Source organism: Salmo salar, chromosome 13 (assembly GCF_965601325.2).
Source record: "Salmo salar chromosome 13, fSalSal1, whole genome shotgun sequence".
In the NCBI taxonomy this organism is placed as follows: domain Eukaryota; kingdom Metazoa; phylum Chordata; class Actinopteri; order Salmoniformes; family Salmonidae; genus Salmo; species Salmo salar.
Window position 1 is genome coordinate 31,007,539 of NC_138303.1, and position 68,961 is coordinate 31,076,499.

At 42.3% G+C, this 68,961-nt stretch overlaps 1 protein-coding gene across 1 annotated transcript; it reads left to right on the forward strand.

Moving 5' to 3' along the window:
• Positions 1 to 717: 717 nt before the first annotated feature.
• Positions 718 to 43,302, forward strand: LOC106566829 (semaphorin-3F). Its single transcript, XM_082959960.1, has 18 exons — positions 718 to 1,206; positions 16,786 to 16,919; positions 32,184 to 32,344; positions 32,655 to 32,717; positions 32,854 to 32,973; positions 33,050 to 33,143; positions 33,256 to 33,375; positions 33,707 to 33,852; positions 34,642 to 34,756; positions 35,200 to 35,269; positions 35,451 to 35,595; positions 36,079 to 36,301; positions 36,758 to 36,846; positions 36,986 to 37,027; positions 37,138 to 37,295; positions 37,463 to 37,530; positions 37,677 to 37,807; positions 37,931 to 43,302. Exons 2-18 carry the CDS (start codon positions 16,817 to 16,819, stop codon positions 38,351 to 38,353), a joined length of 2,271 nt encoding a protein of 756 aa, XP_082816086.1. The 5' UTR covers positions 718 to 1,206; positions 16,786 to 16,816; the 3' UTR covers positions 38,354 to 43,302.
• Positions 43,303 to 68,961: the final 25,659 nt, after the last annotated feature.

Below are 68,961 nucleotides of genomic sequence, written 5' to 3' on the forward strand. Positions count from 1 at the left end.
AATGGCTTTGCAGTGTGTGAATGCCCGTCTTATCCCCCCTTCATGGTTGCTCTCTCCACTCCTGTTTTATGGAGACTCCAGCGGAGCAAAGTGATTCTGGTTGTATGCCACCAAGCTGGACCGCCATGCAGGAATCTCTGGAATTCCCAGACACTGGCTTTTTCCCAGTGCCCTAAAGTGCCAAATGAACAATGACAGCAGCAACATCTTTCTTGAATTGCACAGCATGAACTCAGGGGCCTCTCTCATTCCTCCCTTTCTCCCTCATTGTCAAATCCATCTAAACTCCTTAAGAAGGGACAACAGACTCCATGTTGATGAGAAGCCCTGTGAATTACTTAGGAGTGTTTGCTAAACATACATGCTTTTTTTAAATGTTGGTACCATAGGGAACTGGTAGGCTACCTATTTCAATTGTTTGTTAGGCCTATTAACATTACAATTATCATGTACTTCATGTGGTCAAATAAAAACTCTGCTTATTACTATAAGGCAGTAATTCACATTTAGATTTATCTGGATTAAGTTGTCTTTTCTGATTACCCATCTTGTACAGATTTGATGAAACATTTTTTCAATATTGTTTAGTTTTCAAATGCAAATAAAAACAGGACAGAAAGAGCGTCTCACGTTGGTCTTGCTAGAGGGAAAAAAGTGCCAGTTCTACAGTTTCACTCTGACTGGCACTGAGGTAGTTAATTAACTGTGACACGGTTGGCTTGAGAGGTAGCAAGAATGGGACAAGCGGCTTGAACGCTAGAGCTCAGAGGGCGGTGGAGGAAGAACAAACGCATAGAGCCTAACACCTGCCAGACGGTTTTACTATTTTAAGTGTTAATATTTCCTGGATTTGTCTATGCCTGGATTTGTCATTCCGGAGTTTTCAGAGGACGATGACTTAAATGGAAACGTGAGAGATTTCTAAAGCATCACGTAATTTCCATGCATGTAATTTGAGGAAAAGTGCTCTCTTTTCCTCAACTTTTTGACAACTTGCGAAACCTTACCAAGCAGTGGGTCTACGCGAAGCAGTGGGTCTACGTGAAGCAGTATTACACGTTTACATTGCCTACGGTGATACACATTTTCTACTATTAGTTTGGAGGCAGATTTCAAACGTTATCATTTTCGGAAGGCTAAACAACGCCACAGAATGTGACATCTACTGTCTATCGACGACGCCGACTGAGCATACCTGCATTCCAAGTGAGTTTGTTATTCATTTCTGTTTAGAGCACCTTTTGTCACGGGTAAAGTCCCATTCTTGTCTGCAAAACTAGGCTAGTTACTTTTCTTTCAACCCCATTGTAGTCCATATTGGTCTTTGGCATCTTCAGTCGCAGTTAGAGCATAGGCTACGCTATACTTATAAAGTTTATGTATAACTCATCAAATCTTCATACGTCAGAAATAATTTGTAAATCATACAAAGAAATGTTGTTATAAAAAAGGTGTAAACCTACGTGTACTGCTTTGACAAATGTAGCAAAACCCTTACCATCCTTATAGCGTGTATTTGCCGCTTATGAATGACATGAAGCATCTATAAAACCATTATAAAAATTTTAATAAGGCTTTACTAAGCTTTCAAAGACGGGGTTCAACCTTAGGTTTTGCCCCATCAGCCTCCCTCAACATGATCAAATTATGGCAAATGATACCACATGCGCTGACGTTTCCTCAGTCCCCACATTTTCAAATATGCCCACTTTCCTGATGATGGGGCATTTATTCAATTCTCTATCATCTCATTTTAGCTTTACTGATCTGACTGATAATTCTGGTAGTAAACTAGGCTATGAATTCACTCCCCACATGGCAGGCACACATCCACCTGAGTGATGTTATCTTCATTAAACAAACTCATGAGCAAACTTTTTGAGGACCAGAGATGAGGTTTCAGAATGCACATTATATGTTCCCCTCTTAGTGGGCCTATGTATAATTCATACTCATCCTCCCTGGCAGAAGTGCTTATGAATAATGCATTTTAAGTTAAAAGCACAACACTTTTTGTGACATAGGCTATCTGCCCATACTCAAATAATGTCAGAACAAATTATTATCCTCTTAGCTGGACTATTATTAGTATAGGGCCCCGTCTTATAGTGTTGTTTATGTTGTGTTTAATCTAAGAGATAAATAGGGTCTTTGTTCAGTGTAGGCCTACTAGTTCTTCACAAGTTGTATGGTCCTGTGACCTGTGGTCATGCTGCGAATTGTTCCCTACCTACACACTATTCCCTATGACACTGGTAAGTCTACGCCAGTACCTTATGAACAAATGACATAAAGCTGAAAAACACCAGCAGGGACACTGTAATTTCTGATAAGGAAATAATATAATAAAAACATCTATCTGAATTTACAGCAACAAAAAAATCTGCTACATTTTCTAAGCTGCTCCTTCTATTTTAGTGTGTCAAACAGTGTTCTAGCCTTGTGCTAGGTGTGAGGGCCTCGACAAATACACGAGGAAAAACATGAAAAAGCTCTCAGTAGTTTTCGCTCTTTACAGCCACGGTTGGACATCTATCATTTTAGTGAAATCATGTAATGGTTTTGCATTTTCAATGTGTGGCGGGAAAGGGGGGAAAATAAAGTAATGATAGCTTTAATTGCTCACACGTGCAATCCATGGAAAATGTATCTGAATAGTTCAAATGCAGATTATGGCCCTTAAATATTTACATTGTAGCTACCGCTACAAACATACCATTAACAACACGGTAACCATATTAACACCGTGCACTTTCATATTGCCATGGTTGTTGCACAAATACATTTTCCTCTCATATTCGACATCTGACAATGCAGCAAATGTTAATGTCTCGTTTTAGTAGTACTAGTCAGACATTAGCTTGAAATGCAGCTATAGACAGCTCCTATCAATTCTGAATGTCTATGAGACCTCATTATGTTGTCTTGACAGGTGCTTTAACACTGCACATGTCATAATGCTGGCAGTTGTTCGTTTTTGCCCCTATTTGTGGAATTAACTTGACATTTTTATCACATTGTCGCTTCCAATTTGAATCATTGTGTAAATTAAGCATTGTGAATATTCCATTCTATTTCTCAACATCCCGTGTACAAGTTGGATTCTGCATTATTGGTGCATTTTCTTTGCCCTCAGAAAGTTGTAAATATGCGAAGGTTAGGTAAATGCTTGAAAGTCAGGTTTGAAAACATGAAAGAAATCATATGTTAGGTGTATTGGAATATAGAATGAATTATGGAATTTGAGTTTGAAGTGAAAAGATTATGGGAGTGCAAAGGGGTATTAAATAAATTGAGTGTAGGATTATGAAATGTCTCTCTGCAGCTTTTAAAATGCATTATTTTCATAACCAGAATTTAAAATAATCCATCTCTGTATGGTCATTAATGTCTCTTGTTAATATGCACTTCTATGAACGTTTTCCTCTTATCTGAATAGCAAACTCTTACTTTTGGTTAGCATGTCTCTCTGTATAGTCTATACTCCAATCGCTCATGTTGAGCCTTGCTTGACTCAAAGCCATTCTGTTTCCTGAAACTTTATCTCCCCTTCTGTTTGAAATAGAAACAGGCTATGTGTAGGTTCTCATACTCCAGTGTAGGTTCATTTTATTTAGCAAAACCACCTATCCAACTTTGACTTATCGTTGAGTCCTGGCACAGTCGCCTGGCAATGGTTGGTTGAAACATTGTGAGCGACAATTTTCATTGCTACTATGTTTATGGCCAGCTCCTAAGTCATGTTTGTCCAACTGCAAAATATCTCTATTTTTATTTGACAGTTTTACCTTTTACCTTTAACTTTTATCTTAGTGTTTATCTTAGCTCTTCAAAAGAGATTGCCATAACATCTCCAAGAATCCCTGCGGATTAGATAGGCAGGTGAGAGTGTAAGGAGAAAGAAAGAGAAAAGCTATCTGTCTGACATTTTGCAATAAATAGTAGAAATATATTTTGACTTGTGTAATTTACTGTCGCACCTGATGTATATTTGTGGCATTATGCTTTTAATTATGCTAGGTTACCTGACACCCCGGCAGGTTAGAATGTTGGGCCAGTAACCGAAAGGTTGCTAGATCAAATCCCTGAGCCGTCAAGGTAAAAATCTGTCGTTCTTCCCCTGAACAAGGCAGTTAACCCACTGTTCCTAGGCTGTCATTGTAAATACGAATTTGTTCTTAACTGACTTGCCAAGGTAAATAAAGGTAAAATATATATATATATATATATATAAACATATATATATAAACATATATATATTTAAACATATATATATTTAAACATATATTTAAACATTTCAGTTTAGGGGGAATCTCAGCATTCACAAACTTTATTGCAGGGATAAAACATTGGTAGGTTTACTGGGACATATTTATCCCTACTTTGCAAACCTTGGCAAAACGATTTGTTTCATTTTTGTACTGTATGTAAATCATTTTGTGTTGCGTGTATGAAGGTGCTATACTAAGGAAGTTGTTATTATAGTTAGTAACACTTTACATAAAGTAGAGAGGTATAATGCTGTATTACTTGTTATAACCACGTATAAGCCTTTATAATGTCTTATTATAAGAAGGACTCTATAAAATCTGCCATGCGGAGAACGCGGATGGAATCACGGAATCCATACATTAAAACGGAATTCAACACTAATCAAAAATGTATTAAACTTAGTAGGAAATAAACTAAATATTTGTATTGAAAATGTGTTAATTTGGCCAAGTATATCATAAAGCATGAACCGAATGCATCAGTGATTCGTATTTCCTGCAACTTTCTGTAAGAGGCAATGATAATTCCCCCTCTGTGTGTATGTGCGGTGGGTGCGAGTCTACCCCTTTGTGCAGCCGTTAGAGATGATGCTAATGAAAGTCTTCTGGTAGATGGAAAGGCTTTCTCAAAAACCTTGTAAATTAATTGTTAACTACAAAGTAGCCTATGCTTACATGGCAGATTGATATCATGATTATCCAGTGGGTATTTGTTTCGCAAACTCTACCATCACATGTGTGCTACAAAAACACAGCTAAACAACAGCCTCTTGCTAGGTGCACACTGGAATTAAAGGGTAACTAGACCCAAAAATCAACATTTCAACAACAAAAATCCCAGACCTCAAAAGTGGTCTCCTGATGTAGTTTAAGCATTGTTGTCGACTTAGAAGGTGTAATTTTGAGAGCAAAAACCTGAAGGAAAAAAAACGGGAACCTGGAAAAACTAAACGGTGAAACTGGAACATGGGGAAAACAAAACGGAATCAAGCAACAAATAAAACAGATTTTATAAGGCCCTATACATGTATAATGTAACGGGCGTCGTAAGGATTAGACCAAGGTGCAGCGGGAACGTGTATACTCATCTTCTTTATTAAATCAAAAGAAGGAAAAACAAACAAATCACGTATACAAAACAACGAACGACACTAAACAGTCCTGTCAGGTGCACAGACACAAAACAGGAAACAACTACCCACAAACCCCCATAGCACAAACACCCCTATACATAGGACCTTCAATCAGAGGCAACGAGGAACAGCTGCCTCCAATTGAAGGTCAACCAACAAACCCTAAACATAGAAGTAGAAAACTAGACTGAACATAGAAAAACACTAACCTAGAACATAGACCAAAAACCCCGCAACACTCTAAACAAACACCCCTCTTACGTAAGTACGTAGCCCAACAAACCCCGAACCACATAAAACAAACACCCTCTGCCACGTCCTGACCAAACTACAATAACAAATATCCCCTTTACTGGTCAGGACGTGACATATAAGGCTTATAATATGCCTCTCTATGTTGCAGATTTGCAACTAAGTACACTAATTGAAGGTAGACTCAATGATATGACATAGATGCAGAAAGTAAACAGCATAGGCTCAACTTCTCCGCTGTTTTGGTGCCCTGGCTACGACGCTGTGAACAGCGTGAAGCAATTCCGTGCACATGCGCAGATACTGTGGGTGACTGTGTGAGAGCGAAGTCTTGCATCTCTCTCATCTCAATATCTGTGGTGCTGCTCTTGGCAACATCATTTCGCTGAGTCTACCTTTAAATGTTCCATCTTGACGTTTGATGTAGGGTAACAACTGGAGGTGATCCACAGTGTATCAGAAGCCAACCACAAAGCTGGTGTCATGTAGATATATGTTCAGATAGGGACCTGGCTATGGTTCGTCATCACTTTCCCTGACAATCTCCCTGCCTTAAATTTGTCATCAAGGATTTGGGGCATTCAAGCAGTTGCCAGGCTCCAACTCACCACAAATACAACTGGTCTCTTGAGACGGTTGTCATGACAGCCTCAGTGAGTTTTGCTGGGGTCAAATGAGGGCCAGCCTGGGCCCTAGAGGTTAAGAGGAGGGGGAAGGGGGGAAGAGAGTGATTGTTGGGTATACCAGTGAGTGTGGCAGACTTAAAATATATAGGCCCGCTAATGTTGTTGCCATATTTAATTTTATGAGCAGTACCATGGTTAAATACATTCTCAAATGTTTTTGTCGTTTTTGTCCTGGGGTTTCTTTTTCCCCAAATGATTTTGTGACTAAACACAATACCCTAGATGTACTAGGCTGTATGATGCAGGAAGAGAATTGCAGAACCTGGCATGTTCTTTGCATTACTCCGGACAGCACTCTTTTTCAATCCTTGAAGTTTACCTCACCACATCAAAGACAATGTGGCACTCCATGAAAAAGACAAGTAGCTCTCAGGTGAGCAAGGGGCAGAGTTCTCTTTTATTATCAATGTCAGCCCACTGACAGTCAGAGATAGTATCAGACTGATTATATACTATTTATACCATATAAATATTGTATACTGCCAGCCACACAGCACTTGTGCCTGTCACCAGGACTTCAAAAGCAGAAGCACCTGACTTGACTTTAGAATGTTATCCCCCTCCCTCTCCCCTCCCTACCATCCTTCCTAAATCTGGTGCCACTTTTACAGGGAAAGGCACAATACAGGGGGCGTCAATGACAGCAGGCAAGGGGAGCTAATCCATGCAGCTGTCAGCCCGCGGGGTATTAAGCCTCCATTCTGAAGATTCTTGGCCTCCTGCCAGAGGTAGAGACAGTCTTTTTCAGACAGGCATGGAGTATAGGCATGGAGGGCCTGGTGCTAGGCCTCTGTATCCACTGTACTCAAACTGAAGTAAATTCTTTGAACCCAATGCACCATTCTTCAAGCCTTTTACTGAGTGAAGATGTAGCCAGCGACTGTGTAAATCTAGAGAGCCATTGATCATGTCTGGTGTCCCTGGGCCTCACTTTGATTGGGTCACTTGTTCACTGGTCTCTTGCCCCGTAGACTCAAGCTCTTGTGGACTTGGATACTATGTACTGTTGTTTTAGAGTTCAGTGTTACATTTTCTATGTTCTGATTTGAATAAAGAATGTTCTATTGAACATAGAATTCTGGATGTGCAGTGCAGCCTTGACTGTACTTGACTGTAATGTGTGTGAAATCTATATCTAAACACAGCAACCTTTCTGAAGGTCTGTTAAGCCAGGATTTGGGTCTGGCAAAAACAAACATGCATGTAAAAAATAAAACAAATAAAAAGATGTTCTGTCATATGCCAATCCAATGCTGGAAAACAGCTGTAGGGTATAAATAGTAGGGAAAGAAGTTTTAGTAATTGCAAAGGAATCCAGTGTTTATTGTGTAAATCAAAAGAGTAAGCCCATTTGAAACAGGTGTTGGAATGTGACAGGAGGGTGTCCATAGATCGCCCTCTCTTTTTTTGCAAAATAGCTCTCTAATGCTCCATCGCTCATTTTGTACCATTACAGCACACATGACCTCCACTTTGAGGGAATGAGTTCTGGGGGGCTGGATTACCAACAGAGACATGAAAGGGAGGAACGATGGACTGCATAAATGTGGGGTGACGCAAATGCTCCCCTTTTGTGCTATCACATAAGGGGGAGGGCAGGGGGCATCCATGTGTTGTCCCCTTGCCCTCACTGTCCTTCTAGATTCAGGGAAACAGCAATGTTTGCCAACATTGTTTGAGACTATCTTTGGAGCTCTTTCGATTTTTAGTTGACGCAAACAAAAGCAGATGCAAATGTATCTTCTAAATGTCTTTTTTGTTGTTGCTGCCAGTAGTCTTGTAGCCAGACACCGTAATCTTGTGGATATCATTTTGTCAAAGAGTGGGCTTGGGTGAAGTGGAACAAGTATATGCTAGCTAACACATATAGCTCTGGTTACACCTGAATGACAGGTGACATTTCATGGACTATGACTTAGCTAGCTAGCTAGTATGTTCAGTCATCGTTTTTCTAATGTAGCATTTCTGAAACACTTCAATTGTGTTGATGCCAGCAGCTACCAAGCTTTTTGTTGTAGTTGAAAATATAGGCAACTCATTCCTTAAATTCACTGAGTTTGCCAAGTGTGACACTTCCCTTGTGAAATAGCCTAGAAATGAAGGCTATGCTGCCAGTAACACTTTGAAGGAAACTGGATCCTTTCAAATGTTTGTAGTTATTTCTTCTCGAAAAGTAACAAATTAGTTTCAAATTGAAGTTCAGTCAGTCCGTCTCTCACCCACTACTTGTCCTGAGTCTTGTGCTTGCTGACAGGCCTATTGTGGAGCTACAGGAGACATGGTCATGGTCGTGGAAGTGTAGTAGTTCAAAGAGGAGCAGATAAGACAGCGGGAGCTTAACAGCCTTTGAAGGGAGGTGCTGAATCCAGTATTTAGACGCGCAGGAGCTTAACGGTCAACTCCAAAGTTCATCACTTGGCCTGGATTACACATTGGACCCTAGACCTGTGTGGAGGGAGCCTGGTTACAGCTGCTACTGGAGAGGAGCCACAACACACCCACTGTAGGACCCTCCGGACAGACCATAGCACTTTCCTCTCCTCAAACACACAATTGGGTTCTAGAACACTGGGCTCTTGATTTAGGCAATGATGTCATAACACATGAAGCCAAAAGTGACAAAAGAGACATCAGATTAACAGGAGACACTCCCTACAAACATAATATGCTATGTATGCATGGTGTCATGGTTCACCAAACAGACTGTTCTTGTGACGCGTCAGAAATAGGAATCATGATTGATTAAAAGTCTCAGGACCACGGCACAGGTGCATCCGCAAGTGGAGTGGAGGCATTGACAGTCTGTGAATGAAATATTTCTGCTGTGAGTCGGAGGCCCTCTGACTGGCCAAGCATTTGTCCCCTGAGCGAGGATGAAACATGCTGTACCCTCCACAGAATTAAATAGGTGTTGACACGTGCTGATACTGAAACAGACCAAGGGAGAACAGGCAGGGAGGCACAGGTCAGTCACTCCACACAGTAATGTTGTACGGATCCTGATTGGTGATACAGCATTGTATTAGAAGAAGTTTCACAGGGGTATTTGTTTGACTTTCATTATCCTATGATATATATGGCATGTGCTGTTGCCATTCTGGAGATAGAGAGAGAACGAGACAGACAGAAAGACAGAGAGAGAAACCCACCTGGTGTTGGGGAGATGGCGCTAACAGCAAGGGTTGGGCTTAGGTAAATAATGATTAGGTTTTCGGCAGACGATGTGGAAACATGACCCCCATTGACCCGTGCTGGCAGTCTCCGTCCCTCCTGGGGCCGCCCTCCAAGCCTGTCGCAGCTTTCTTTCCAAGAGGCCGTGCTAATGAGCTCTCACGTTGACAGCCCTGTCCCCGATCGGCGCGTGTGGAGAGGTGCTGCATGGGGACGACCACTCGGACCAACATCAGGGACTAATTGTTGGCCAAGCTAGCGGGCCCAGTCATAGAGATAAAACACTCGTTTTGTATGGCTAGTTTTATCTCTGTGGTCCCTGTACTGTTGGAGATGCAGTATGCATGGTGATATACACAAGCCTCTCGTGGGAACCTCTTTCCTTTTCCCCTGTGACCATGTGCCCTAGAAAACCATATGCAATCTGTCACTTCAACCAGCTCCTAATCTGCACTTCAAATCTGCAGGAAGGATTCAAACAGCCTTATGACCCACCCATTTTATGCCTTTATATTTTTCCGTCCATATCCACAGCTTTCCAGCCAGGAAAGTGCCTTTAGGAAAAAACAACCTCCATAAACCTATCGGTTATACGAAACAAATAAAACCAAGATCAGGAGGATTACTATGAATGTTGGCTTTTGGAAATGTATCACCATCTTTTATGGACACTAAACCCTCAAAGTCCTGGGTAAACTTCTGCCCTCTTTAGTCTTCGTTTGTATACTAGTGCATTCTGGGTCAAATTACAGTTTGTATACTTAGTGCATTCTGGGTAAAATTACAGTTTGTATACTTAGTGGATTCTGGGTCAAATTACAGTTGTCCAGATGTAGAATGATGAGAGTATGCACAATCAGGGAGCAGGCTGCAAATTAGAAACTCAAGTACAGTACTCTATTATCTCTGGTTATACCAAAGTGAAGGCCATTGATTAAAAAGAAAATGCTTGAGACAAATAGAAATCAATTTGATATGACTTATTCAATACATTCATGCCTCAAGGAAAGCCATGTATGTTGGTGAATTCCTGTGCCGTTGCAACATCAATTTATTGTGTAACTGTTAGTGATTAATGTAATCATTATACAGTATGCTAAGATCCAGGATTAGCCCTCAAGTATAGCCTGTCTCTGTTTTTTTATGGGACAATAATGGTGTGAAAAGTTGTATCAGCTGTGGCAGGTTTTCAGGCCCCAACATGTTTTCTCTAGGGTGCAGCACACAGCTCTTTCTGCACTACTTTAATGAGTCTGATTGCATCGTGAGATGTGGACAGACAGTAGTGTGTGAGATAGATGTTGATATGTTTTCAGGAGCCATGGCCACACTTCTGTCGGCTTAAACCTATGACAGGTTGGATTACGGGGTCAAGAATTTTGTTGCAACGCCAACATGGCGGATTCACTTAATCAACTAACGTTGAAGAATCATATTTTTTTTTGGGTACATTTTTGAGACAAATATTTTTGGGACTGAAATGGAGTCTCTGACAAAATAAACATGTACAACTTTGCTTGAAAAGTCTGTACTAGCTTGTTTAATTTCATTCCTCTTTCATTGAGTTCCGTATGAGGGATCCTTTGATGCATTCCTTTGTTTGTCTCGTTCTGTGGATCTGTGCATTCCTTATCGCAATTGTGGTTTGCGTTGCTAGGACCACCCCATCTAGACTTCTAATGTGAACTGTTAGTCATTTGGAACTAACTCCAGAATACGGCTGTGAACCCCACATTATTTCCATGGACTTTTCACCACAGGTCATTGCATTGCCTATGAAGCGACCACATCTGACCACACAGGAGCATCTATGACATCATAAGCAGAGCTAGTGCTCCATTGTCCATTATGATGTTCCCTGTGTCTAGAAATGACTGTTCTGTTGAAAATGTTTCACCTATCTTTGCTCCGTGATATACTCCTTCTGCTATCCAGTCACTTGAAAGACTGAATGCCCTTTGCAAGCCACTGCTGGCAATTTTGCTGGTTTCACGGAAACAACATTTATTTTTGAGGAGAATTTCACTACGCTACAACCCAAAACTGAGGTTTAGCTAGCTTCTCGTTGTTTGTCTTCAAGCTTACACTTGGCAGAGGAATTGAGGCAGTGGAAAGGAACTTGATGGCTTTTTGTTGTTTATCTACTGTGGACACAGGTCCAAATTCATGACTCAAACGTGAAAATCCTACCTTTTTTGTGTGATTTGTTTTGCTCTCCAACATGTTTTGTGTCCATTCCCTCTCTCATCCCACTCTCTTGCTTTCTCTCTCTCTCTCCCTCTCTCTTTTACTCTTTTTTTATTTCCTCCTCCCATCCCCCTGTTATGTGGCATGGATACGCTTGTACAGTCTGGCACATCTCATTAGATCTATGCACTAGTCCTCAGGTCGAATAGATCAGTTGTAAAACATGCAGAACCAGCAATAGCTAATTGCAAATAGTACAGTAAGAACCAATGTTTCATGAATATGCTTGAACCAGGTTGGACTTTAGAGAGAGTAAACACACTCAAGTACTTAGTACCCTGCTCTTCTTTTCCTCTGAGGTTCTAGTAGTAACCATATTTTTTGTGCATTCTTCATAAAGAGTTGTTTTTTTCCTACCCTGCGACCATGTATCTGACCATCCAGATCTCCTCTTATCTTCAGCAGTTCAACCTATTTGAGAGTATGGTCTGTTTGCATTGGCGAGGCCCATGCTTCTGTCTCCACTCTCCAATGTGCAGGTGGAACTTCCTCTTAGACCAAGGCTCTCTCTGGGATGATAATAACATGCTCTCAGTCACCTGTGGCTTGTGATTAGAGGCTAACATGCTATATGCAGACTCAGACTCCTCCACAACACCCTGTCATGCGAGCTCATTGGGATGATTTATGTAATGCTTTTCTGATATTTAAAAAAGGCCACAATTCTTAGGATATATACTATATATACACACTATCGTTCAAAAGTTTGGGGTCACTTAGAAATGTCGGTGTTTTTGAAAGAAAAGCCAATGTTTTGTCCATTAAAATAACATCAAATTGATCAGAAATATAGTGTAGACATTGTTAATGTTGTAAATGACTACTGTAGCTGGAAACAGCAGATTTTTAATGCAATATCTACATAGGCGTACAGAGGCCCATTATCAGCAACCATCACTCCTGTGTTCCAATGGCACGTTGTGTTAGCTAATCCAAGTTTATCATTTGAAAAGGCTAATTGATCATTAGAAAACCCTTTTGCAATTATGTTAGCACAGCTGAAAACGGTTGTCCTGATTAAAGAAGCAATAAAACTGGCCTTCTTTAGACTAGTTGAGTATCTGGAGCTTCAGCATTTGTGGGTTCAATTACAGGCTCAAAATGGCCAGAAACAAAGACCTCTCTTCTGAAACTCGTCAGTCTATTCTTGTTCTGAGAAATGAAGGCTATTCCATACAAGAAATTGCCAAGAAACTGCAGATCTTGTACAACGCTGTGTACTACTCCCTTCACAGAACAGCGCAAACTGGCTCTAACCGGAATAGAAAGAGGAGTGGGAGGCCCCGGTGCACAACTGAGCAAGAGGACAAGTACATTAAAGTGTCTAGTTTGAGAAACAGGTGCCTCACAAGTCCTCAACTGGCAGCTTCATTAAATAGTACCTGCAAAACACCAGTCTCAACGTCAACAGTGAAGAGGTGACTCCGGGATGCTGGCCTTCTAGGCAGAGTTGCAAAGAAAAAGCCATATCTCAGACTGGCCAATAAAAATAAAATATTAAGATGGGCAAAAGAACACAGACCCTGGACAGAGGAACGCTGCCTAGAAGACCAGCATCCCGGAGTCGCCTCTTCACTGTTGAGTGTTGGTCCCATGTTTCATGAGCTGAAATAAAACATCCCAGAAATGTTCAATACTCACAAAATGTGAATTCTCTCAAATTTTATGAACAAATGTATTTACATGTCACGACTTCCGCCAAAGTTGGCCCCTCTCCTTGTTCATTCGGCGGTCGACGTCACCGACCTTCTAGCCATCGCCGATCCACTTTTCATTTTCCATTGGTTTTGTCTTGTCTCCATCACACCTGGTTCCAATTCCATCAATTACATGTTGTGTATTTAACCCTCTGTTCCCCCCCATGTCCTTGTCCGTAATTGTTTGTTGTAGTGCTTGTGCACGGTATGCTGGCTATTAGCGGGTTTTGTTTGACCCATTTATTGTATTTGTTCTGTTGACGGTGGTTTATGGTTATTAAACACAACCGTTGTAAATCAGTTTCCGCTCTCCTGCGCCTGACTTCTCTGCTGCCAGTAGCATCGCATTACATTTCATCCCTGTTAGTGAAGATTTTCTCCTTTGAGAAAATAACCCATCCACCTGACAGGTGTGGCATAGAAGCTGATAGAAGCTGATTAAGAAACTGATTAAATAGCACGGTCATTACACAGGTGCACCTTGTGCTGGGGACAATAAAAGGCTACCCAAAAATGTGCAGTTTTGTCACACAACACAATGCCACAGATGTCTCAAGTTATGAGGGCGCGTGCAATTGGCATGCTGACTGCAGGAATGTCTACCAGAGCTTTGCCATAGAATTGAATGTTAATTTCTCTACCATAAGCTGCCTCCAACGTCGCTTTAGAGAATTTGGCAGTACGTCCAACTGGCCTCACAACCGCAGACCACGTGTAACCATGCCAGCCCAGGACTTCCCCATCCAGCTTCTTCACCTGTGGGCTGAGGAGTATTTCTGTCTGTAATAAAGCTCTTTTGTGGGGGAAAACTAATTCTGAATGGCTGCACCCCTGCCCAGTCATGTGAAATCCATAGATTAGGACTTAATGAATTTATTTCAATTGACTGATTTCCTTTTGTGAACTGTAACTCAGTTAAATATTTGAAATTGTTGCATGTTGCTTTTATATTTTTGTTCAGTATAGCTTAATACGATTCACATATAGCTGATAATTATGAAGTTACAAGCTTGCTTTTTTTATGTAGGTATCTTGTTTTGTCTTTATTGGTCAAAGGTAATGCAGTAGCATGGGAGTGGGCAGTGCTTCTCAAATGTACATTTTTATGTGTTCTCCACAATCTTGTCCTCACAAGAGCGTACTCAAGAGAACGTCCTCGGAGAACGAACTCGGAGCAGAGAGTGTGGAGCACAGTAGTATGTAGATTGAGAAACATCCAATGTGTCATGTTCAAAGGCAGCCTAATGTCCTGATACCCTCCGGGACCATACAGAAGCAACAGACTGTGGAGAATGTTGCTGAGCAAGTCAAGCAGAGGCCCCACTGCTCTCATATTCACCATAACAGCAAGCATATAATGGAGCCTATTATTATGACTTAATTAAACAGTATTATGATAATGTAAGACTTGGGGCTCAACTCAGTCAAACTAGCAGTGAGGTGATTACGCACTAGCTCTTTTTCCCGTGGTGGAATAAAATTATGGTTTTGGTACTGTAAAAAAATACTACTGTACTACTACTGCATTACTACTACTGCTGCTACTACTACTGCTGCTACTACTACTACTACTACTACTTCTGCTACTGCTGCTGCTGCTGCTGCTTCTGCTGTTGCTGCTACTACTACTACTACTACTACTACTACTACTACTACTGCTACTATTACTGTGGTAATTTTGTTGGATAAGTATGGATGTAAGCATGTTGACAGAGAAAAGCAATATTATCATTTAGGGCTGTGATGATACCAGTATTGCAATATTTTTTCCATGGCCAAAATAAAAACACGAAGCAGACGAAACGCTTTGGTCCTTTAAAAATCTGCTGTATGTAAAATATTTTGTGCTATAATGTGACTCTGGATGACAACATAATGATGTTTGTTTCCAACGAACAGCTAAAAGCAGCAAGTAGCCGTGTTGTGTAAGCGATCGCCCTACTGGGTGACTACGAATGGTGGCTGTTTGCGTCAATTCAACATGTAGAATCGTCGTGACATGTTGTCTGATATTCTGGTCAGAGGCGATAGGACGGCCACACGCTCCTTTTAACCCTTCTTCTTTGTGGTGTGTCTGAGGTTAGGCGAAGGTGTTTATGTTCCGGTTATGATAACCCGTCATTAACCTTGGGTATATGTGTGGAAAATACAGTACAGCACCCACACCCTAACTTAAACAGACCTGATTTACATTAGATTTCGAAGCCTAGTGAGTAAGTGAGTGTGATCCTTATTGGTGGTTCTCTTGCTTTTAGACAGTCTCTTACTAAAGGAGTTTAAGATTTAAAGCAAGACAATGTGACTGGGATTTGTATTAGCTGCCAGGATTTGGCTGCAGTGTTTAAGAACTCTCAGTCTCGGAGTGCATACTTTCCTAATCTCCTTTGGAGTGTGTCACTCCCGGGAAGTCCTTGTTGCTCCACTCTCACACAGTCTTTTTTACTCCACCACTGTCCCAGTGACAGAGGAAGGGCACACAGGTCAAATAGAGATGGTCACTTTGTGCTGCTCCCTGGCTATTTGAGACCCAAGCTATTTCACAATAACCCAGTCATAGGAACGGGAACAAGACATTGTCCCAAACTGAATCATGTGGACAAGGTTGTGTTCTCTGTCTATGGCTTCTCTGTCTTGTTGTCATTGATTGTTATCCGATTTATCTGGGTGTCCCTGTTATAAAGAAGCCTCTGAATGTGGAGGACTTGATGAGGCTTCCTACAAAGTCATACAATTCAATGATTCGTTAATTGACAATTTCTCAGTATGTTAAATAGGATAGTTTTCTTAGTGTCAGCTTCCCAGACACAGTATTAGGCCTTGTCCTAACTAAAAAAGCACATCTATTGAAAGTGCTTCTCTATTGAAACATCTCTATTGAAATACTAGGTTTAATCTGTGTCAGGCAAACTGGCACCTAATATTTACTAGTACCCAACGTTTCTGCATCAGTTTGTAGTTGATTGTGCGCACTCTTTTGTTGTCCTGTTATTGATAGTGTTCCTGAAATGGGAATTTGTAGCGATTGACATGGTAATGATATCTCTCAGTAATGAGGTATTTTTATTCTTAACTCTGGTTCTGACAAAGAAAGCTCTGATGCTCACTGACCTGCAAACAGATTATTACAAGGGTCAAGGTGATTTCAGTGTCAGAAGACTGGAAGCTAATTTAAAACGTATCATCTGCTTTTTAACTTCTCAAATCTACTCTTTTCTGTGCAAGGGATGTTGCATTGGATGTGGAACTCTCTCTAAATGGCAGCAAATTATATGATGGTTTTAAGTGACATTCAGTTAATCTGTAATGCTTTTCCCTTTCCCCTTTGTAGGACTCCAAAGGTTAACGCTGCTGTCATTGCTATGGAGACCACCCAAGCCCTCCTCTTCTTTCTCCTGAGTTTATGTGTCTACAGTTGCCATGCCGACGCTCGGACTGCTCCCAGAGTGCATTTGTCTTACAAAGGTGAGCCTTACTTGTTTTCAGTGAGTGTTCACTTGACAGATATCGTTTGGGATATTCTTAGTGGGAAGATTTACCATCGCTTTAGTGAAATTCAGTGTAAATGAAATAAAAAGCTCTTTAAACTTCTAAACAGCCACATCTTTTCTTTCAAAGTAAAACAGATCTGGAGCTTAACTTAATAACTTTTTGTGGACTGCCTAAAGTTAATGCTGGTAAATGTATACACATTGGCGCTTTAAGGCTGATATTATAATAATTATCCAACAGCAATATTCCCCATCACTTAAGATAATTTGTCAGTGCATTTAACTATGACATTTTTGTTTTATGTGAAAGACATCAAAGTTGGGATCTTGAGAGCGACTTTTTCAATATAATACATATTTCACTTTATACACCAAAAAACAATGATAAAACGAAAGCAGGCACCCTTTGAACACAATAGTAATTTAGAAACGCAAAAGCTGACTGGCATTTTGACCCAAGAGCAAAAGGACACTTTCCCTCGATACTGACAATAAGATTCTTTCTCATCAAAAATACCTCAAAAATACCTGGCTGTGTCTCTGTGGAGCTCTGTGTCTGAATGTGCTATATGTAACTCAAACGGACACAGCTTGCCACCCTCTGTACAGGGGAGGGAGTACAGGATCTGTTGGCCCTCTGTACAGGGGAGGGAGTACAGGATCTGTTGGCCCTCTGTACAGGGGAGGGGGTACAGGATCTGTTGGCCCTCTGTACAGGGGAGGGGGTACAGGATCTGTTGGCCCTCTGTACAGGGGAGGGGGTACAGGATCTGTTGGCCCTCTGTACAGGGGAGGGGGTACAGGATCTGTTGGCCCTCTGTACAGGGGAGGGGGTACAGGATCTGTTGGCCCTCTGTACAGGGGAGGGAGTACAGGATCTGTTGGCCCTCTGTACAGGGGAGGGGGTACAGGATCTGTTGGCCCTCTGTACAGGGGAGGGGGTACAGGATCTGTTGGCCCTCTGTACAGGGGAGGGGGTACAGGATCTGTTGGCCCTCTGTACAGGGGAGGGAGTACAGGATCTGTTGGCCCTCTGTACAGGGGAGGGGGTACAGGATCTGTTGGCCCTCTGTACAGGGGAGGGGGTACAGGATCTGTTGGCCCTCTGTACAGGGGAGGGGGTACAGGATCTGTTGGCCCTCTGTACAGGGGAGGGGGTACAGGATCTGTTGGCCCTCTGTACAGGGGAGGGGGTACAGGATCTGTTGGCCCTCTGTACAGGGGAGGGAGTACAGGATCTGTTGGCCCTCTGTACAGGGGAGGGGGTACAGGATCTGTTGGCCCTCTGTACAGGGGAGGGGGTACAGGATCTGTTGGCCCTCTGTACAGGGGAGGGAGTACAGGATCTGTTGGCCCTCTGTACAGGGGAGGGAGTACAGGATCTGTTGGCCCTCTGTACAGGGGAGGGGGTACAGGATCTGTTGGCCCTCTGTACAGGGGAGGGGGTACAGGATCTGTTGGCCCTCTGTACAGGGGAGGGGGTACAGGATCTGTTGGCCCTCTGTACAGGGGAGGGGGTACAGGATCTGTTGGCCCTCTGTACAGGGGAGGGGTTACAGGATCTGTTGGCCCTCTGTACAGGGGAGGGGGTACAGGATCTGGACACTGGTGGCGCCCATGTCTCAGGAGGTCTGAGCTCGCCATGTAACACTAGAGCCACACGGAATGGAGGGGTGGATGGGTGATGAAGGGAGGAAGGAAGAAGATAAATCTGGTGAAGTAGATGGAGAAGAGAAGGAAAGAGAGTTTGAGATGAGAGGCATTGGAGAGAGTAAGGGATAGAAAGAGTGGTGAGAATGAGAAATGGAGACAGACATGGGTGTGGGTATTAGGGAAGGGGAGGGGTGTCACTGTGAGGGAGAGAGAGGTGACAGGGGGTGGTGGTCTATCCTGGGTTATTGTGTGCGTAGGTAACAGTGAAACGGATTCCTCTTCTGAGAAGCAGGATAGGGCACTGGTGTTACCGGGGTATAAATAGCCTGCCATGGTTGCTGTGTTTACCTCAGCAAACGCACAGGGAAGCCCCCTGAAGAACGCAAGGGCCCAGATCCAACAACCTGCTCCAATTGCCTGTTATGCAGAGCGGGGCCTGTCATCTTGTTCCAGACGGACTCTCTCAAGGCAGAGTGCAGAAGCTACTGCCACCTCAGTCGAGTTATCCTGCAATGAGTACGTTTACATGCACACTAATAATTCAAGATTAAACTGATTATGGCACTAGGCCAAGTATGTAAACACCTTACTCTGCTTACAGTTATCTTAATCGGTGTAAGGTCAAAATCGAACTATTAGGACATGTAAATAGCTTCATCGACGTTGCAGCTGTGTATTTGATCTACATGTGCCAGCACCGGTAGCGCGAGTGAAGTGAGTTTGGAAAAACTGACAAACTGTATCTTAGAAATAGTTTTCGCATACAAACTTTATATATCTGAACTCAAAATCCAAAAGGTTTCGCAAAATGAACATGGCCACTGTGGTAGAACGTTTATTTTGATTGCCGATATTCTGCATTTATCAAAAGTCCCATAGGTAGCCTGATTTCAGATGTGTCCATGTACACAGGATTTTTAGGGAAATCGTTCTTCTTGCATGTAAACAATTTTTAAAAAACTATTATATTAATTTGACTATCCACAATAATCATATTATTGTGTGCATGTAACTTTACTGACTGTGTCTGAAATCAGTTTAATAACATTTTACTCCAGTGGGCTAAATCAGGGCCACACAGACTGTTTATTGGTAGTCTTAAACAAATCTACTTTGAAACAAAGTATATACACCACACACATACATTTTGGGCTTAAAAAAAGTTACCTGTAGCATGTTAGATATGAGTTGAAATGTATTCTGAGTTTTCATCCCAATATTACACTTTATATACATCACAGAAGACTGAAATATAAAACAGTTTGAAATAGAAACACCAGATTTTTGGTGGGTTTTTTGAAATAATGGTTATTTATTCTGAAAAATATTAATAACATTCCACCCGTTACATTTTAGTCATTTAGCAGACACTCTTATCCAGAGCGACTTACAGTAGTGAGTGCATACATTTCATACATTTTCTTCTCATACTGGTCCCCCGTGGGAATCGAACCCACAACCCTGGCGTTGCAAACACCATGCTCTACCAACTGAGCCACACGGGACCATGAGGCCACTAGAGGGCAATTTGGTCATATTCTGAAACCCAGTATTACAGGCAGGGAAGAAAAAACACACACTGAAAATAATAGAATGGATGCATCATACGGTATGTTCCATCCAAATGTTAACGTGCAAATATCCATTTGGAAAACTACCTTTTGTCTGGCAATATTGTCCCCTATCTCCTTAAACCTTCACGGCATTCTTCTTCTACACAACTCGTCTGGTCTACTCTTTGTCCCCCCATTCGGCCTCTGTTGAAACAGCAGCCGTAGAGCATACTTAATGTCTCTTCATTCTAGGGTGGTTGATGGTTTTTCCATCGATCTCTGACACAGACCAGGCACTACCAGGAACTGAAGAACTTCCCAGAGTAGTCAACTACCTCCGGAATGACTATGACGCTTCTTGTGGGAAATACTTTCATTGGGAAAGAATAACAGCCACTGTGTCAATTAGAGGAAAACACACCGAGATCTGGGAAGAGGATTTAAATAACTTGGTGGGAAGGGAATGTCCAGTGCTTGGTGTCATAGTTTAAACTTAACATAACCCTGGACCCAAACATTGAATAAGAGGAATATTTATTTAAAGAATGAATATATTTTGTGTGACGATCCATTGATCAGCCATTCCAGGTGTAGAAATGCTGATGCTATCCATTTTCACTTGTGCTCAACTCAACACTGCATCTTAATATCCAATGATAGAATTTCAGAAAGAATATCTTCAAATTATTGCACTTCAGAAAGAGTCATATCCATCATATGATATCACTTCAGAAAGAGTCATATCCATCATATGATATCACTTCAGAAAGAGTCATATCCATCATATGATATCACTTCAGAAAGAGTCATATCCATCATATGATATCACTTCAGAAAGAGTCATATCCATCATATGATATCACTTCAGAAAGAGTCATATCCATCATATGATATCACTTCAGAAAGAGTCATATCCATCATATGATATCACTTCAGAAAGAGTCATATCCATCATATGATATCACTTCAGAAAGAGTCATATCCATCATATGATATCACTTCAGAAAGAGTCATATCCATCATATGATATCACTTCAGAAAGAGTCATATCCATCATATGATATCACTTCAGAAAGAGTCATATCCATCATATGATATCACTTCAGAAAGAGTCATATCCATCATATGATATCACTTCAGAAAGAGCAACATACTTTCCGCTTCCCTTTGCATTTGCAGCTGAGGACCCTTGTGCAGTGTATTGAGTTAGAGACACATTGTATTGAGTTAATGCAGTCACCATTCCTAGATTAAAAAGCCTGCAAATGGGCCAAATAGTCATATTAGGTAATGCTCTATTTGGAAATAGAATGTTCATTGGAACATTGATGGATAGAATACCAGCAAATAATCAAGGTCCAGCGGCTGAGAACCAAGCATTGCCTGATTACATTTCTTTCCCTTGAGAAGTTTTGTGGAATTCAGCCCAAAAGAGATACTTGACCGGCCAAGCCTTGTAAAAAGTCAGCCCCTTAAAGGACCCTTGTGTCAATAGCAGTCTCTGTCCCAACGAGCTGGCCACCTGCCAGGACTTGGCTTTCAGACACTAATTCAGTCCAAAGTGCTTCTAATGATTGAAAACTAAGGGACCGCTGTCAGGGGGGCCAGTGGTACGCTGTTGAGTCTTGCTCATTTAGTTGAGCCAGTCATTAGCTATAGGGCACACACCAGAAATCAGATAAAGAAAGTGAACATTTCCTCAAGGAGCCCCCATATGACTGGAAAGCATTGGAAGTAGTGTGGAAATAGCACCTGCAGTGGTATTGCCTAGTACCCAGACTAATACCAGGTTTAGCATGAGACCCCTATGGATGGTCCAAAACATTATCTATGAGACCTCTTGTCACTCACTCACTCACTCACTCACTCACTCACTCACTCACTCACTCACTCACTCACTCACTCACTCACTCACTCACTCACTCACTCACTCACTCACTCACTCACTCACTCACTCACTCACTCACTCACTCACTCACTCACTCACCCATCCCGGTGGATTGAGTTATTTGGGAGGTCCAAAAAAGTGATCTTGATTTAAATTCTACAGTAAGAAGTCAGACCAATCTGCTAGTGAGAGATACTACTTCTACACTTGGCAAAGTCCACATACTCTTTAAGTTGTTTCCATAGAAGTGAGAACACTGATAATCTTCTGTCACACTTTATTCTAGGCAAGAAAGTTAACAATAGCACTAGCAATTTAGGCATTCATTGGATATAGAGCCTACCAAACTACTGCAAAGTTAGATTTTTAGATTGTTTTCTACAAAATTGTCGGTCAATCGACCTAGATTCAGATAATAGGCGACATAATATGGTTACCTAATGGCTGTAAAATAAAAACATTTGTCATTATTTCTGTAAGTGCAAATAGATGACTAGGATTGGCACCAGAGGCCTGGTTATATTAACTTTATTTGTGAGCAGTCCTGATTCCTATAGCACCCGTTAGTTAGTGTTTGCAAGTGGAAAATGTGACCACTTTTTGTGCCTCACTAATAAATCCTATAACAAGACTATCTGGCAGCTCTTTTGGCCCTGGCACATTGGCACACATACAGACACACACACACACACACACACACACACACACACACACACACACACACACACACACACACACACACACACACACACACACACACACTCACAGCCATGGCCAACTGGCAAACAAAGCTAGATTCCACTGTGGTAAAGAAGGAACTCCTCCCAAACCTTGCTCTGTCTCCATCCAGTGCTGCTCTAACATACTGTAGATTGGGGCTAAGGCAGGATTGTTATTGTCAGGATGAGCCCAGAGGTGATATGAAGTGTATTATTGTTTTTTTTATCGCTTTGGATGCCATTTTCACAAGTATGTGGTGAATTTTCAAAACTCTTAGTATACAACTCAGAACTGGTAAGACTTGTAACGCAGCAAGTCTCATATTCAGAACTTTTTCTTGTGCATTAATTTTGCTTGAAGACATCTTTCACCGCACAACCATTGATCCAAAATATAAATATACTTTGAAATACCATGACAACATTGATTTTAATCACCAAAACACATAATGATATCTTCTCAATTTAGTTATTTTAATAACCAGTTAATCCAATGGCTAAAAATGCAAGATACATGTTCCAAAATTGCCCTTTGAATGTAATATGCTCAAGAGAGCCAGTTTCATCGTAGCGCTTGATGGTTTTTGCGACTGCACTTGAAGAAACTTTCAAAGTTCTTGAAATTTTCCGGATTGACTGACCTTCATGTCTTAAAGTAATGATGGACTGTGGTTTCTCTGTGCTTATTTGAGGTGTCCTTGCCATAATATGGACTGGGTCTTTTACCAAATAGGTCTATCTTCTGTATACCACCACTACCTTGTCACAACACAACTGATTGGCTCAAATGCATTAAGACGGAAATAAATTCCACAAATTAACTTTCAACAAGGCACACCTGTTAATCCAGGTGACAACCTTATGAAGCTGGTTGAGAGAATGCCAATAGTGTGCAAAGCTGTTGTCAAGGCAAAGGGTGACTACTTTGAAGAATCTAAAATATTTAGATTTGTTGAACACTTTTTGTTTACTACATGATTCCATATGTGTTATTTCATAGTTTTAATGTCTTCACTATTATTCTACAATGCAGAAAATAGTGAAAATAAAGAAAAACCCTTGAATGAGTAGTTGTGTCCAAACTTTTCACTGGTACTGTAGGTCCTGACTGATGTCATTGCATGCGTCATCCATGGCCAGAAGGACGGTGGTACAGATGATGGATCTTAATTTGAGCCAGGTTCACATATCAGGAAAATAATCCTGCAGAAACAGGAAATGTGAATTGTTACAGTATGTGGATTATAATTAATGGATATTTTTTGCAGGGGTTGAAGAATTTTTTCTTTAGGGCAAATCAGGTTTAAATGTTAAAGTCGAAATTACAAACTTAAGAAGCCTTTTTAAACCTTAAATACACTACAAGTTTGCATTTCCTGCAGTGCAGGAAAATTCCTGCAACAACAGGATGATCAAATTAAGATACGGCATATGTACACTCATGGGGAAGGCAATCATATATCTTCCACCTGTATTGTAATCATATATTGTATTGTACTTATGTATTGTAGGGGTCATGTACGTGGCTCAGTTCGTAAGAGCATGGCACTAGCAACACCAGTTGTGGGTTTGATTCCCACTGGGATCACATCTGAAAATATGTGGACTAACTGTTGTCACTTTGGATAAAAGCGTCCGCTACAGAAATTGCCTGGCCAATACAGTACTGTATTGGCCTATGCAATTTTAGTAAAGCAGTGTTACATATTTACTGTATAGGGGATGCATTTGTTACATACAGTATATCTCTGATATTGTCAATATCAGGTTTGTTCAAATTTACTGTGAAGTAAAATCATAATAATCATCATCATAATAGTACATTAGAGTATATATCCTATTTTATATGTTTACACTTTACGGACCTACATTTTCATTATGTAGTTCTCCAAATCTGTAGTAGACAAACGTGTTTAAAATCTCTACTGTGGGTTTACCAAACTGTTAAGTGATTATCAATCAAGAGCAGTCACTTTAAGTAATAGTAAAATGTATTTTAACAAATGAGAAGAGAATCATATCAAAAGTAATGTGAGCATTGTATTGTTAAAGGCAATTAATTGCTTTATATGAATATGTATTTCTAGACACTGATTAAGTTTGGTGAAAAAGTGACTGTGTGATATTGTGTGTTCATCAATTAACAATGTACTTTGAGTTTTGAAACAACTGCCTTTTTGATGATCTTTTTTTAACTTACGAAGAGTTGTAAAAAGGTACCACATACTTGTGAAAATTGGAAATTGGAATTGGACATTTATTTATTTCACCTTTATTTAACCAGGTAGGCTAGTTGAGAACAAGTTCTCATTTGCAACTGCGACCTGGCCAAGATAAAGCGTAGCAATTCGACACATACAACAACACAGAGTTACACATGGAATAAACAAAACATACAGTTAATAATACAGTAGAACAAAATAAAACAAAAAGTCTATATACAGTGAGTGCAAATGAAGTAAGTTAAGGCAATAAATAGGCCATGGTGGCGAAGTAATTACAATATAGCAATTAAACACTGGAATGGTAGATGTGCAGAAGATGAATGTGCAAGCAGAGATACTGGGGTGCAAAGGAGCAAGATAAATGAATAAATACAATATGGGGATGAGGTAGGTAGATAGATGGGCTGTTTACAGATGGGCTATGTACAGGTGCAGTGATCTGTGAGCTGCTCTGACAGCTGGTGCTTAAAGCTAGTAAGGGAGATATGAGTCTCCAGCTTCAGAGATTTTTGCAGTTCGTTCCAGTCATTGGCAGCAGAGAACTGGAAGGAAAGACGACCAAAGGAGGAATTGGCTTTGGGGGTGACCAGAGAGATATACCTGCTGGAGCACATGCTACGAGTGGGTGCTGCTATGGTGACCAGTGAGCTGAGATAACGCAGGGCTTTACCTAGCAGAGACTTGTAGATAACCTGTAGCCAGTGGGTTTGGCGACGAGTATGAAGCGAGGGCCAACCAACGAGAGCGTACAGGTCGCAATGGTGGGTAGTGTATGGTGCTTTGGTGACAAAACGGATGGCACTGTGATAGACTGCATCCAGTTTGTTGAGTAGAGTGTTGGAGGCTATTTTATAGATGACATCACCGAAGTCGAGGATCGGTAGGATGGTCAGTTTTACGAGGGTGTGTTTGGCAGCATGAGTGAAGGATGCTTTGTTGCGATATAGGAAGCCGATTCTAGATTTAATTTTGGATTGAAGATGCTTAATGTGAGTCTGGAAGGAGAGTTTACAGTCTAACCAGACACCCAGGTATTTGTAGTAGTCCACGTATTCTAAGTCAGAGCCGTCCAGAGTAGTGATGCTGGACGGACGAGCAGGTGCGGGCAGTGATCGATTGAATAGCATGCATTTAGTTTTACCTGCGTTTAAGAGCAGTTGGAGCCCACGGAAGGAGAGTTGTATGGCATTGAAGCTCGTCTGGAGGTTAGTTAACACAGTGACCAAAGAAGGGCCAGAAGTATACAGAATGGTGTCGTCTGTGTAGAGGTGGATCAGAGAATCACCAGCAGCAAGAGCGACATCATTGATGTATACAGAGAAAAGAGTAGGCCAGAGAATTGAACCCTGTGTCACCCCCATAGAGACTGCCAGAGGTCCGGACAACAGGCCCTCCGATTTGACACACTGAACTCTATCAGAGAAGTAGTTGGTAAACCAGGCAAGGCAATTGAGAAACCAAGGCTGTCGAGTCTGCCAATAAGAATGTGGTGATTGACAGTTGAATGCCTGTTAACCGTACTGTTTGATGACTGACTTGCCCACACGACCTCTAACATAATTACCACACTGATGTTACCCTGGGTCTCGACCCCGCCCTGTGCAACTGGGTCCTGGACTTCCTGACGGGCCGCCCCTAAGTGGTGAGGGTAGGTAACAACATCTCCACCCCGCTGATCCTCAACACTGGGGCCCCACAAGGGTGCGTTCTCAGCCCTCCCCTGTACTCCCTGTTCACCCACGACTGCGTGGCCATGCACGCCTCCAACTCAATCATCAAGTTAGCAGACGACACTACAGTGGTAGGCTTGATTACCAACAACGTCGAGACGGCCTACAGGGAGGAGGTGAGGGCCCTTCAGGGAGTGTGGTGTCAGGAAAATAACCTCACACTCAATGTCAACAAAACAAAAGAGATGATTGTGGACTTCAGGAAACAGCAGAGGGAGCAGCCCCCTATCTACATTGACGGGACAGTAGTGGAGAGGGTGGAAAGTTTTAAGTTCCTCGGTGTACACATCACTGACAAACTGAAATGGTCCACCTACACAGACAGCGTGGTGAAGAAGTTGCAGCAGTGCCTCTTCAACCTCAGGAGGCTGAAGAAATTTGGCTTGTCACCAAAAACACTCACAAACTTTCACAGATGCACAATCGAGAGCATCCTGTCGGGCTGTATCACTGCCTGGTACGGCAACTTCTCCACCCACAACCGCAGGGCTCTCCAGAGAGTGGTGTGGTCTGCACAACGCATCACCGGGTGCAAACTACCTGCCCTCCAGGACACCTACAGCACCCGATGTCACAGGAAGGCCAAAAGATCATCAAGGACAACAACCACCTGAGCCACTGCCTGTTCACCCTGCTATCATCCAGAAGGCGAGGTCAGTACAGGTACATCAAAGCTGGGACCGAGAGACTGAAAAACAGCTTCTATCTCAAGGCCATCAGACTGTTAAACAGCCATCACTAACATTGAGTGGCTGCTGCCAACATACTGACTCAACTCTAGCCACTTTAATAATGGAAAAATGTATGTAATAAATGTATCACTAGCCACTTTAAACAATGCCACTTTATATAATGTTTACATGCCCTACATTACCCATCTCATATGTATATACTGTACTCTATACCATCTACTGCATCTTGCCTGTGCCGTTCAGCCATCACTCATTCATATATTTTTATGTACATATTATTATTCATTCCTTTACACTTGTAAAGGTAGTTGTTGTGAAATTGTTAGGTTAGATTACTTGTTAGATATTACTGCATGGTCGGAACTAGAAGCACAAGCATTTCTCTACACTCGCATTAACATCTGCTAACCATGTGTATGTGACCAATACAATTTGATTTGATTTGGACTGTGATTTTAAATAGCTCCATTACAACATTGGGAAGTAGGAACACTGGGGACACATACATTCTGTGGTGTTGATTCAGTTCAAGGCCTGAAATACGACTACTATACCCCAAACACCTAGTGATTCTAATCAAGTCTACAGTACACTCTTTTCACCATTCTGATGATGTCATCTGCTATGCTTTACTTCAGTAACACTCCTGGTTTGACTGGGTTTTACACACATTGTTTTGGCAGTGCTTGTTTTTATATGTGTGTGAATAAGAGAGAGGGGAAAAGACTCAGTAGGGCCTAAAAATCTGATTCAGCAGTAGGTTGAGCAACTCATCATGGTTAACCTCAGATGTATCATATTTGTTACATCCTACAGTAGGCCTACAGATGCAGGATCTTAATTTGATCACCCCCATGATAACTTTCCTGCATGCAGGACATTTCAAACTTGTTGTGTATTTGAGGTTTAAAAAGGCATATGAAGTTAGTAATTTCCTGTTGCTGCAGGATTATTTTCCTGCTGTAGCAAACTGGCTCAAATTTAGATCCTACATCTGTGTACCGTTATTATTATTCTCACATAATGTAAAGCTGTTGGTTAAAATATTAAGTTATTTGTTCCATTATTCATTTTAGTAATTGTTTCATTTTTGCACTACACTCCAGCATGACCTCTTGTGTCTCTAAAGCGCAGACGGGTTTCTGTTTTGAAGTCACAACAACTACTGATATTTTGCTTGTTACAGTACTAGGTAGCTCTGCTAACAGGGGATGGCATTCAGTATATTTTTATTTAAATGTATTTATTCTTGATTTATTCAGGGTAGTCTATTGAGGCCAGGGTCTCATTCTCAAGGGCACCCTGATCACAGTAATACAACAATCAAATACAATGTGAAACAAAACAGTAATCAATACAATGTAAAATCGAAGAAAAATACAGCACAAAATGTAAGGAAAACTGCTACATTCCACAGTTAATGGGTCTTCAATCAACACTTTAAATTGCCCAAGCGGCACCAGAACATAGAAAATGTACTGACTTTTGTACATTTTTCCAACAGTGAGGTACATTAAAACTAAAAGAGGATTTACCTAATTCGGTGAAGACCTGAGGTACCTCAAGAGTTAACCAAACCTTTGAACGGGTTTGGTAACTCATGTTTTTATACTTCAACAACGAAGTTAGTCGGAAGCTTGTGTAGTAGAGTTTTGTAAACAAAAAGGGAACAGTGAAGTAGTCTACGGGACTTTAATGAGGACCAGCCAACCTTTTGATACAGAATGCTGTGATGAGTATTACGACTCTGCTAGTATGAGAGTCAGTGTGGTTGCTCCGCCGTGGCAGAGAGGACCAACAGGCTTCAGCACCACTCAACACAATGGCCTCTGCCTGTGAAGCTGCCCACGACACATACTTCACACTTTATTGTTGGTTTGCCATGGGAAGAAGATCATTTGACCGCTAACAGATGGAGGTCGGGAGGTGGAAAGGTTAAAGGTCTCTACAAGAAGTGTGATCCAGAATGATCCGGTTTGGAAAGATGGGCTACTGTAGTTCATACGGCATCAATGTGGCTGAGACAGATGTTATTGTGTGTGTAGCTAAATGCTAGTGTTCCTAGCTCCAACAGTGCAGTAATATCTAACAATACACAGCAATACACACAAATGCCCTTAGGACCCTGAAACAAAGTGGCCAAGTCCATCAGTGCTATCTTCCAAGAGAGAGACAACGTTGGATTCTCATTTTAATGATGGAGATTAATTATTAGATTGTGAGATTGTCGCTGCTTTACAAATGGAACATTGCGAAGTGAAATCATTTCTAAGCGACTGCTCCCCTCTATCCTCTTACCACAAACCAGCGGAAACTATGTCTCAGACTATATAGCGCTCAGTGAATTTCATTTAAGTCGTCAACTCTGCATGACCTTTGCATGATTCTACTCTTAGGTGATGCAGTTGTATAGTAGTGTAGGCATACCCAGCATATTGTAACTAAGTACATCTCAACATGCCTGTTTTGAGACTAGCCTTCCCTTCCCCACAGTATAGAAACAGCCTCAGAATGTCCATTAGTCCTGACCTTGATGGCCAGCAGGTGTGTCCTTTTTCAAACAGTCAGCCCTCTGTCCCACCCTTGCCCAAAGATAGTGGATTTTCGGGATAAACCCAGTTGGAATGGGATGAGAGGAGCCCTGAGAATAGAAGCCCGCTGCCCTGCCCGTCCTCCCTACGCACACCGAGCGGCCGGAATCCCAGGCGCTCCGCGGAGCGGTGACGGCCCGAATTCTACGGATTGTTTGCAGATCAGTCACACAGCTGCGAGAGAGACAGACAGACGGCCACACTTCACCACCTAGTTAGAGGGCCAGACAACGGCACCAAACACATTCACATGCCCCTCTCTGCTGCCCTCTCTCTTCTCTGATGTCCACACTCACATAGATCACACACACACACACACACAAAGAGTATGCATATACTCTCTCACAAGTGTATGGTCATTCATGAAGATATATCTGCCATAAAGATATGCATCTCTTCTACAAAAGATGCATCGTCACATACCTACGTAAATGTGGACCTAACAGGTCTGTGGTTAACTAATATCCATATCTTTTGAAAGGGTTACATTATATTTAAAGGTGTTTTAGTACAACTAGGATGTTTCTTTCTTAACTCGAAGTAAACATTTTTGTTTTCCAAACACAAATGAATCCCTTTTTTGTGGAACCTGGTGTGAGCTAAATGAAGGTTCTGCTTCCATGTAGGTTTACAGTGAACACCTTTTAGATAAAAAGGTAAAAAAAGATTCTCTCCATTGAGCATCGTCCAAAGCCTGTTCCCAGAACCTTGGCCAGCGTACGACCGTGACCTTACACCACAACGGCACAAGCTATTTTCATGTATTTAAAGTTTCGGACGGAGCCCAGACAGGTTATCAGTTGGAAGGGCAGTAATACCTGGTGAGATCAAAGTGTGTCTGGTATGAGGCTAACGTGAGTCATTTATAGATACTCCCCTCAAGCCTCCATCGCCAAACTAACACCCACTCTCGTATAGTTGGAGGGTGGCGTTGTCTTCACGCCCTCATAACCAGAATTGATGTCAAAAGTCATAGAGCTGCTCTCACCTGCACCCCCCTCCTGCAGGTCACATGAATATGAGGATTGAAATTGTCCGTCCAATAGAGAAGTGCCATTATTCTGTGTTATGTTAGACGGTTGACCATAAAACACATTACTTTGGATTGTGGCGTGGTATCTATCCCCATTGTGGCGTGGTATCTATCCCCATTGTGGCGTGGTATCTATCCCCATTGTGGCGTGGTATCTATCCCCGTTGTGGCGTGGTATCTATCCCCGTTGTGGCGTGGTATCTATCCCCATTGCGGCGTGGTATCTATCCCCATTGCGGCGTGGTATCTATCCCCATTGCGGCGTGGTATCTATCCCCATTGCGGCGTGGTATCTATCCCCATTGTGGCGTGGTATCTATCCCCATTGTGGCGTGGTATCTATCTCCATTGTGGCGTGGTATCTATCCCCATTGTGGCGTGGTATCTATCCCCATTGTGGCGTGGTATCTATCCCCATTGTGGCGTGGTATCTATCCCCATTGTGGCGTGGTATCTATCCCCATTGTGGCGTGGTATCTATCCCCATTGTGGCGTGGTATCTATCCCCATTGTGGCGTGGTATCTATCCCCATTGTGGCGTGGTATCTATCCCCATTGTGGCGTGGTATCTATCCCCATTGTGGCGGGCCAGTAAATCTGAGCTAGAACCCAAACTAATAGACACAATAAGAGACTTGATAGACACACAAAGAGACACGCACATAGAACAAACGCAGGCGCGCACACACACACACACACACACACACACACACACACAGCTGAACCCATCTTCAGTGCCTTCTCTCACCTCACACTTATAAAGAGGGAGGTGTTTGGCTCCCTCTGCTGTTTAATGTGTCACAGTGCATTAACATTGTCTGTCCTTGATGCTTCTCAAGCCAAGTCCAAGGTATTTCCTGTCCCCAAATGTATTCTGATCAAAATGAATGATGTCTGTCTGTCCGCCCATCTGTCTGTCTGTCTCTGTCTATCTGTCTGTCTGAATGTTTGTCTGTCTCTGTCTGTCTGTCTGCATGTCTGTCGGTCTATGTCTCTGTCTGTCTGTCTGTCTGTCTGTCTGTCTGTCTGTCTGTCTGTCTGTCTGTCTGTCTGTCTGTCTGTCTGTCTGTCTGTCTGTCTGTCTGTCTGTCTGTCTGTCTGTGTATCTGTCTGTGTATCTGTCTGTTTGCCTCTCTGTGTGTGTGCTGGTCCAGAGCTGATGGAGACGCGGACGGCACGGCCCTTCTCCTTCTCCTTCAACACCAGTGACTACCGCATCCTGCACATGGACCAGGACCAGGGCCGTCTCTACCTGGGCAGCCGGGAGTACCTGGTGGCCCTGGACATGCACAACATCAACAAGGAGCCCCTCATAGTAAGCGCAAACACTATAATGACTCCTATGATAAATATTCCATAGAGATACATATTAATCCTGATGAGATTTTCCTGACCAAGATGGCTGTCAGGATCCATTCTACTGTTTTATTTAATTATGTTTCCATTTGTAGGCATATGAGTGCAAATAATAGTAACACTTTATGTCCACAGGTATAACACTTTATTATCTACTATAAGCATGTATGAGCCTTTGTGATATGGTATTATAAGGCTTAGAATATGTTATGTCTCTATGTAGAGGCACCAGATCTGAACGGTTGCATTTTGTACTCTTCTTCCTTCAGATTCACTGGCCGGCCACTACCCAGAGGAAAGGAGAGTGTAGAATGACTGGAAAGGGTGGGCAGGTGAGTGCCCTTTACCTCTTGACCATTAGCTTTGATGTATGAAAAGTGCTACACAAATAATGTTGTTGTTGTTGTTGTTGTATTTATGTAAAGTATGTACAGTGTATTGTAACTCTGTTCCCTCTGTACTAATCAGGGGGAGTGTGCAAACTTTGTGCGTCTGATCGAACCCTGGAATCGCACACACCTATACACCTGTGGCACAGGGGCCTATAAGCCTATCTGCACCTTCATCAACAGAGGATGGAGAGCAGAGGTACGGACACACACATGCACACAGACACACTCACACACAAACATACCTACCTCCATGTATTGTCCTCTCTGTGCAGGAGTACCTGTTTAGGCTGGTCCCTGGCTACGGGGACTCAGGGAAAGGGAAATGCTCCTATGACCCTCGACAGGAGAACGCTGCGGCCCTTATCAGTGAGACCTCTTCTTATCTGTTCATCATTACAGTTCCCACCACAGTCCTCCCTTATGGTACGTATAGCCATTATCATTATCCATTGTGCTGTTTCCTTCCCTGTGTATACAGATGGGAATCTGTATGCAGGGGTCCACGTTGACTTCATGGGCACGGACCCGGCCATCTTTAGAACCCTGGGGGACAGACCGGCTGTCAGGACGGAGCAATATGACTCCCGCTGGCTGAATGGTGAGTTGGCCCCTCTGACTCACAGGTGATACACTGAGCAACCCATGACTACTTTTCCCTCAGAAAAAGTCAGCCACACCAGCTGTCTGCGCCTAGGTACATCGCTTATATTTCTCTCTCTCGCTCTCTCACTCTCTTTCTCTCTCGCTCGCTCGCTCTCTCTCTCTCGCTCGCTCTTTCACTCTCTCTCTCGCTCGCTTTCTCACTCTCTCTCTCTCGCTCTCTCGCCCTCTCTCTCTCTCGCTCTCTCTCTCGCTCTCTCTCTCTCTCTCTCACTCTCTTGCTTACCCTCCTTTCTCAAATGGACTAATCTCCCTCACTTCATCTCCAGAGCCAGTGTTTGTTAAGATCCAGCAGATTCCTGACAGCTCCGAGAGGAATGATGATAAACTCTACTTCTTCTTCCGGGAGAAGAGTCTGGACGGTGCCGGGGGGGCCAGCCCCAGTGTCCTGGCCAGGGTGGGCCGAGTATGCCTGGTGAGATACCCCCGTATATCCCCCCTGACCGCACAAACACACACACACACACACACAAACACACACACACACACACACACACGTTTTGAAAATATACTGAGTATACCAAACATTAGGAACACCTTCCTGATATTGAGTTAAACCCCCTCCCCCCCCTCCCCCCTTTGCCCTCAGAACAGCCTCAATTCGTCAGGGCATAGACTATACAAGGTGTCGAAAGCATTCCACAGGGATGCTGGTCCATGTTGACTCTACTGCTTCCCACAGTTGTGTCAAGTCGGCTGGATGACCTTTGGGTGGTGGACTCATTCTTGAAACGCACGTGAAAAGCATGAAAAACCCAGCAGTGTTGAAGTTCTTGACACAAACCGGTGCGCCTGGCACCAACTACCATACCCTGTTATTTTGTCTTGCCAATTCACCCTCTGAATGGCACACATACACAATCCATGTCTCAATTGTCTCAAGGCTTAAAAATCCTTCTTTATCCGTTCTCCTCCCCTTCATCTACACTGTAAGGGATCAATAAGGGATCATTACTTTCACCTGGATTCACCTGGACAGTCTGTCATGGAAAGAGCAGGTGTTCTTAATGTTTTGTACACTCAGTGTAAGTCTTCAAATTAAAGTTATGGTAATATCTTCGTTTCAAAGGATCTTCTCCCATTCTGTGCCCACTGAACACACAACCATTGGACCCTAGAATGCCAAATGGTGGTGGTGATGATATTGAGTGATCTTGCAAATGTAAATGTGTAAATGATTCCAAACTTTGTTTCACCTCCCCAGAATGATGATGGGGGTCAGAGGTCACTGGTCAACAAGTGGACGACCTTCCTGAAAGCTCGGCTGGTGTGCTCAGTGATAGGGCGCGATGGTGTGGAGACCTATTTCGACGAGCTGAGTGAGACTGATTTTCATTGCTACTGCATTGACAGCAGGCTGCAATTCAATCAATTGCAGATAAAGAAAAAGCACAATGCTGCTTTACTCTGAATGTTTACAGCCTTTAGCCTGGTTTTGACATTTGTTTATAGAAAAGGCACTGTTTTTCTTGTTACTATTTTCTACATTGTAGAATAATAGTGAAGACATTAAAACTATGAAATGACACATATGGAATCATGTAGTAACCAAAATATATTTTATATTTGAAATCTAAAATATATTTTGATTTGTTTAACACTTCTTTGGTTACTACATGATTCCATATGTGTTTTTTCATAGTTTTGATGTCTTTCTATTATTCTACAATGTAGAAAACAGTTTAAAAAAATGAAAAACCTTGAATGAGTAGGTGTGTCCAAACTTTTGACTGGTACTGTATGTCAACATGCTTCCTTTCAGAGGATGTCTTCATTCAGCCAACACAAGACCTTCGCAATCCTGTTGTGTACGCCGTCTTTTCCACTGCGGGGTAATATATCACTTGAATCATTCCAAAATGTTGCCCACAACCATACATTCTATGTCCTTTGTTAGTGCTGAACTGAAAGCAAAGCCTGCCCACCCAGTAGTTCTCCGCGTCTGAAGTTTTAGAACCTTGGGTAGTTTATTTTGACGACTCTCTTCCACCACCATTCCACCTCTTTCCTTAGTTCTGTGTTTAAGGGCTCAGCCGTGTGTGTCTACTCTATGTCCGACATCCGCAATGTCTTCAATGGCCCTTTCTCACACAAGCACGGACACAACTACCAGTGGACCCCCTACACTGGAAAGATCCCCTACCCTCGCCCTGGAACAGTACGTACACTCAGTCCCAAATACTTCCAGGAAATACTGTATATCTTTCCATTGGAATGTAGCAACATCATAATGAGATAACAGATTAGAATCTCTAAAATGAATGGTAGATGATTTGACTACTTGACAGTAGCCTAATAATCAAACAAATTATGGATAGTGTTTTTTGAGTACTGTATGTCCTCTATAGCGTCAAAGTGGTTAAATCTAGATCAACAAATAATCTATAGAAAGAATATGCCAAACTGTCAGCGTCTTTGTGTGGTCAAAATCAAATAATTCCCATGATGCAACATACAGCAAGATGTGCTACATGACAGTCGTATTCATTTGTGCACATCGTTGTGTAATGGAAAACGAAAAGATGCAGTTCTGATAGACAAGTCCTGATATTCCTTCCCTGTTTCAGACTGTTTTCTTCCATTTAGTGCCTACTGAACATGATCTAGTTCAACCAGAGCTCTCTGTCTTCTTCATCTACAGTGTCCAGGAGGAACGTTCACCCCAGGCCTCCGCTCCACCAAGGAGTTTTCGGATGAGGCGGTGAACTTTGTGAGGGCGCACCCCCTCATGTACCACTCTGTCTACCCCATACACAAGCGGCCTCTGGTGGTGCGAACAGGGGTGGACTACCGCTTCACCTCCATCGTGGTGGACCTGGTGGATGCTGTGGACGGGAGGTATGAGGTGCTCTTCCTGGGCACTGGTGAGTCACGCTCTAAGCCAGGTTGTTCCTCCTTTTTACTGAGGGGGAAAATCAGGGGCCCTATGTATCAAGCATCTCAGAGTAGGAGTGTTGATTTAGGATCAGTTTGCATCTCATATTATTGCCTTTTAGATCACAATGAATAACATTATATGGACGGGGGGGGGGATCTGATTCTAGATCAGCATTTATACTCTGAGACGCTTGATACATACGGCCCCAGATTGGGTCAAATCCTAAATTGAGATGTGTGTGTGTGTACAGCTGGAACTGGGTAATTCATGCCTTGATAATAGAAATCATAATTTGATTAATATCAAATCATCTTCACGTACCTCAAGTTAGGAGTTAGCTCTCAGTTAATCATTTCCTTTGAGCTCAGTATCTTCTTCTAGGTTATTTAGGCTATCTGTGGTACTATGTACACTATGAACCGCTCTCTCCTCTTTTTTGTAGATCGTGGGACAGTCCAAAAGGTGATAGTACTTCCTAAAGACACTAGCACAACGGAAGAGCTCACGTTAGAGGAGGTGGAGGTGTTCAGGGTAATGACAATAATTGTACTATTTCATGTGAATCACTGTCTAGTTTGATTGAATATGTGAAGGGAGATGGGACAATCCAAAAGCTTAATTCTGTAATATTATCTTTTCCTGACCCCTTATGTGCTCTTCCTTTTTGCAGACTCAAGCTCCTATTAAGACTATGAAGCTATCATCAAAAAGGGTAGGCTTCATCAATTATAATTTGCTCATCTATGATTACTGCTATTGTTGTTGTTGTTGCTGTTGTTGTTATGCCTCTGATAGCCCTTCCTCTCCCATTCTGACATACAGCAACAGCTGTATGTGTCGTCAGAGATGGGGCTTACCCAGGTGTCCCTGCACAGGTGTGGCGTCTATGGGAAGGCCTGTTCAGACTGCTGCCTGGCCAGAGACCCTTACTGTGCCTGGGATGGGGAGACCTGCTCCTCCTTTAGCCCCTCCACCAAGAGGTTAGGCACCTCAGCACCAATTAAGGGGTTACATAACATGCTTGTACTGTATTAGTTTAGATGTTTAAAATAGGATATCATTCCATCCAAACTGAATAGTGGGTTTTAGGCATAATTCAATGTTGTGATAATGTATAGTTATCCACTGTTCCTTTTCTTGTTCACAGGCGGAGCAGAAGACAGGATATTAAGCATGGAGACCCCTTGCGGCAGTGCAGAGGGTTCAATGCAAAAGGTATGTGATCACAGCCAAAGCACTGAACATTATACAAAGGTATCACAACAAAATCTCACAAATGAGTTATCCACTGTTAATGGAGTCAAAAGGCCTTTGATTCAGATGTGTACTCCACTGTATTTCTCTGATTCTCTCCCCTTCAGTTGAGAAGCGTCTCAGTGAAACAGTGCAGTTTGGGGTGGAGGGGAGTAGCACGTTCCTGGAGTGCCAACCCAGATCTCCACAAGCGACAGTCAAATGGCTCTACCAGAAACCAGACGGCAGGAGGAAAGTGGTACGACAAGGCCTAAGGGACCGTTAAGTTCAGATAGCTTTTGTATGATGGCTGTAGATAATGTCGTCTTCTCCTTTTCTCTCACAATGATGTTCTTTATCTCCCTCTCTCCCCCTACCCCAGCTGAGCCGAGACAGAGAGGTGCTGAAGACTGGTCACGGCATCCTGCTCAAGTCTCTGAGCCATGCCGACGGGGGGCTGTACAACTGCCTGGCCACCGAGAACAACTTCAAGCACACGGTGGCCCGCGTGGCCCTCCGCATCCTGGACCGGGAGATTGTGGAGGCCCTCACCTCCCCGGACGGCCCCCCGGAGGACCAGAACCCCCATCACCACCGACACCCCCACCACCACCCTCCGCCTCCACCACCCCCTCCTCACAACCTGCCCCCGCAGTTCTCCTCCCAGCCGGAGATCCGCCTCATCAACCAGTACTGTCAGTCCTACTGGCAGCAGCTCAACCTCAACCTGCCCACCAAACGCACCAGCAGGAGGCACACTGAGAGCCAGCCAGAGCCAGCCCCGGGGGCCCCTAGCCACTCCTAGACCCCATCTCCCTCCCTCTACTTTACTGGTACCCGGGCCAGGCCCTGTAGGGCCACTGTGGCCCTGCACAATGGTAACAGGCAGACTCACTCATGTTGTTGTGATTTTGTTGTTGTTGTTGTTTATCTCACTCCCATTTAGGGTTAGTCTCCATGAGCCCAATCCTAACTTTAGATCTGTGCACATAGCTCTGTGGTTTCTTGCAAAATTGGTGTTACACACACGGAGTGTTTGGTCATATGAATCTTTAGATTAATCTGCAAATGTACTACCCTATTCCGTCCAAGCTAGTAACCTGGTTAGTAACTAGTAACTAGTTAGTAATTAGGAACCTGAATAGAATCCCTGTTCCCATAAGCCCAGGTATTATCAATTGGATCACTACTTATGTTATATTATAAACTGGGTGGTTCGAGCCTTGAATGCTGATTGGCTGACATCTGTGGTATATCAAACCGCATACCACAGGTATGACAAAACATTCATTTTTCCTGCTCTAATTATGTTGGTAACCAGTTTATAATAGCAATAAGGCACCTCGGGGGGTTGTGGTATATGGCCAATATACCACGGCTAAGGGCTGTGTCCAGGCCCTCTACGATGCTTAGTGCCTAAGAACAGCCCTTAACCGTGGTATATTGGCCATATACCACACCCCCTCATGCCTTATTGTTTACGTATGTCACATTGTATTGTATCACTCAGTGTAAGACATTTTAGAAACTGCAGAGGATTTTGTTAGTGTACACAATAGTTGCCTAGCCACCACCATGGTTGTTAGGTGATATAGAGACAGGGTATCATATGAATCATTGTCAAATTTGTCACATGTTGTATGGCTGCCTCAACCTCACTTTTTACAATCCATTTGTTCCACTGAATCTAGTTGATGAAACATGGGCAATTTAATAGTATTAAGTATATTATGTTTCCATTCTAAATATTGTTACAATAGAATCCTGCCAATGTCAAATCAGAAAGAATAAGGCTCAGTTTTGGGTCGTTCTTGAATTGCGGTGGCATCTGGCCCTGGCCTTTCGGAAAAAATACTTTTTTAATGTTTAAAAAATGGGTTCTATTCTAAATCAACTAATGTGGTAGTTTAATGATTAATGACTAATTATTTGTACCATTATGATTACATTGTGCCACCAGTAGGAGTAGTGACAGCAATGACTGTCACACCAATGACACATTTAAGGTAATTGAGGATTTTCTTAAATGGAGGCCACAAATGTTCAAATCTAAGGTCACAATGTCATTTCCCTTCATTTAAATTGAGTAACACCAATGACACTTTGCATTTACACATACTAAATGATCAATGGAATCCTCAAATTTGTGACATACTAAAAGGGTGTGATTAGCTAATAACTTTCTTTAATATAGACCACTCCCCCAAAAACAATTTGCCACTCGGGGGATTGCTAAATGTCCTTCTACAACACCAATGACATAAAACTTAGGGTCACATAATATTTGTAAAAAAAAATAACAAATATTGGTTTTATTGATCTTTGCCAGGGATGGGCAACGGCGGCTCACTTTTGTAGGCCCGTGGATCAACCCCCCCCCAACTTAATGTTGAGAGTTAAAATAGTAGAATACACAAGGTTACATTTTGTAATTTGGTTGTGCATCAGCAGTTTTTCTCTTATGTTAGTCACTGACAATTACTTAATTAGCTCATGTTTAGGTTGGCAGGTAGCCTAGTGGTTAAGAGTGTTAGGCCAGTAACCAAAAGGTCACTGGTTTGAATCCCTGAGCTGACTAGGTGAAAGAAATCTGCTGATGTGACCTTAAGCAGATCTATGTCAGGTTTGGACTTTTCATGAATCCACTGCTCTTTCTCTCACCCACGCCATGAAACATATTTATTTTTGAGACTGTACATATTCCTGTAAGTTCTGCACTTTGGTGGTGGGGGTGTAAGGGCTGGGATGGGGTAGGGGATATTATTATGATCTATTGTTGATTGACAGGACCAATATTCACAGAAAGAGGCTTTCATGTAAAATAGGTAGACCTTTTTGGAAATGAAAAATATGAATATTTGAATGAATAAATGATTATGGATCGGAAGCCATAATACTGTAGTTCAGCAACGTGCTGAGCAAGCCACTTAACCCTACTTGCTCTGGATAAGAGCATCTGCTTAAATGTTTCACCAAAACATTTTTTTTTTGATAGCTGGCTAAACTAACTCACCTATCTAAATCTGTAGTAATCATGATCGAAATACATACTTTGATTTTGTTAGTCACACTCACTCAGATATAATAGGAAATTAGCTGTAAAACTCCAAATGATTATCTCCTCTCCATGGCAAAATGAGTAGAATTGCATGAAATTTGTGGGCCCCTCATGATGAGTTCAGATTTTTGGTGGCCCCCACCCCCATCCAAGTTGTCCATCCCTGATCTATATAATATATGATATACTTTTGTTTACTTTCTAGCATTCGAAATAATAGATAGATAACCCTAAAACATGTTACTACAACTCTACTCATCACTACTGGGACAATCCAATTTGCTTTCCCTAAATACTTTAAACAATGCCTAAACATAAAGTCTTGCCGTATAAAGTACTTGCATTATAATTTGTCATTTATAAACAGTTCAATATAAACAAAAGCATGTATGATGTGTAACTATTTGTCTTTTTCAATCGTTCTTCATGGTGGCAAAAGCGATGGACGCAAATGCCACCGCAATTCAAGAATTACCCGTTTACATGTTTTTCATCTGCCATTTCTTAAGATTCTGATATAATCTATTTTAAAACATGACATGTCACAGAAAATGTGGATTATCAGACACACCTGCTTAATTTGACCAAACATTTGTTAGCAGGAAGAAACTGACCAAATTAGTCTCTACTTCTTTTTATTGGTTGGACTCCTGGGGTTATGCAATTTTTTATTTTTTTTTACCCAATACTATACTTACTGAATACAAAACCATTAGTGTCAGCTAAAAAGCTATCCAAGTCTCATGTTTGAGTAAATTGCTTCGACCTTGTGCTTCTTTCTGCTCAGCACTTCAACAGTGTGTTAGGCAGAGACAACATTTTGGACCAAACACTGTTCCATTCTCCAGCCAAGACTATCGAGGGATTAAAAAAGGAACATGTAAATAGAGCAAGTTTGGTTTGGAATGATTCATTCAGAAAAAGAGATTCATTAGCCGTTGATAATTACAGTGAGAAAAGAAAATGAAGACAGTTAGTATAGGGGTTTGCCATTGTGTTGCTTCGAAATGGCAGTACATATTCTCTCTTCAGTGGGAGTTACATTACTTTTACAACAGCTTGACATCAGATGAGAAACTGATCCAGCAGAAACTGGACTGGGAGGCTCTTTAAAATGTGACTATGTGACATGGCCACACTGTATTTTTCTTGTCCTCTAGAGATGAGTCATTAGTATATTCACTAGCACTCACCTGGCTCTATCATATGCTTTTGTTGGATACCACACGTATTCAGTGCATTCATATGGTATGAATACATGTAAAGGACTTTTAGATCTCAGATCTATGTCAGGTTTGGACTTTTCATGAATCCACTGCTCTTTCTCTCACCCACGCCATGAAACATATTTATTTTGAGACTGTACATATTCCTGTAAGTTCTGCACTTTGGTGGTGGGGGTGTAAGGGCTGGGATGGGGTAGGGGATATTATTATGATCTATTGTTGATTGACAGGACCAATATTCACAGAAAGAGGCTTTCATGAAAAATAGGTAGACCTTTTTGGAAATGAAAAATATGAATATTTGAATGAATAAATGATTATGGATCGGAAGCCATAATACTGTAGTACAGCAACGTGCTGACAGATTACTCAACTCTGAAGCCAAAGAATCTTCTATTTGAATGAAAACGTGTTCTATTTAAAGGTCCAATGGAGCCATTTTTATATCAATATCAAATCCTTTCTGGGTAACAGTTAAGCACCTTACTGTGATTGTTTTCAATTAAAATTGTGAAAAATAAACAAAAATAGCTTCTTAGCAAAGAGCAATATTTCAAGCAATAATTTAGCTTGGACTGTCTGGGAGTTGTGGGGCCTAATTGGAGGAGCCTAATGGGAGGGATATGTAACCTGAAGGTTTAAAACTCTAATAACTCTAATAACTTATACTGCCTGGCGATGTAGCCAGGCAGGCCAAAACGCCATCCCACTAAAACAGGCAGAAATTTCAGGTGGTCTTTTCAAACAGCTCTTACACTAAAAGGGCATTATCATAATTTTCACAATTTCACAGTATTATTCCAACCTCATAGTGTAGAAATATAAATCTAAACCACAGAAAATCACGTTTTTGACTGCACTGGGCCTTTAACATACTTTTCACCATATTCACATTCTTTGTGGCTTTACATGGCTTCCTATGTCTTTTCTTAGCTATAGAGTTTGAATCCAGAAATGTCTACCTGTCTCGTTTCTGGAATATCATTTGTAATAAAACAAAAGTCACTCAAACAAAACAATGTAACGCTTGGTACCATATTCCTTCTAGAGTATGTCTGTGAGCTGATTCAAGAGTGACATGAGTAAATTAACATTTTAAAAGGGAGTTACGGGTGAATAACAAACCCATTTCATTCAGTAACTACAAAATTATTTTGTTCCAAAAACGATTAATTGGTGTCAGCCATCTTGGCCATTTAGAGAGGCCTTTCCACTCCCTGCTGCGCCTAACCAGTCAGCCCCAATCAGCCCAGGCCGCAAAATTCCACTGTGGCTTAGTGCAGGTCACAACCCTTCTCAGAAGGAATACTGTGTATTTAACAGTTCTTTGTCTTGTTGTTTTTTGGGCTTGTGTGTTTGTCATTGAGCTACGTTGACTATATCTGCGTTTTTTCTTTGTACTCATAGATGTGTTTGTGTTAGTTTAAATTGATATGGTTGTTTGTAATAAATATTATTTTATTATTATGATATGTTTTAGCTTTGGTATTTCAGTAGAGATTAATGATATAGTGTATCCAGATTGGGGAATGTTTGAATTTAGTCTCCTTCCACTCTCTTCAGTTAGTTTCATGTTTTAATGTCACATTGAATTGCCTTTCTTGCAAGTTCTAACCCCAACAATGCAGTAATCAATAACAATGTAATACTAAAAATAACAAGCTCAAACTAAAGCACAAAAGATATAAAAATAAGAAACAAAAAGAACACTATAAAGTAAGTAAGAAGGGTCAGTTCCAGTAACATATTCACAATGTGCAGGGATACTGGATCGATATGTATAGGGAGGGGTAAGGCGACGAGGCATCAGGATATATGATTAACAGGGTAGCAGCTGTGTATATGATAATTGTATGTGAGTGTGTGTATAGTCAGTATAAAGGTATGTGCATATAGGGCTGTGGCGGTCATGAAATTTTGTCAGCCGGTGATTGTCAAGTAAATAACTGTCGATCTCACATTAATTGACCATTTAATTAACATAAACACATTTAGCATCTCTTGGCTTCCACACAGAACCTACAAGCCACCGATGCAGACCTTTGGAACATTTACATTTAAAAAAATCTAATAAATCCATGTAATATAGCCTACACCTTCACAATAAATCCATAATTTATTTTTCACAGGTTTAAAGAAACATGAGCGCTCGGGGGCGTCCGCATGGTCCCAAAGCACACCGTTGCCTCGTTTTGTATCACATTCCAATGATAAAACTGGGGGCGACAAAAATGCAATTTCAGAATGTGGGGGTAGACCTTTTTGACATGTCCCCCACCGTCCCCAGTGAAAGTTGTGCCCCTGTATTTCAGAAGAAGAGAATAGCATTGTCCTTATGTAAGGTCCTGATCTGGCTATGCCAAATGGCTGTGGGCTACACTAGTTCATTTAGCAGACAAAATTTTATTAGAATTCCGTGGCATTATTTTAGAGTATGAATTGAGAATTTCTCAAAGCTTGTACTCCTGAGTGGTGCAGTGGTCTAAGACACTGCATTTCAGCTACAAGAGGTATCACTGCAGTACCTGGTTCAAATCCAGGCTGCATCACATCTGGCTGTGATTGGGAGTCCCATAGGGCGGTGCACAATCTCCTTGGTTTGGCAGTCATTGTAAATAAGAATTTGTTCTTAACTGGCTTGCCAGGTTAAATAAAGGATATTTTTCTCCAAACAATTTGCTGTATAAACTTCATCAGTCTCTCATTCACAATTTTATAAGCACTTGATAATGCTTCGAATTTCCTTGCTGCATCCCCTTTATGTGGCCGTAATGCACCCTAAAAAATCCATGCCTTTTGCGTCCAGTGGCCATTGTGCCCTTGGCCCTTAGTGCTGCGTTGTGCCCTTCTCACTGAGTGCTGCATGTTCTGAAGCACCTCTCACTCACATGTCTCTCCCTCACGTGATCAGGTCTTTCTCACAGGCTACAATTGAAGACAGACAACATCGGGGATGCAACTGTGTGCATCCTTATCCAATTCCACAAGACATGCCAGTTGTTCAAACAGACAGCTCTGTGCATTCAACATGTCAATACCTCTCATAAATACCAGTAGTGATGAAGTCAATCTCTCCTCCACTTTGAGGCTGTAGGACCTGCCTGGTTGATAGTGCTGTTAAGAAGGTAGCTACTGTTGTATCAAATCAAATTTATTTTTTATATAGCCCTTCGTACATCAGCTGATATTCTCAAAGTGCTGTACAGAAACCCAGCCTAAAACCCCAAACAGCAAGCAAAGCATGTGAAAGAAGCACGGTGGCTAGGAAAAACTCCCTAGGAAAAACTCCCTAGAAAGGCCAAAAACCTAGGAAGAAACCTAGAGAGGAACCAGGCTATGAGGGGTGGCCAGTCCTCTTCTGGCTGTGCAGGGTGGATATTATATCAATATGTTTTGACCATGACTGTTTACAATCCAGGGTTACTCCAAGCAGTTTAGTCACCTCAACTTGCTCAATTTCCATATTATTTATTACAAAATGTAGTTGAGGTATAGGGTTTAGTTAATAATTTGTCCCAAATACAATGCTTTTACTTTTTGAAAATAAAATATTTAGGGCTAACTTATTCCTTGCCACCCACTCTGAAACTAACTGCAGATTTTTGTTAAGTGTTGTAGTCATTTCAATCGCTGTAGTAAATAACGTGTATAGTGTTGAGTCATCCACATACATAGACACACTGGCTTTACTCAAAAAGATTGAAAAAGGTAAGGGGCCTAGACAACTGCCCTGGGGAATTCCTGATTCTACCTGGATTATGTTGGAGAGGCTTCCATTAAAGAACACCCTCTGTGTTCTGCTAGACTTGTAACTCTTTATACACAATATAGCAGGGGGTGTAAAGCCATAACACATATGTTTTTCCAGCAGCAGACTATGATCGATAATGTCGAACTGAAGTCTAACAAAACAGCTCCCACAAAACTTTTTATCATCAATTTTTCTCAGCCAATCATCACTCATTTGTGTAAGTGCTGAATGTCCTTCCCTATAAGCGTGCTGAAAGTCTGTTGTCAATTTGTTTACTGTAAAATAGAATTGTATCTGGTCGGCTATTTGAGCCAGTAAAGGTGTTTTTACTTTTCTTAAGTAGCGGAATTACTTTTGCTTCCCTCCAGGCCTGGGGGAACACACTTTCTAGTAGGCTTAAATTGAAAATATGGCAAATAGCAGTGGCAATATCGTCCACTATTATCCTCAGTAATTTTCAATCCAAGTTGTCAGACCCCGGTGGCTTGTCATTGTTGATAGACAACAATAATTTGTTCACTTCTTCCACACTCACTATCTGGAATTCAAAATTACAACGGTTGTATTTCATAATTTGGTTAGATATACTTGACTGTGTAGTGTCAGCGTTTGTTGCTGGCATGTCATGCATGTTTGCTAATCTTGCCAATAAAAAAATCATTAAAGTAGTTGGCAATATAGGTCGGTTTTGTGATGAATGAGCCATCTGATTCAAGGAATGATGGAGCTGAGTTTGCCTTTTTTCCCAACATTTCATTTAAGGGGCTCCAAAGCTTTTTACTATCATTCTTTTTGTCATTTAGCTTTGTTTCCTAGTGTAGTTTTGTCTTCTTTTTATTCAGTTTAGTCACGATTTCTCAGTTTGCAATACGTTTGCCAATCGGTTGTGCAGCCAGACTTATTTGCCATTCCTTTTGACTCACCCCCCTCAACCATACCATTTTTCAATTCCTCATCACTCCACGGGGATTTAACAGTTTTTAGTCATTTTCTTAATGGGTGCATGCTTATTAGTAACTGGAATAAGCAATTTCATAAATGTGTCAAGTGCAGCGTCTGTTTGCTCCTCTTTACACAACACGACCAACAAATATTTTTTACGTCAACAACATAATAATCACTACAAAACGTATTGCATGACCTCTTATACACTATATTAGGCCCAGCCTTTGGAAATTTGTTTTTCCTAGATATGGCTACTATATTGTGATTACTACATCCGATGGATCTGGATGCTGCTTTCCAGCAAATTTATGCAGAATTTGTAAAGATGTGATCAATAGATGTTGATGATTTCATTCTTGTGCTGTTTGTAACTACCCTGGTAGATTGACTGATAACCTGAACCAGGTTGCAGGCACTGGTTACAGTTTGAAGCTTTTTCTTGAGTGGGCAGCTTGATGAAAGCAAGTCAATATTTTAATCACCCAGAAAATATAGCCAGGTAGGCTATATTCCTCCTCTTTTTAATAGAGGCCATCACTCTGTTTTCTCGCACAATTGCATAGCCTATAGAAAAGTTGCACAACATGGGCTCATAGGCTCTCATGAAGTGTTTGATTACATTTTTTAAACATTTGCATTGATGTCAGAGTGATTAGAGGGACAATAGAATGCTGAGTACCAGGCAGTTAGCAAGTTCGGAGGCTACTAATGACCGCAACAGCCCTATGTGCTGAATGTTTATATGTGTGCATAGTGTGCCCTGTGAGTGTGCAAAAATAAGAATAAAATACAAAGGTCAATTCAGACAGAGCACCCCCCCCCAACCAACCCCCCCCCCCCCCCCCCCCCCCCCCACACATATAGTTGAGGTATAGACTCAGTTTATTAGGTACACTCCCCCGTTCACGAAAATGGTTAGCTGCAACAGACAGTGTGTCACGTGGCCGTGGCTTGCTATATAAAGCAGGCAGACAGGCATCTAGGCATTCAGTTACTGTACAATTGAACATTAGAATGAGCTCCCACAATTCTCTCAGACTCCTCCTGTAGAGCGGGGTGTGCATCTGCGTCTTCTGTGGCCTACAGTAGGACACACAGACACAGACACCCAAACTGTTTAAATTGGTTCTGTGGTTCTGTCACTAGATCTGCTGTAAGCTTCAGAAGAGTCTCAACCAAACATTTGTTTGTTGTAGTAGAGGGTCAATTAGTTCTGAGAACGGCCTATCTGGTCATATAGTAGACATAGGTTCAAATACATGCGTATTTAAGTATTTGTATTTTAAATACTTATTTTCTGTCTATTTTAGTACATTTCAAATAATGTGGCTGAATCAACTACTTAAATTTTAAGTATTTTAAAGTATTTTCTAATAATTTCCAATAAATACTATTTAAACTATTGAAATCCGACTTTCCAAATATATTTCAAATACCCCTAGGAACAAACAGACCTGGATTCAAATGCAAGGAGTATTTAAATATTTGTATTTCAAAATACACTATCAAATCAAATTGTATTTGTCACATGCGCCGAATACAACAGGTGTAGACCTTACAGAGAAATGCTTCCTTACAAGCCCTTAACCAACAATGCAGTTTTGAGAAAATACTGAAAAAAAAGTATGAGAGAAGAAAAACAAATAATTAAATAGCAGGGCTATATACAGGGGCTACCGGTTCAGAGTCAATGTGTCAATGTGCGGGGGCACCAGTGTCGAGGTAATTGAGGTAATTATGTACATGCAGGTAGGGTTATTAAAGTGGCTATGCATAGATAATAGAGAGTAGCAGCAGTGTAGGGGGGGGGGGGGGGGGGGGGATAGTCTGGGGAGCCATTTGATTAGATGTTCATGAGTCTTATGGCTTGGGGGTAGAGGCTGTTTAGAAGCCTCTTGGACCTAGACTTGGCGCTCCGGTACCGCTTACCATGCGGTAGCAAAGAGAACAGTCTATGATTAGGGTGGCTGGAGTCTTTGACAATTTCTAGGGCCTTCCTCTGACACCGCCTGGTATAGAGGTCCTGGATGGCAGGATGCTTGGCCCCGGTGATGTACTGGGCCGTACACACTACCCTCTGTAGTGCCTTGCGGTCGGAGGCCGAGCAGTTGCAATACCAGGCAGTGATGCAACCAGTCAGGATGCTCTTGATGGTGCAGCTATTAAACCTTTTGAGGATCTGAGGACCCATGCCAAATCTTTTCAGTCTCCTGAGGGGGAATAGGTTTTGTCGTGCCCTCTTCATGACTGTTTTGATGTGCTTGGACCATGTTAGTTTGTTGGTGATGTGGAAGCCAAGGAACTTGAAGCTCTCAACCTGCTCCACTGTAGTCCTGTCCATGAGAATGGGGGCATGCTCGGTCCTCCTTTTCCTGTAGTCCACAATCATCTCCTTTGTCTTGAATAGCATTCTCACATAGGTGTTCCTTTTGCCCAGGTGGGAAAGGGCAGTGTGGAGTGCAATATAGATTGCATCATCTGTTGGTGTGGTATCGAAATTGGAGTGGGTATAGGGTTTCTGGGATAATGGTGTTGATGTGAGCCATGACCAGCCTTTCAAAGCATTTCATGGCTACAGACGTGAGTGCTACAGGCCGGTAGTCATTTAGGCAGGTTACCTTAGTGTTCTTGGGCACAGTGACTATAGTGGTCTGCTTGAAACATGTTGGTATTACAGACTCAGACAGGGAGAGGTTGAAAATGTCAGTGAAGACACTTGCCAGTTGGTAAACGCATGCTCGGAGTACACGTCCTGGTAATTCGATCTTAGTCCTGTATTGACGCTTTGCCTGTTTGATGGTTCGTTGGAGGGCATAGCGGGATTTCTCATAAGCTTCCGGGTTAGAGTCCCGCTCCTTGAAAGCAGCAGCTCTGCCCTTTAGCTCGGTGCAAATGGAAGAATATGTTCCGAAGAATCCCGGAACATATTCTAGTCTGTGCTTGCAAAACAGTCCTGTAGTTTAGCATCTGCTTCATCTGACCACTTTTTTATAGACTGAGTCACTGGTGCTTCCTGCTTTAATTTTAGCTTGTGAGCAGGAATCAGGAGGATAGAATTATGGTAAGATTTACCAAATGGAGGGCGAGGGAGAGCTTTGTACGCTTCTCTGTGTGTGGAGTAAAGGTGGTCTATAATTCTTTACCCTCTGGTTGCACATTTAACATGCTAATAGAAATTTGGTAAAACTGATTTAAGTTTCCCTGCATGAAAGTCATCAGCTACCAGGAGCAACGCTTCTGGGTGAGTGTTTTCCTGTTTGCTTATAGCGGAGTACAGCTCATTGAGTGCGGTTTTAGTGCCAACCTTGCTCTATGGAGGTATTTATTTATTTATTTATTTATTTATTTAACCAGGTAGGCTAATTGAGAACAAGTTCTCATTTACAACTGCAACCTGGCCAAGATAAAGCAAAGCAGTGCGACACAAACAACAACACAGAGTTACACATGGAATAAACAAACATACAGTCAATAATACAATAGAAAAAGTCTACGTACAGTGTGTGCAAATGAGGTAGGATAAGGGAAGTAAGGCAATAAATAGGCCATAGTGGAGAAATAATTACAATATAGCAATTAAACACTGTAGTGATAGATGTGCAGAAGATGAATGTGCAAGTAGAGATACTGGGGTGCAAAGGAGCAAAATAAAGAAATAATAGTATGGGGATGAGGTAGTTGGATGGGCTATTTACAGATGGGCTATGTACAGGTGCAGTGATCTGTGAGCTGCTCTGACAGCTGGTGCTTAAAGTTAGTGAGGGACATATGAGTCTCCAGCTTCAGTGATTTTTGCAGTTCGTTCCAGTCATTGGCAGCAGAGAACTGGAAGGAAAGATCAGCCAAAGGAGGAATTGGCTTTGGGGGTGACCAGTGAGATATACCTGCTGGAGCGCGTCCTACGGGTGGGTGCTGCTATGGTGACCAGCGAGCTGAGATAAGGTGGGGCTTTACCTAGCAAAGACTTACAGATGACCTGGAGCCAGTGGGTTTGGCGACGAATATGAAGCGAGGCCCAGCCAACGAGAGCATACAGGTCACAGTGGTGGGTAGTATATGGGGCTTTGGTGACAAAACGGATGGCACTGTGATAGACTGCATCCAATTTGCTGAGTCGAGTGTTGGAGGCTATTTTGTAAATTACATCGCCGAAGTCAAGGATTGGTAGGATAGTCAGTTTTACGAGGGTATGTTTGGCAGAATGAGTGAAGGATGCTTTGTTGCGAAATTGGAAGCCGATTCTAGATTTCATTTTGGATTGGAGATGCTTAATGTGAGTCTGGAAGGAGAGTTTACAGTCAACCAGACACCTAGGTATTTGTAGTTGTCCACATATTCTAAGTCAGAACCGTCCAGAGTAGAGGTTGACCGATTAATCGCAATGGCCGATTAATTAGGGCCGATTTCAAGTTTTCATAACAATCGGAAATCGGTATTTGTGGACGGCGATTTAGCCGACTATTTAAAAAAAATATATATTTTACCTTTATTTAACTAGGCAAGTCAGTTAAGAACACATTCTTATTTTCAATGACGGCCTAGGAACGGTGGGTTAACTGCCTTGTTCAGGGGCAGAATGACAGATTTTTACCTTGTCAGCTCGGGGATTCAATCTTGCAACCTTACGGTTAATTAGTCCAACGCTCTAACCACCTGCTTTACATTGCACTCCACAAGGAGCCTGCCTGTTATGCGAATGCAGTAAGAAGCCAAGGTAAGTTGCTAGCTAGCATTAAACTTATCTTATAAAAAACAATCAATCAATCAATCATAATCACTAGTTAACTTCACATGGTTGATGATATTACTAGTTTATTTAGCCTGTCCTGCGTTGCATATAATCGCTTAGGTACAAGTTGCTCCAACCATAAACATCAATGCCTTTCTTAAAATCAATACACAAGTATATATTTTTAAACCTGCATATTTAGTTAATGTTGCCTGCTAACATGAATTTCTTTTAACTAGTGAAAATGTGTCACTTCTCTTGCAACAGAGTCAGGGTATATGCAGCAGTTTGGGCCGCCTGGCTCGTTGCGAACTGTGAAGACTATTTCTTCCTAACAAAGACAGCCGACTTCGCCAAATGGGGGATGATTTAACAAAAGCGCATTTGCAAAAAAAGCACAATCGTTGCACGACTGTACCTAACCATAAACATCAATGCCGTTCTTAAAATCAATACACAGAAGTATATATTTTTAAACCTGCATATTTAGCTAAAAGAATTCCAGGTTAGCAGGCAATATTAACCAGGTGAAATTGTCATTTCTCTTGCGTTCATTGCACACAGAGTCAGGGTATACGCAACAGTTTGGGCCGCCTGACTCATTACGAACTAATTTGCCAGAATTTTACGTAATTATGACATAACATTGAAGGTTGTGCAATGTAACAGGAATATTTAGACTTAGGGATGCCACCCGTTAGATAAAATACAGAACAGCTCCGTATTTCACTGAAAGGAAAAATGTTTTGTTTTCGAGATGATAGTTTATGGATTCGACCATATTAATGACCAAAGGCTCGTATTTCTGTGTGTTAATATGTTATAATTAAGTCTATGATTTGATAGAACAGTCTGACTGAGCGGTGGTAGGCAGCAGCAGGCTCGTAAGCATTCATTGAAACAGCACTTTCGTGCGTTTTGCCAGCAGCTCTTCGCTGTGCTTCAAGCATTGCGCTGTTTATGACCTCAAGCCTATCAACTCCCAAGATTAGGCTGGTGTAACCAATGTGAAATGGCTAGCTAGTTAGCGGGTGCACGCTAATAGCCTTTCAAATGTCAATTGCTCAGAGACTTGGGAGTGGTTATTGTCGATGTGTTCCTGGTTCGAGCCCGGGTAGGAGCGAGGAGAGGGACGGAAGCTATACTGTTACACTGGCAATACTAAAGTGCCAATAAGAACATCCAATAGTCAAAGGTATATGAAATACAAATCGTGTAGAGAGAAATAGTCCTATAATTCCTATAATAACTACAACCTAAAACTTCTTACCTGGGAATATTGAAGACTCACGTTAAAAGGAACCACCAGCTTTCATATGTTCTCATGTTCTGAGCAAGAAACTTAAACGTTAGCTTTCTTACATGGCACATATTGCACTTTTACTTTCTTCTCCAACACTTTGTTTTTGCATTATTTAAACCAAATTGAACATGTTTCATTATTTATTTGAGGCTAAATTGATTTTATTGATGTATTATATTAAGTTAAAATAAGTGTTCATTCAGTATTGTTGTAATTGTCATTATTACAAATAAATAAATAAAAATGGCCGATTAATCGGCACCGGCTTTTTTTGGTCCGACAATAATCGGTATCGGTATCGGCATTGAAAAATCATAATCGGTCGACCTCTAGTCCAGAGTAGTGATGCTGGACGGGCAGGCAGGTGTGGGCAGCGATCGGTTGAAGAGCATGCATTTAGTTTTACTTGCATTTAAGAGCAGTTGGAGGCCACAGAAGGAGAGTTGTATGGCACTGAAGCTTGTCTGGAGGTTAGTTAACACAGTGTCCAAAGAAGGTCCAGAAGTATACAGAATGGTGTCGTCTGCGTAGAGGTGGATCAGAGAATCACCAGCAGCAAGAGCGACATTATTGATGTATACAGAGAAGAGAATTGGCCCGAGAACTGAACCCTGTGGTACCCTCAGAGATTGCCAGGGGGGAAATAGAGACCTATACAGACCTATATCTAGCCTACCCTGCCTTTCTAAGGTCTTCAAAAGCCAAGTTAACAAACAGATCACCAACCATTTAGAATCCCACCGTACCTTCTCCGCTATGCAATCTGGTTTCCGAGCTGGTCATGGGTGCACCTCAGCCACGCTCAAGGTCCTAAACGATATCATAACTGCCATCGATAAGAGACAATACTGTGCAGCCGTATTCATCAACCTGACCAAGGCTTTCGACTCTGTCAATCACCACATTCTTATCGGCAGACTCAACTGCCTTGGTTTCTCAAATGACTGCCTCGACTGGTTCACCAACTACTTCTCAGACAGAGTTCAGTGTGTCAAATCGGAGGGCCTGTTGTACTGACTGAAATCCATTGGGGGCTCCTAGATCAGCCTTGGTCAGTTTAACTCCCTTCTTTTCCTTCTTTCCCCTCTGAATGGTTATACAGGCAGGGGCAGGGGTTAGCACGGCTGGGAAGCGATAGCACAATGCCGGATGTCAGGGTTCTGGATGTCTACAATAGCTAGGCTCCCAGAATGCATTGCATGGGCTGATGGCACACAAACAAGGTCTTAATAATAATAATTTATACAACTTTTATAGTACTTTTTATTACAAACAGAATTTCAAAGCGCTTGTTAAGCAAAATTAACAACATAATTGTTGTAATTGTATAATAGCTCATAGCTAGATGGTCAGCGGAGGTGGAGGTCAGAGGTGGTGGTCACTCCTCTTGGGTCACCGTTGATATCAAGACTTGATCTGCACTCATTTAGCTATTGAAAAATAAAAAGGTTGTACAAATATTTACATAAAAATAATTAAATATGATTAATTATACCATGGCATTGTTGAATACTTGTTTCTGATTGGCTTGAAGGGCATTCTAGTGTGCATTATTTCCCTATAACGCACACTATATCAGCAAGACAGAATTCAAACGCTATTTCATGTTTATATGTTTTATGTTTGAGCTGCTTTTCAAAGCAAAGTCGAATTGAAAACATTATTGGCATTGTTGAATTCGATTGACATAATAGCAAGCTAGGACTGATGGTTAGGTTAGCTAAAATAGCAAGTCTGTTTGTTTGGTTACCAAGGCAACTATTGTAGCTTTCTAGTAAACTAGATCAATCCTTCAGTGGATGTTGAACACATTTCTACCTGCAAATCAACACTTTTCTAGTGGCAAATGTGATAAATTATAGCCATGGTATAAAAGGGAAATTCAATTCAGGGCTCTATGCGTTGTCTGGAAAATAATGCAGTTCCACCCTGCTAGCACATCGTGGAACACACCATCGTCGTAGTTAATTATTTTCAATAGAACGCATAGCCCCTTGTTGGTTATCCCTTACATATTTACATAATTTACATGAGCTCTCTGCCTAGGCTGCCACTAGGCACCATGGCAACTAAAAAACCTTAGGTCTTATGGAAAGCTTATGCAGTGGCAACCTATTCCAGTTCACAGATAAATTGAAAACAGTGTTTTTTTCATGATGAGATGGTAAAACGTACAGTGCCTTGCGAAAGTATTCGGCCCCCTTGAACTTTTCGACCTTTTGCCACATTTCAGGCTTCAAACATAAAGATATAAAACTGTATTTTTTTGTGAAGAATCAACAACAAGTGGGACACAATCATGAAGTGGAACGAAATTTATTGGATATTTCAAACTTATTTAACAAATAAAAAACTGAAAAATTGGGCGTGCAAAATTATTCAGCCCCCTTAAGTTAATACTTTGTAGCGCCACCTTTTGCTGCGATTACAGCTGTAAGTCGCTTGGGGTATGTCTCTATCAGTTTTGCACATCGAGAGACTGAAATTCTTGCCCATTCCTCCTTGCAAAACAGCTCGAGCTCAGTGAGGTTGGATGGAGAGCGTTTGTGAACAGCAGTTTTCAGTTCTTTCCACAGATTTTCGATTGGATTCAGGTCTGGACTTTGACTTGGCCATTCTAACACCTGAATATGTTTATTTGTGAACCATTCCATTGTAGATTTTGCTTTATGTTTTGGATCATTGTCTTGTTGGAAGACAAATCTCCGTCCCAGTCTCAGGTCTTTTGCAGACTCCATCAGGTTTTCTTCCAGAATGGTCCTGTATTTGGCTCCATCCATCTTCCCATCAATTTTAACCATCTTCCCTGCCCCTGCTGAAGAAAAGCAGGCCCAAACCATGATGCTGCCACCACCATGTTTGACAGTGGGGATTGGTGTTTTCAGGGTGATGAGCTGTGTTGCTTTTACGCCAAACATAAAATTTTGCATTGTTGCCAAAAAGTTCGATTTTGGTTTCATCTGACCAGAGCACCTTCTTCTACATGTTTGGTGTGTCTCCCAGGTGGCTAGTGGCAAACTTTAAACAACACTTTTTATGGATATCTTTAAGAAATGGCTTTCTTCTTGCCACTTCCATAAAGGCCAGATTTGTGCAGTATACGACTGAAAAATAGAAAAATAGAAAAATCTATATACAGTGTGTGCAAATGTAGAAGAGTAAGGAGGTAGGCAATAAATAGGCCATAGAGGCGAAATAATTACAATTTAGCATTAATACTGGAGTGATAGATGTGCAAGTAGAGATACTGGGGAGCAAGAGGGTAAGTAATAATATGGAGATGAGGTATTTGGGTGTGCTATTTACAGATTGGCTGTGTACAGGTACAGCGATCGGTAAGCTGCTCTGACAGCTGATGCTTAAAGTTAGAGAGGGAGATATAAGACTCCAGCTTCAGAGATTTTTGCAATTTGTTCCAGTCATTGGCAGCAGAGAACTGGAAGGAAAGGCGGCCAAAGTAAGTGTTGGCTTTGGGGATGACCAGTGAAATATACCTGTTGGAGCACGTGCTACGGGTGGGTGTTGCTATGGTGACCAGTGAGCTGAGATAAGGCAGAGCTTTACCTAGCAAAGACTTATAGATGAATGACCTGGAGCCAGTGGGTTTGGCGACGAATAACCATGAGGCCAATGGTGACTTTAAAACAGTTACAGAGTGTAATGGCTGTGATAGTAGAAAACTGAGGATGATTCAACATTGTAGTTACTCCATAATACTAACCTAATTGACAGAATAAAAAGAAGGAAGCCTGTACAGAATAACAATATTCCAAAACATGCGTCTTGTTTGCAATGAGGCACCAAATAATACTGCAAAACATGAGGCAAAGCAATTCACTTTTTTGTCCTGAATACAAAGTACTATGTTTGGGAAAAATAAACTGTCCATCAGGAGCTTGTCCATCAGGAGCTTCATGAAATGGGTTTCCATGTCCGAGCAGCCTAAGATCATCATGCGCAATGCCAAGCGTCAGCTTGAGTAGTGTAAAGTTCGCCGCCACTGGACTCTGGAGAAGGGGAACGCGTTCTCTGGAGTGATGAATCAATGAATCTGGGTTTGGCGGATGCCAGGAGAACGCTACCTGCCAAAATGCATAGTTCCAACTGTAAATTTTGGTAGAGGAGAAATAACGGTCTGGGGTTGTTTTTCATGGTTCGGGCTAGGCCCCTTAGTTCCAGTGAAGGGAAAGCTTAACACTACAGCATATAATGACATTCTAGATTATTCTGTGCTTCCAGTTTTGTGGCAACAATCTGGGTAAGGCCCTTTCCTGTTTCAGCATGACAATGTCCCGGAGCACAAAGCGAGGTCAATACAGAAATGGTTTGTCGAGATCGGTGTGGAAGAACTTGACTGGCCTGCAGAGAGCCCTGACCTCAACCCCATCAAACATCTTAGGGATGAATTGGAATGCCGACTGCGAGCCAGGCCTAATCGCCCAACATCAGTGCCCAACCTCACTAATGCTCTTGTAGCTAAATGGAAGCAAGTCTCCGCAGCAATATTCCAACATCTAGTGGAAAGCCTTCCCAGAAGAGTGGAGGCTGTTATAGAAGCAAAAGGGGGACCAACTCCATATTACTGCCCATGATTTTGGAATGAGATGTTTGACGAGCAGGTGTCCACATACTTTTGGTCATGTAGTGTATGCTGATTGTAACTTATTTTGTGGAGGTAAAAGTGGTGGTCCTCTTTGTTCTACATGGACATCAGCATTCATTTGGACAGGTGAAGGTGCAGAGATTAGTTAGACTTTAACTAACTGACCTTGACGATTGGCCCTCTGGTTGATCTTGTCCTCCATGGGGATTTGGAACATCTCGGCCTCTTGTTCACTGTCAAAATTAAGGCCCACCTGACATTCCTGTGGCATAACATCACCCATTTTTATTTCAAACTACATGGGTTACCAGTGTAATATGTACTGCATATTACATGATGCCAGTAAAACATTGCCTTTTGTTGTAGAAAAATGATTTGAAAAAAATGAAAAAGTAGAAATGGATTATGTGTCTGCCCCTGGATACTGAAGGCACACTCAGGACAGGTAGACTTGAGGGGGAGCATATGAGAGGGGCACTGTATATGAAACAGACACTGAGGGTGCAACCAGGTAAAGCTTAAATAATGAGAAACCCTGCCTGTGACCTGAAGGGCTAGGCATTAGCTTAGCATGCTAACACAGTCCTGCAGTTACACACAACCGAGTCAGTTACATACACACATCAGCAGCAAAGGTGTGGAAGAATGACTGAGGACTATGGCACGTCAGCTGGTTGTACAGGTCTTGTTCCCATATCCGCTTCCCCTCCTATAGAAAACACAGTACAAACATGCACAGCCACGTGGCTAAGACTGATTTGGACACATGACCCGCAATGTATTTCAGCTGAGGTCTGTGTTATTCATATTTTTTCTCAGTGCATACATATGCAATGAATTGACCATGAATACATGGATGGATAAATACAGTATTGTCCATAATATAGCCATTGTTGATTACATAGTTTGAAGTGACAATCTACACAAAGAGCATACTGTAGCAGGGTAAATAGGATTGTTTAGGATTTTCCTTGACGAAGCACACGATCCCAGTGTGCTTTTGACTCCACTGACACGGAGTGTGAGGCAGGGCCATCCAGAACTGGACCATGGCTGTGGCCAGAGTCTGAAGAACAACAAGAGCAAAAAAGTGCAAACCAGTCAAGGAGAAATGCTAAGGATGCTTAATGCTAAAAGTTGGTACTTTAATCAACGAGACTAGTTAGTGATCCCCTGATCAATGCTAATATTCCTCCAGAGGGTTATCCCATCTCTTTGTTGTCTCTGTGGACTGGACACCAAGCTGGTAACCTCATCCCCAGGCTATTGTGGATGGTGGAAGTGTCTGATGCGCAAGACTATCACCCTCAAGACATTCACCTTTCAAAAGGTCTCAAGCTATATTAGAGTTGAACCCATTGAAGTATATGTTGAACCAGACAGATGTAGATCTTAATTTGAGCTAGTTTGCTACAGCAGGAAAATAATTCTGCAGCGACAGGACATGTGAATTATTATGTGGATTATCAATCAATCAAATGTATTTATAAAGCCCTTAAATCAGCTGATGTCCCAAAGTGCTGTATAGAAACCCAGCCTAAACCCCCAAACAGCAAGCAATGCAGGTGTAGAAGCACGGTGGCTAGGAAAAGCTCCCTAGAAAGGCTGGAACCTAGGAAGAAACCTAGAGAGGAACCAGGCTATGAGGGGCGGCCAGTCCTCTTCCGGCTGTGCCGGGTAGAGATTTTAACAGAACATGGCCAAGATGTTCAAATGTTCATAGATGACCAGCAGGGTCAAGTAATAATAAATCACAGTAGTTGTAGAGGGTGCCTCAGTTGGCTTTCATAGCCGATTATTCAGAGTATCTCTACCGCTCCTGCTGTCTCTAGAGAGTTGAAAACAGCAGGTCTGGGACAAGGCAGCACGTCCGGTGAACAGGTCAGGGTTCCATAGCCGCAGTAAGAACAGTTGAAACTGGAGCAGCAGCACGACCAGGTGGACTGCGGACAGCAAGGAGTCATCAGGCCAGGTAGTTCTGAGGCATAGTCCTAGGGCGCAGGTCCTCAGAGAGAGAGAGAAGGAGAGGGGAGGAGAGGAGAGGGAATTAGTGAGAGAATACTTAAATTCACACAGGACACCGGATAAGACAGGAGAAATACTCCAGACATAACAGACTGACCCTAGCCCCCCTGACACATATACTATCGCAGCATAAATACTGGAGGGGTCGGGAGACACTGTGTCCTCGTCCGACGATACCCCCGGACAGGGCCAAACAGGCAGGATATAACCCCACCCACTTTGCCAAAGCACAGCCTCCACACCACTAGAGGGATATCTTCAACCACCAACTTACCATCCTGAGACAAGGCCGAGTATAGCCCACGAAGATCTCCCCCACGGCACGAACCAAAGGGGGGGGGGGGGGGGGGGGCGCCAACCTGGACAGGAAGATCACGTCAGTGACTCAACCCACTCAAGTGGTGCACCCCCCCTAGAGATGGCATGGAAGAGCACCAGTAAGCCAGTGACTCAGCCCCTGTAATAGGGTTTGAGGCAAAGAATCCTAGTGGAGGGAGGGAAACCGGCCAGGCAGAGACACGCAAGGGCGGTTCGTTGCTCCAGTGCCTTTCCGTTCACCTTCACACTCCTGGGCCAGACTACACTCAATCATAGGACCTACTGAAGAGATAAGTCTTCAATAAGGACTTAAAGGTCGAGACCGAGTGTGCGTCTCTCACATGGATAGGCAGACCATTCCATAAAAATGGAGCGCTATAGGAGAAAGCCCTGCCTCCAGCTGTTTGCTTAGAAATTCTAGGGACAGTTAGGAGGCCTGCATCTTGTGACCGTAGTGTACGTGTAGGTATGTACGTCAGGACCAAATCGGAAAGATAGGTAGGAGCAAGCCCATGTAATGCTTTGTAGGTTAGCAGTAAAACCTTGAAATCAGCCCTAGCCTTAACAGGAAGCCAGTGTAGAGAGGCTAGCACTGGAATAATATGATAAAAATGTTTGGTTCTAATCAAGATTCTAGCAGCTGTGTTTAGCACTAACTGAAGTTTATTTATTGCTTTATCCGGGTAGCCAGAAAGTAGAGCATTGCATTAGTCTAACCTAGAAGTGACAAAAGCATGGATTAATTTTTCTGCATCATTTTTGGACAGAAAGTTCTGATTTTTGCAATGTTACGTAGATGGAAAAAGCTGTCCTTGAAACAGTCTTGATATGTTCGTCAAAAGAGAGATCAGGGTCCAGAGTAACACCGAGGTCCTTCACAGTTTTATTTGAGACGACTGTACAACCATCAAGATTAATTGTCAGATTCAACAGAAGATCTCTTTGTTTCTTGAGACGTAGAACAAGCATCTCTGTTTTGTCCGAGTTTAAAAGTAGAACATTTGCCGCCATCCACTTCCTTATGTCTGAAACACAGGCTTCCAGGGAGGGCAATTTTGAGGCTTCACCACGTTTCATAAAAATGTACAGCTGTGTCTTGTCCGCATAGCAGTGAAAGTTAACATTATGTTTCTGAATGACATCACCAAGAGGTCAAATATATAGTGAAAATAATAGTGGTCCTAAAACAGAGCATTGAGGAACACCAACATGTACAGTTGATTTGTCAGAGGACAAACCATCTACAGAGACAAACTAATATCTTTCCGACAGATAAGATCTAAACCAGGCCAGAACTTGTCTGTGTAGACCAATTTGGGTTTCCAATCTCTCCAAAAGAATGTGGTCATCGATGGTATCAAAAGCGGCACTAAGGTCTAGGAGTACGAGGACAGATGCAGAGCCTCGGTCTGACACCATTAAAAGGTAATTCACCACCTTCACAAGTGCAGTCTCAGTGCTATGATGGGGTCTAAAACCAGACTGAAGTGTTTAGTATACATTGCTTGTCTTCGGGAAGGCAGTGAGTTGCTGTGCAACAGCTTTTTCAATTTTGAGAGGAATGGGAGATTCAATATAGGCTGATAGTTTTTTATATTTTCTGGGTCACAGTTTGGCTTTTCAAGAGAGGCTTTATTACTGCCACTTTTAGTGAGTTTGGTACACATCCAGTGGATAGGGAGCCATTTATTATGTTCAACATAGGAGGGCCAAGCACAGGAAGCAGCTCTTTCAGTAGTTTAGTTGGAATAGTTGGAATGTGCAGCTTGAAGGTTTAGAGGCCATGATTATTTTCATCAATGTGTCAAGAGAAATAGTAATAAACAACATGAGTGTCTCCCTTGATCCTAGGTCCTGGCAGTGTTGTGCAGACTCAGGACAACTGAGCTTTGAGGGAATACATAGATTTAAAGAGGAGTCCTTAATTTTGCTTTCTAATGATCAGGATCTTTTCGTCAAAGAAGTTCATGAATTTATCACTGCTGAAGTGAAAGTCATCCTCTCTTGGGGAATGCTGCTTTTAAGTTAACTTTGCGACAGTGTGACGTTCGTCGTTAAGGGTAGACCAAGGCGCAACGTGAGTTGGGTTCATCATATTTATTTCCAAAGTGAACCAGCAAAAACAATAAACAATACAACGAACGAAAAGCTAGGCGTGCAAACACATGCAACACAAAGACAAGATCCCACAACTGACTGTGGGAAAAAGGGCTGCCTAAGTATGATTCCCAATCAGAGACAACGAATGACAGCTGCCTCTGATTGGAAACCATACTCGGCCAATCAAAGAAAAAGACAACATAGACATACAACACATAGAATGCCCACCCCATGTCACACCCTGACCTAACCGAAAAAGAGAAAAATGGCACACTCAGGTCAGGGCGTGACAGACAGTATCAAAAATACATTTTGGATTGTTCTTATTTTCCTCAATTAAATTGACAAAATAGGATGATCGAGCAGCAGTGAAGGCTCTTCGATACTGCACGGTACTGTCTTTCCACCTAGTCGGAAGACTTCCCGTTTGGTGTAGTGCCATTTCCGTTCCAATTTTCTGGAAGCTTGCTTCTGTGCTCGGGTATTTTCTGTATACCAGGAAGCTAGTTTATTTTTTTTAGGTTTTTAGGGGTGCAACTGAATCTAGGGTATTACTCAAGGTTAAATTGAATTCCTCAGTTAGGTGGCTAACTGATTGTTTGTACTCTGACGTCCTTGGGTAGGTGGAGGGAGTCTGGAAGGGCATCTAGGAATCTTTGGGTTGTCCAAGAATTTATAGCACGGCTTTTGATGATCCTTGGTAGGGGTCTGAGCAGATTATTTGTTGCGATTGCAAACGTAATAAAATGGTGATCCGATAGTCCATGATTAAAGCGCCAATCCCGTTAGTGGGATAGATTTGACAACATCCGGTGAAATTGCAGAGTGCCAAATTCAAACTACAGAAATATAAATATTCAACATGCACGAAAATATAAGTGTAATACATCAAAATAAAGCTTAACTTCTTGTTAATCCAGCCGCTGTGTCAGATTTCAAAAAGGCTTTACGGCGAAAGCACACCATGCGATTATCTGAGCACAGCGCCCTGCATACAAAAACATGAAAATTGTTTTTCAACCAGGCAGGTGTGACACAAAAGTCACAAATAACGATATTATAAATGCCTTACCTTTGATGATCTTCATCTTTTTGCAATCCCAAATGTCTCAGTGACACAATGAATGGTCGTTTTGTTCGATAAATTCCTTCTTTATATCCCCAAAATGTCCATTTATTTGGCGCGTTTGATTCAGAAATACACCGGCTCCAACTCGCCCAACATGACTACAAAGTATAAGTTACCTGTAAACTTGGTCCAAACATTTCAAACAACGTTTTTAATCCAACCTCAGGTACCCTAAAATGTAAATAATCGATAAAATGTAAGACGGGATAAACAGTTTCCAATACCGAAGAAAAACAACATGGCGCACGCTCTTGTTCACACGCACCAAAATACCAGTGACCTTCTGAGTGACACATGGAATGAATAGCACTACTTCTTCATTTCTCAAAAGAAAAACATAGAACAATTTCTAAAGACTGTTGGCATCTAGTGGAAGCCATAGGAACTGCAATCTGGGCCCTAATAAATCAGTTTTCCCATAGAAAAGCATTGGAAAACACAATGACCTAAAAGAAAATGTCCCTGGATTGATTGTGCTCGGGGTTTCGCCTGCCAAATCAGTTCTGTTGTACTCACAGACATTATTTTAACAGTTTTAGAAACTTTAGAGTGTTTTCTATCCAATACTACCATGCATATGCATATCCTAGCTTCTGGGACTGAGTAACAAGCAGTTTACTTTGGGCACGCTTTTCATCTGGACATGAAAATACTGCCCCCTATCCCGAAGAAGTTTAAGAGGAAAAACATTAAGATCCACAACATTTATTCCAGGGGACAAAACTAGGTCCAGAGTATGACTGTGGCAGTGAGTAGGTCCGGAGACATGTTGGACAAAACCCACTGCGTCGATGATGGCTCCGAAAGCCTTTCGGAGAGGGTCTGTGGACTTTTCCATGTGAATATTAAAGTCACCAGAAATGTGAATATTATCTGCCATGACTACAAGGTCTGATAGGAATTCAGAGAACTCAGTGAGGAATGCTGTGTATGGCCCAGGAGGCCTGTAAACAGTAGCTATAAAAAGTGATTGAGTAGGCTGCATATATTTCATGACTAGAAGCTCAAAAGACGAAAACACAGTCGTTTTTCTTTGTAAATTGAAATTTGCTATCGTGAATGTTAGCAACACCTCTGCTTTTGTGAGATGTAAGGGGGATATGGTCACTAGTGTAACCAGGAGGTGAGGCCTCATTTAACACAGTAAATTCATCAGGCTTAAGCCATGTTTCATTCAGGCCAATCACATCAAGATTATGATCAGTGATTAGTTCATTGACTATAACTGCCTTGGAAGTGAGGGATCTAACATTAAGTAGCCATATTTTGAGATGTGAGATATCACAGTCTCTTTCAATAATGACAGGAATGGAGGAGGTCTTTATTCCAGTCAGATTGCTAAGGCGAACACCGCCGTGTTTAGTTTTGCCCAACCTAGATCGAGGCACAGACACGGTCTCAATGGGGATAGCTGAGTTGACTACACTGACTGTGCTAGTGGCAGACTCCACTAAAATGGCAGGCTGGCAAACAGCCTGCTGCCTGGCCTGCACCCTATGCCTGGCCTGCACCCTATGCTTGGCCTGCACCCTATGCTTGGCCTGCACCCTATGCTTGGCCTGCACCCTATCTCATTGTGGAGCTAGGGGAGTTAGAGCCCTGTCTATGTTCATAGATAAGATGAGAGCACCCCTCCAGCTAGGATGGAGTCCATCACTCCTCAGCAGGCCAGGCTTGGTCCTGTTTGTGGGTGAGTCCCAGAAAGAGGGCCAATTAACTAAAAATTCTATGTTTTGGGAGGGGCAGAAAACAGTTTTCAACCAGGGATTGAGTTGAGACTCTGCTGTGGAGCTCATCCCTCCCCCTGACTGGGAGGGGGCCAGAGACAATTACTCAATGCTGACATCTTTCTAGCTGATTTACACGCTGAAGCTATGTTGCGCTTGGTGACCTCTGACTGTTTCATCCTAACATTGTTGGTGCCGACGTGGATAACAATATCTCTATACTCTCTACACTCACCAGTTTTAGCCTTTGCCAGCACCATCTTCAGATTAGCCTTAACGTCGGTAGCCCTGCCCCCTGGTAAACAGTGTATGATCGCTGGATGATTTGTTTTAAGTCTAATACTGTGGGTAATGGAGTCGCCAATGTCTAGGGTTTTCAATTTGTCAGTGCTAATGGTGGGAGGCTTCGGCGTCTCAGACCCCGTAACGGGAGGAGAGACCAGAGAAGGCTCGGCCTCTGACTCCGACCCATTGCTTATTGGGGAGAACCGGTTGAAAGTTTCTGTCGGCTGAATGAGCGTCACCGGTTGAGCATTCCTACAGCATTTCCCTCCAGAAGCCATGAGAAAATTGTCCAGCTGCGGGGACTATGCAAGGGGATTTATATTACTATCTGTACCTATTGGTGGCACAGACGCTGTTTCATTTCCTACACTTAAATTACCCTTGCCTAACGATTGCGTCTGAAGATGGACTTGCAGCACAGCTATCCTTGCCATAAGGCGATCGATCTCCTGTATATTATGAGTACAGCGCCTGCAATTAGAAGGCATAATGTTAATGTTACTAACATTACTTAGCTTCGGCTGGTGGAGGTCCTGACGAACCACGACCATATAATGCGTCCGGGGTGAAAAGGTTGAGTGAATAAGTCGAGCAAATGGGAAAAAATGTAAATATAAAACAGTAATTAAAAAATAATAACCGTAAAGTTGGCAGGTAGCAAAGTAAGGTTAGCAACAAACCGCACAGCAGCACATAAACAAGTCTACAACTTGTACTTGATTGATTAATTAAGGTTATAATTAATGGACATTTTTTGAAGGAGCTGATGCATGTTTCATAAGGGAAAATCAAGTCTCAAATGTCAAAGTGGGAAACTTCAGAAGCCTTTTTAAAACTCAATGCACTACAAGTTTTACATTTCCCAAACAGCGACAAGTCAGCCATGTGTTGAACTGTAGTTAACATCCTGTTCTTCTAGCTTCACAGGAAGTGGCCTCAGGCCCGGCTTCCAGTAGTTCACCTCTGAGGCAAGTATGCAGTGGCTATGTCTTAGTATAGCGCTTAGGCGAAATTCAACTAAATGAAATGGGTAACACAAGGAGATATCTTCCCCCTTACATGTAAATCTAATATTCCCATTACCATTAATGTTTTACCCAAATAGTTATTCATGTTTAATTGAGCAATAATTAAGCATTGTTCAGGGCTCTTGGAAGTGTGCGTTTTATGATTTTGTGAGGTTGCATATTGAAGTAATAAACCATGTGTCAAACTCATTCCTTGGAGGGCCGAGTGTCTGCAGGTTTTCACTCCTCCCTTGTACTTGATTGATTAATTAAGGTCAAGGTCACTAATTACTAAAGATCCCCTCATCTGGTTGTCTAGGTCTTGACTGAAGGGAAAAACCAAAAACCTACAGACACTAGACCCTTCATGGAATGAGTTTGACACCCCTGTATTAAACCAAACTATGAAATTGTGCAAAAAATACCAATCTGGATCATTTCTGTTACAGAAGTCTTCTCAGTCCAAAGCTTAAAAGACAACAGGGCCTGATTCCAAAGGTTACATTTCATGCCAGAATGTGACCCTGATTACTTTGGCCCCATCCATAAACAACACATGCCAGAATGATACCCTGATAAAGACAGCTTGGCTGTCGAAACGTTGGATATTAGATTTTTGCATCTGAGCTCCTAGAGTGTGCGGCTTTCTCTTATTTTTTAGTTTTCTACTCCGCTAGCCAGCACCTCGCCTTAATAGGTGTGCGTTTCTTTTTCTTCTAGATTGTTGATCATTGCTAGACAACCATTTTCAGGTCTTGCCATAGATTAACAAGTAGATTTAAGTCAAAACTGTAACTCGGCCACTCAGGAATATTCGCAGTCTTGTTGGTAAGCAACTCCAGTATAGATTTGGCCTTGTATTTTAGGTTATTGTCCTGCTGAACGGTGAATTAATTTCCTAGTGTCTAGTGAAAAGCAGACAACCAAGTTGTCCTCTAGGATTTTGCATGTGCTTAGCTCCATTCCGTTTCTTTTTTATCCTGAAAAACGTCCTAGTCCTTAACGATTACAAGCATACCCATAACATGATGCAGCCACCACTAAGCTTTAAAATATGGAGAGTGGTACTCAGTATGTGTTGTTTGGGATTTTTCCCAAACATAATACTTTGTATTCAGGACAAAAAAGTGAATTGCTTTGCCACAGGTTTTGCAGTATTACTTTGGTGCCTTATTGCAAACAAGACACATGTTTTGGAATATTGTTATTCTATAAAGGCTTCCTTCTTTTCACTCTGTCAATTAGGTTCGTATTATGGAGTAACTACAATGTTGAATCATCCTCAGTTTTCTCCTATCACAGCCATTAAACTCTGTAATTGTTTTAAAGTCACCATTGGCCTCATGGTTATTCGTCGCCAAACCCACTGGCTTCAGGTCATCTATAAGTCTTTGCTAGGTAAAGCTCCGCCTTATCTCAGCTCACTGGTCACCATAGCAACACCCAACTGTAGCACGTGCTCCAACAGGTATATTTCACTGGTCATCCCCAAAGCCAACACCTGCTTTGGCCACCTTTCCTTCCAGTTCTCTGCTGCCAATGACTGGAACGAATTGCAAAAATCTCTGAAGTTGGAGACTTATATCTCCCTCACTAACTTTAAGCGTCAGCTGTCAGAGCAGCTTACCAATCACTGCAGCTGTACACAGCCCATCTGTAAATAGCCCATCCAACCAACTACCTACCTCATCCCCATATTTGTTTTTGTTTTTCTGCTCTTTTGCACACCAGTATTTTTACTTGCTCATCCTCATCTGCACATATATCCCTCCTGTGTAAATTGCTAAATTGTAATTTCTTCGACCACTATGGCCTATTTATTGCCTTACCTCCTTACTTCATTTGCACACACTGTATATTGATTTTTCTATTAGAATTGACTCTACATTTGTTTATCCCATATGTAACTCTGTGTTGTTGTTTTTGTCGCACTGCTTTGCTTTATCTTGGCCAGGTCGCAGTTGTAAATGAGAACTTGTTCTCAACTGGCCTACCTGGTTAAATAAAGGGGAAATTAAATTGAAAATTGTTTTAAATGGTGAAATCCCTGAGAAGTTTCCTTCCTCTCTAGAGTTAGGAAGGACGCCTGTGTCAGGCGGCTCAAGGAAGCAGGAGGGGTGAAGTCAAGCGCAGGAGACACAAGTCCGTGAACACGTTAATAGGTATCCACTCTTGTCCAAAAACTAGGTAGGGCAGGGCGACAATACAAAAAGCCCAAAATACCAGCCCGCACACAATGTAGGGACGCAGCCCACAATATACTCTGCAACTGGGGCAACTGGCAACAATATACTCTGGACTGGGGAGACTTACAGGAGATTGGGTGCGCAGAGCGGGCACGGGGCACACTGGGCCGTGGAGGCGCACCGGCGGTCTGGAACTCAGGGCTGGCACACCCCGTCCTGGCTGAGTGGTCACTGTAGCCCGGCACGGGCGGAGCGCTGGTACAAGGGCGAACTGGGCTGTGCTGGAGAGTGAGGGCTGCCGTGCGTAGAGCAGGCGCAGGGTAAGCTGGACCGAGGAGACGCACTGGCGGTCTGGAACTCAGGGCTGGCACACCCCGTCCTGGCTGAGTGGTCACTGTAGCCCGGCACGGGCGGAGTGCTGGCACAGGGCGAACTGGGCTGTGCTGGAGAGTGAGGGCTGCAGTGCATAGAGCAGGCTCAGGGTAAGCTGGACCGAGGAGACGCACTGGTGGTCAGATGCGCACTTCTCCCTGGCTGCCGGCCAACTCTCGCCCGGCAACACTGCGGAGCCCTTATTGGCCGCACCGGACTGCGCGTGCGTATGGGCGACACCGTGCGCATTTCTGCATAGCTTGGTGCGCTCCTCATCACCCGCTCCCCACGGTAAGCACAGGGAGTTGGCTCAGGTCTCCATCCTGACTCTGCCCAACTCTCCGTGTGCCCCCCCCAAAAAAAAACATTTTGGGGATGCCTCTCGGCCTCATGTAGCTCCCTTAATTTCTTCTCCCAGAAACATTGTTCTGCCTCCCACGTCCATCCTTCTCCTCGGTGCTCCAATCCCCGCTGCTTGGTCCTTGTTTGGTGGGTGGTTCTGTCATAGGTGTCGTAAGGATTGGACCAAGGCACAGCGGGTATAGTGCTCATCTTCTTAATTTATTTAAAGATCACACTTAAACAAAATAAACAAAACGACGAAACAGTTCCGTAAGGCAACACAGGCTATACAGGAAAACAACCACCC

Bases quoted from the DNA above. Each gene is read 5' to 3' on its own strand.
- LOC106566829 (XM_082959960.1), top strand. From the start codon at position 16,817: ATGGAGACCACCCAAGCCCTCCTCTTCTTTCTCCTGAGTTTATGTGTC. The intron at 32,345-32,654 runs GTAAGCGCAAAC...TTCTTCCTTCAG, and splicing joins TCAACAAGGAGCCCCTCATA to ATTCACTGGCCGGCCACTAC. The intron at 32,718-32,853 runs GTGAGTGCCCTT...TGTACTAATCAG, and splicing joins TGACTGGAAAGGGTGGGCAG to GGGGAGTGTGCAAACTTTGT.